Raw genomic sequence first — 72,089 nt, 5'->3', positions numbered from 1 at the left:
TTTTCTTCTCTTCCTATGAGTATATGCTACTTCTACATTGGTACATAGTAGAATATAATCATAGTAGAATACATATTTTATCTTAACATATTCTAATGTATTACAGGTGAAAAAGAAACCATACAATGGAATGGGAAAACCAAACCATTCTGTTGGAATTTTTTCTGAAGGGGCTTTCTGGTTATCCAAGGCTTGAGCTACTCTTTTTTGTGCTAGTCTTAATAATGTATGTGGTCATCCTTCTGGGGAATGGTACCCTTATTCTCATTAGCATCTTAGACTCCCACCTTCACACCCCTATGTACTTCTTCCTGGGGAACCTCTCCTTCCTGGACATCTGCTACACCACTGTCTCCATTCCCCCCGTGCTGGTGAGCTTCCTTTCAGAAAAAAAGACCATCTCCTTCTCTGGCTGTGCTGTGCAGATGTTCCTTGGCTTGGCCATGGGGACAACAGAGTGTGTGCTCCTGGGCATGATGGCCTTTGACCGGTATGTGGCTATTTGCAACCCTCTGAGATATTCTGTCATCATGAGCAAGGGTTCCTATGTGCCCATGGCAGCTGGCTCCTGGATCATAGGAGTTGTCAACTCTGCAGTACAAACTGGGTGTGTAGTACAATTGCCCTTCTGCAGGAATAATGTCATCAATCATTTCACCTGTGAAATTCTGGCTGTCATGAAATTGGCCTGTGCTGATATCTCAGGTAACGAGTTCATCATGCTTGTGGCCACAACCTTATTCATAATGACACCGTTATTGTTAATCATTATCTCTTACACATTAATTATTATCAGCATCCTCAGAATTCACTCTTCTGAGGGGAGAAGCAAAGTCTTCTCTACCTGCTCAGCCCACTTGACTGTGGTGATAATATTCTACGGAACCATTCTCTTCATGTACATGAAGCCCAAGTCTAAAGAGACATTTAATTCAGATGACATGGATGCTACTGACAAACTTGTATCTGTGTTCTATGGCGTGATGACTCCTATGATTAATCCTTTAATCTACAGTCTCAGGAACAAGGATGTGAAGGAAGCAGTAAAACACTTACTGAGAAGAAAAGTTTTTAATAAGTAAATGGAAAAGGGACAGGCAACTTTTATAATCACAATGTAGAAATCAATTATTTAATTTTGTTGGTTAGTCACTGAGTCTTCTCCAACTTTTTTGCAACCCAGTGGACTGTAGCCCACCAGGCTCCTCAGTATATGGGATTTTCTAGGCAAGAATATGAATGAGTTGCCATTTTCTTCTCCAGGGGATCTTCCTGATCCAGGGATCAAACCCTCATCTTCTGCATTGGCAGACGGATTCTTTACCACTGAGCCACCTGGGAAACCCCTCATATCCAACTAGGAGGCATTAAATTATTCTTTTCTACTTTCAACATATCTGCTTTGGCAGTTGTTTTTTTTTTTTTAATATATATACCTTCTGATACATGGGATCTAACTGCTTTGGTCTTACAACCAAATACCTGATATTTAAAGCTGTAAATATAAATAACTTCTGAGTCAAATTACTCACTGATAAAAATAGAGCTATATCTTTTTCTCTGTTCCATTGGCTCTCTATCCATGAAATATTTAATGCATTGCCAATCCAAGAGGAATCTGTTTTAAGAAATGTGAATCTATCTTTTAGATGGTTTTTACATTTGATTTTTATCTGGGGTTTATATTTCTTTCCTCTGTTTGTAACCTTCAATCTTGAAAAACATCCCCCTTGTCATTTTATTTCTTCCTTTTATTAAAAATATTTATTTATTTGGCTGTGTTGGATCTTAGTTGCAGCATGTGGGATATTGCAGCACATGAACTTTCTAGTTATGGCATGTGGACTCCAGAGCTCATGGTCTCAATAGTTGTAGCACTCAGGCTTTCTGGGCTTGTTTGTCCCAGGTATGTGGGATTTTATTCCCCAATCAGAGATCGAACCCATGTCCGTTTCACTGCAAGTCAGATTCCCAACCATTGGACCATAAAGGAAGTCCGTATTTCTTCTTGATCTGAGTTGCACACTTCAGATTTTCATCTTAGACTTTAATGTTTACTTTAATATTACATCTCTTTTCTCTGTAACTGTTATCATATTAGCCTCTGAATTTTAAATTTTATTTAGTTTTGATTATGTTTATTTTAGAATTAAAAAAAAAACTTTGAGGTACTAAGTTACTTGGTTATATTTCTCTTTGATTGTTTTAGCTTTCTAATGCTAACAAAAATCCCATAATACTTAATTGTTCATTTTTATTTAGATTTTAAAATCTTCTTGTTTTTCTATCTTATCCTTTAATTTTTTTTAATCTTGTATTTATTTTCACTATGAGGAAGGCATACATTTCTCCCCTTATATTTCTCAAATGAGGCAGTGAGTAACATTATACAGACTACCATCACACAAAGAGAGAAATTGAGTCTATTTCTCTTGAGTCCTTTCTATTTCTATCTCTATCTTTTTGAAACGTTGTTTTAACTCTATTAGTAATTTTTTGACAATGTTCTTTAAGAAATTTGAGATAACCTTCAGTTAATCATTCCCAGATCCTACATATAACTAAAAAAAAAAAAAAAAAAGACCTAACTGACTTCCTCTTGGAATGGTATGCTTTCTGAAACTGTACAGGGAATAAAATGAGCTCTTGGGAGTTTCTTTTCTGAAAGGTTTATATATATATATATATATATATATATATTATTTTTTGTTATTCTTTTACATTTACTTCTTTCATCATGATGGTCAATGAGAAGCTGCCCCCAAAGACTTTTTTTTGAAAAATGAGATCACAGTTTTTTCACTGGTTTTCAGGTTTTCTCAATAGTTGGATTCAATGTTGGTCATTATGCACCCTCCCAGAAAGTGGAAACACCATATGGAAGATTGGTCTTTCTTTGGGAACAGAGACTAGCAATTTTTGAATTTTATTTGACTTTATTAGGACAAAAAATGTGGCATTCAGAGGGAGATAGAATACAGAAGTGTGAGGGAATAGTTGTTTTTAGAAACTTCTGGTTGTGGCTAATCATTTCTTATTCCTGATCACTATTTAGGCTGCATTGCTATTCATTTGAGCCTGTTCTTCAGTGTCATCAATGTTGATGTGGTTCTTTTTCCAGTTTGTTTTATGCCATGTGTGGATTATTTTGCCTTTGTTCCCTGAGCTATAGCTGGCTCTGGACTTCTTTCTAAGTGAAAATTTGAGGAAGAGTTGACCCATTGGAAAAGACTCTGATGCTGTGACGGATTGGGGGCAGGAGGAAAAGGGGGCAACAGAGGATGAGATGGCTGGATGGCATCACTGACTCGATGGACGTGAGTTTGAGTGAATTTTGGGAGTTGGTGATGGACAGGGAGGCCTGGCATGCTGCGATTCATGGGGTCGCAAAGAGTCGGACATGACTGAGCAACTGAACTGAACTAATAAGGAAATAAAAATGCAGAAAAGGAAACAAGAAAACCTTAATTAGACATCTCTTTCTTCTTAACCCCCACCATAAGGAAGTTTCTTTATCATCTAAGTCTCTTCTTATCCCTGGTCTCCTATTTCATTAATAGGGTTAACTGTGCCTCAGATTAGAATGCTATCTTAAATGTATTATCACCCTGAGTTCCAAGGGTATATATTGTCAGAGATTGATTGTTTTCCTAGCTTGATTCCATGGACTTAGATCTGGTCCTTGGAAGTGATCAATGTAACCCAAAGTAGTTTCCATCAGCCATGGCACAAACTGTACTGTTTTAGGGTGCTGGTAGCAAAACATGATGCCAATATTTTGTGTGTGAAACATCCTATGGTCTTGGAATGTGATGACCCTTATGGAAACAACCTTGGAGTAGTGACCATATCTTTCGATTTGCTCAGAACTTATCTAATTAATACCAGCTGCTACAGTATAATTATTAATTATCATTTCATGTCAAAAGTGTCCTAGTTTTGATCATCTAATTTATGGGCACACTAAACAGTAGGGCCTGTTTGAGACAATGTAAGAATCAGCGTCAGACTTTATTTTTCTGGGCTACAAAATCACTGCAGATGGTGACTGCAGCCATGAAATTAAAAGACGCTTACTCCTTGGAAGGAAAGTTATGACCAACCTAGATAGCATATTGAAAAGCAGAGACATTACTTTGTCAAAAAGGTCCATCTAGTCAAGGCTATGGTTTTTCCAGTGGTCATGTATAGATGTGAGAGTTGGACTGTGAAGAAAGCTGAGCACCGAAGAATTGATGCTTTTGCACTGTGGTGTTGGAGAAGACTCTTGAGAGTCCCTTGGACTGCAAGGAGATCCAACCCGTCCATTCTGAAGGAGATCAACCCTGGAATTTCTTTGGAAGGAATGATACTAAAGCTGAAACTCCAGTACTTTGGGCACCTCATGCGAAGAGTTGACTCATTGGAAAAGACTCTGATGCTGGAAGGGATTGGGGGCAGGAGGAGAAGGGGACGACAGAGGATGAGATGGCTGGATGGCATCACTGACTCAATGGACGTGAGTCTGAGTGAACTCTGGGAGCTGGTGATGGACACGGAGGCCTGGCGTGCTGCAATTCATGGGGTCACAAAGAGTCGGACATGACTGAGCAACTGAACTGAACTGAACTGCACTGAACTGAAGAATCAGATTCCAGGGGAGTGATAGGAATAGCAGATCATAACAGTGTGATAGCAGTATCCTGAGGGGGAGGAGGTGGACATATATTCAGCACATGTGAGGTACTCCCAGGGACTCTTGAAGTTAATTGGGAAGGTCATTCATCAAATTTGGAGTGGTCCACTAGGAGAACATGCTGCAAATTAGATTTGGAGTTGTCACTGAAAATTATGTAATGCCTATACATAATAACAACTTTGTATGGATCTATGATCATTGAGGCAGTAATTCACTAGAATAGTCATTATTTCTGGCAGCTCCTCATTAGGATACTAATACTGTATCATCTGTTTATTTAAAAAGTGTTATTTTCTTCATTATAGAGGGACTGATAACCAACTCATCTAAAATGATATGTAAGCATTAAATAACAAGTAAAAAATATGAGTCCAAAACAAAGAAACTTTGTTTTCCCACTGAAAATGTTAGTTTTTCATCAGAAAATCACTTAAAAAATAATTAAAATATTTAAAAATGCAATTCAAAAGGTTATATAATATTTAGTTATTACTAAATATTGGCTATATTTTCCATGTTGTAAATACATATTTCTAGCCTATGTTATACTCAGTAGTTTCTATCTCCCACTTCCCTGCCCATATATCCTGCCCCACTCAATACCACTGGTAAGCCCTCATTTGTTCTGTTTGTTGTTGTTCAGTTGAGAAGTCACATCCAACTCTTTGTGACCCCATGAACTGCAGCATGTCAGGCTTCCTTTTCCTTCACTATCTCCTGGAGTTTGATCAAACTCATGTCCACTGAGCTGGTGATTCCATCCAACCATCTCATCATCTGTCGCCCCATTTTCCTTCCATGCTCAATCTTTCCCAACATCAGGGTAGAGGGAAGATATAGATCTGTGAGTCTGCTTCTTTTCTGTTACATTCACTATTTTGCTGTATTTTTTAGGTTCCATATATAAGTAATATCATATCACTTTTCATTCTTTGTCTGACTTGTTTCACTTAGCATAATGCTCTCTGAGTCCATCCATATTGCTGCAAAAGGCAAATCTTTTATCTAAGTGTAAGGCCAGATACTACACAAATCCTAGAAGAAAACATAGGCAGAACACTCTTTGACATAAATTGCAGCAATAATTTTTTTGGATACATATATTAAAGTAAAGGAAATAACAGCAGAAATTAAAAAAAAGGGGGGGGCCTACTTAAACATAAAGGCTTTTGCACAGTAAAGGAAACCATCAGCAAAATGAAAAGACCACTTAGTGAATAGGGGAAGATATTTGTAAATCATATGACAGATAAAGGATTCAGTTCAGTTCAGTTCAGTCCCTGAGTCATATCTGACTCTTTGCGACCCCATGAATCGCAGCACGCCAGGCCTCTTTGTCCATCACCAACACCCGGAGTTCACTCAGACTCATGTCCGAGTCAGTGATGCCATCCAGCCATCTCATCCTCTGTTGTCCCCTTCTCCTCCTGCCCCCAGTCCCTCCCAGCATCAGTCTTTTCCAATGAGTCAACTCTTTGCATGAGGTGGCCAAAATACTGGAGTTTCAGCTTTAGCATCATTCCTTCCAAAGAAATCCCAGGGCTGATCTCCTTCAGAATGGACTGGTTGGATCTCCTTGTAGTCCAAGAGACTCTCAAGAGTCTTCTCCAACACCACAGTTCAAAAGCATCAATTCTTTGGTGCTCAGCCTTCTTCACAGTCCAACTCTCACATCCATACATAACCACAGGAAAAACCATAGCCTTGACTAGACGAAACTTTGTTGGCAAAGTAATGTCTCTGCTTTTGAATATGCTATCAAGGTTGGTCATAACTTTCCTTCCAAGGAGTAAGCGTCTTTTAATTTCATGGCTGCAGTCACCATCTGCAGTGATTTTGGAGCCCCAAAAAATAAAGTCTGACACTGCTTCCACTGTTTCCCCATCTATTTCCCATGAAGTGATGGGACTGGATGCTGATCTTCGTTTTCTGAATCTTGAGATTTAAGCCAACTTTTTCACTCTCCTCTTTCACTTTCATCAAGAGGCTTTTGAGTTCCTCTTTACTTTCTGCCATAAGGGTGGTGTCATCTGCATATCTGAGGTTATTGATCTTTCTCCCGGCAATCTTGATTCCAGCTTTTGTTTCTTCTAGTCCAGCGTTTCTCATGATGTACTCTGCATAGAAGTTAAATAAGCAGGGTGACAATATACAGCCTTGACATACTCCTTTTCCTATTTGGAACCAGCCTGTTGTTCCATGTCCAGTTCTAACTGTTGCTTCCTGACCTGCATACAGATTTCCCAAGAGGCAGGTCAGGTGGTCTGTTATTCCCATCTCTTTCAGAATTTTCCACAGTTTATTGTGATCCACACAATCAAAGGCTTTGGCATGGTCAATAAAGCAGAAATAGATGTTTTTCTGGAACTGTCTTGTTTTTTCCATGATCCAGCGGATGTTGCCAATTTGATCTCTGGTTCCTCTACCTTTTCTAAAACCAGTTGAACATCTGGAAGTTCACGGTTCATGTGTTGCTGAAGCCTGGCTTGGAGAATTTTGAGCATTACTTTACTAGCATGTGAGATGAGTGCAACTGTGCTGTACTTTGAGCATTCTTTGGCATTACCTTTCTTTGGGATTGGAATGAAAACTGACCTTTTCCAGTCCTGTGGCCACTGCTGAGTTTTCCAAATTAGCTGGCATATTGAGTGCAGCACTTTCACAGCATCATCTTTCAGGATTTGAAATAGCTTAGCCTGAATTCCATCCCCTCCACTAGCTTTGCTCGTAGTGATGCTTTCTAAGGCCCTCTTGACTTCACATTCCAGGATGTCTGGCTCTAGGTCAGTGATCACACCATCGTGATTATCTGGGTCGTGAAGATCTTTTTTGTACAGTTTGTCTGTGTATTCTTGCCATCTCTTCTTAATATCTTCTACTTCTGTTAGGTCCATACTATTTCTGTCCTTTATCGAGCCCATCTTTGCATAAAATGTTCCCTTGGTATCTCTAATTTTCTTGAAGAGATCTCTAGTCTTTCCCATTCTGTTGTTTTCCTCTATTTCTTTGCATTGATCACTGAGAAAGGCTTTCTTATCTCTTCTTGCTATTCTTTGGAACTCTGCATTCAGATGCTTATATCTTTCCTTTTCTCCTTTGCTTTTCGCTTCTCTTCTTTTCACAGCTATTTGTAAGGCCTCCCCAGGCAGCCATTTTGCTTTTTTGCATTTCTTTTCTATGGGGATGGTCTTGATCCATGTCTTCTGTACAATGTCACGAACCTCAGTCCATGGTTCATCAGGCACTCTATCTATCAGATCTAGGCCCTTGAATCTATTTTTCACTTCCACCTTAGAATCATAAGGCATTTGATTTAGGTCATACCTGAATGGTCTAGTGGTTTTCCCTACTTTCTTCAATTTAAGTCTGAATTTGGTAATAAGAAATTCATGATCTGAGCCACAGTCAGCTCCCAGTCTTGTTTTTATTGACTGTATAGAGCTTCCCCATCTTTGGCTGCAAAGAACATAAACAATCTGATTTTGGTGTTGACCATCTGGTGATGTCCATGTGTAGAGTCTTCTCTTGTGTTGTTGGAAGAGGGTGTTTGCTATGACCAGTGCATTTTCTTGGCAAAAGTCTATTAGTCTTTGCCCTGTTTCATTCCATATTCCAAGGCCAAATTTGCCTGTTACTCCAGGTGTTTCTTGACTTCCTACTTTTGCATTCCAGTCCCCTATAATGAAAAGGACATCTTTTTTGGGTGTTAGTTCGAAAAGGTCTTGTCGGTCTTCATAGAACCATTCAACTTCAGCTTCTTCAGTGTCACTGATAAAGGATTAATATCCAATATATATAAATGAGTCATACAGCTCAACCTCAAAAAAGAAAACAACCTGATTTAAAAATGAGCAGAAGAACTGAATAGATATTCTTCAAGAGAGGAAACGCAGATGGCCAACAGGTACATGAAGAGATGCTCAGCATAGCTAATTATCCGGGAAATTCAAATCAAAATCATAATGAGATATCACCTTCCACATGTCAGAATGGCTACCATCAAAAAGAACATAAATAACAAATGTTGATGAGAATGTAGAGAAAAGGGAACCCTTGTACACTGTTGGAGGGAATATAGATATGTGCAGCCACTGTGGAAGACAATATGGAAATTTCTCAAAAAACTAAAAATAGAACTACATATGATCTAGCAATTCTACTCATGGATATACATTCATAACACACAAAAACACTAATTCAAAAAAATATGTGCACCCCAATGCACATAGTGGCACTATTTTCAATAGCCAAGACTGTATATTGTCATCCTGCTTATTTAACTTATATGCAGAGTACATCATGTTAGATGCTGGGCTGGATGAATCAAAAGCTGGAAGCAAGATTGCTGATAGAAATATCAACAACCTTAGATATGCAGATGTTACCACTTTAATGGCAGAAAGCAAAGAGAAACTAAAAAGCTTCCTGATGAAGGTGAAAGACGAGAGTGAAAAAGCTGGCTTAAAACTCAGTATTCAAAAAATGAAGATCATGGCATCTGGTCCCATCACTTCATGGCAAATAGATGGGAAAAAAGTGGAAACAGTGATAGATTTTATTTTCTTAGGCTCCAAAATCATTGCAGATGGTGACTGCAGCCATGAAATTAAAAGGTGCTTGCTCCTTGGAAGAAAAGTTATGACAAACCTAGACAAGTATAATTTTTTTTAACAAATTAGATTGCTTCTGAATGAGTCAGGATATAGGAGCTAAGGTTCTAGAGAGAGTTAAACCTACCAAGACATTCTCTTCTGAACTGAAGGGAGGCCTAGTTTCTGAATTAAGGAGGTTAAATGATCTCAACAGGTATAATTCATTTACCAATGAAGCACTTGCTAATTTTTAGGCTGCCCAGAGTTAGAGTGCTGGAAATTGAGCAAAAGGAGGTTAAATATGTTAGGTTAGGTTTTACTGAGAAGCCTGGTAGGCTACCGTCCGTGGGGTCGCAGAGTCGGACACAACTCAGCAACTTTGCTTTCTCTTAGGTTTTATCAGTCCCATAGTGGGTATGAGGTAAAAATTGAAGTTCATTGACTCTTGAAAGAGAAATCTCCCTTGTACAAACTCCAGGTTCTGTTTGGAACCTACAGGGATAAATCTAAAATAGGAGATGAAACAGATTTTTGGCCAAGTTCTACAAAACCTGAAATCCATCTCTACCTTGTCTCAGTGACTCTTTGGATTAAAGCAGTCTTTCTCAATCTAGGCTTGTATCAAAGGATAAAGGAAATTCTCTTTGTATAAATAAAACATCATCCAGCGATTATATGTTTTTTATGCATGATAACTGGTAAGATATAAGATCAAAAGATGAAAACAGATGATTGAAAGTCTCTCAGGATGATCCAAACATAGAAGTTACCAGATCTATTTGAAAATAACCAGTGTTAACATGCACCTTTACATACATTACAAGATGATGAGTTCACTAGAGCATTTGATGTTATATTAAAATGTCAATTAGATATTATAGAGCTGAAAAATACAGCCAGAATGAGGAACTAGAGATGGATTTACCATAACTTAAACAAAGTTGAAGAAAGGCTTAGCAAATTGAAAGGTCAATCAGTAGAAATATCCAGACTGATGTATGGAGAAAAAAAGAATGGAAAATACAGAAAGGAGTGTAAGAGCTTATATGGGTCATGTTGGAAAAGACTTGTATGTATAGCTGAACACTCAAGGGGAGAGGAAAAAGGGGAAATGGGGTAGAAAAGAAATTGGCTAATACTGAATGATTTTCTCAAACTTATGAAAGACATCAAGCCTTAAACTCAAGAAGATCTATAATGTTAAGAAGGGTAAATAAAAAGAAAGCCACATTTAAGAATCTCTTTGTAAAATTTTAGAAAACCAATAATAAAAATGAATATAAAATTCAGTCAAAGTAAATAGCAGACATTTTTCCTCAAAGAAGTAGAGCCCAAGAAAACCAGAAAACAATCTAGAGCCCAAATCTCACCTTGTGGCCATTTAAAAGTGGAATAAGAATGTTTTATCTTCTATTACTCTGATAACTGAGATAATGGTAGAGATTGCTGAAAATGAACGGGTCACATTACAAGCTCAGAGGCTACTTGGGATGGCATCTCTACAGTTCTATTAATTGGAATGTTTGCTATATAGTTCAAGGGCTGTCTGCAGAGGGATAGAATAGGCAAATAGTGCCCTCTAGTTCTGTTTGCACAGATATTTCTCAAGAATCAGGCCTTTTACTTAGCCAAGTGCCTGAAATAATTAGAAAATTTTTACTATTGTTTTTTTTTTGCCCTGAATTTCTTAATTGAACTTGGAGAATTACACCCAGGAGAAATGGAAACTTTCTTAACTTCTTTAGGTTTCAGAATAACAAAGTTAAATTGTTAAGGGAGTTGGAAGGTCCCTAAAGCAGTAGGAGACTTTAGTAGTGAAGTTCTAGGGATTGCCCTTTGGAAGATTTTGGAGAAAATCATAGGGGGTGATTTGGGCAGAACAAATCTTCATATCATTATTTCTCTTAAGAAATTATTAAACAGTTTTTAATTAACATGAGCTGTGTATGTGACACAGTGAGTCAGGCAAGATTTGGGTTGATTTTTGCAAACTAGGAACATCAATGTCCTTTTCTAGTATAATCTTCTGAGTAAAAATACCTCTGCACAACCCACTTTAATACAGTTTTCATAGAATACTATCAAAATTGCAAGTTTTAGAATCTTTTACTCTTTTGAGCACTACACTAGACTCTCAAGAAAGACTTTGCTGAAGATCACCTTTAAATATTGAAGCACACTTTAACCAAAAGTGAAGATGTGCATTCCATGTGCTGAGGTAAATGGGAACAGACATTAGCCATCTCCTCCTATAATCTCAGATTTACAAAATTTATTAACAGATCTTAGCTATGCCAGGAAACCAGAATAAAGATATTTACTTTAAAAAGAAATGCTAGTTGGTAGGAAAAATATTGAGATGAAGAAATGAGTTTTGAAGGTGGGATAAAACTTTTGACTATGTGTGTTCCAGAGTTTCTGATTTGCCTAGACAAGTCATTGAACTCCCTCAAGTATATGTCAACTATTTTTTTGCATTTAAAATTTTTTATTGATGTATAGTTGATTTGCAATATGTGTCAGTGTCTAGTGTATGGCAAAGTGATTCAGTCAAATATATCCACATATTCTTTTTCTTTGGGTTTATTATAGGATTTACATATATTATAGTTCCCTGAATTATCTGTCAATTTTAAAATGAGAAGGTTGGATTAGGAGTTTAGAGTCTATTCTGGCTCTGACATTTAGAAAGAAAGAGAGGAATTTGTTGAAAAAAGTTTAATTATCTTAGCATTGTAATCAGAAATCATTTTAGAGAAAGAGAAAATATAAAGTGACTTGGAGTAGGTGAGACCCTGATGAAGATCTCAGATAAGAATGAGGGAATGAGTGGGACTCCATCTGGATGAGAAAAGGAGAAGACTTCATTGTTTTGTTTCGAATAGTACACAGAAGAGCAGGTGAAGGGAGAGGGAACACGAGGGCCCAGAGCCAGAAAAAGAAAACTGAGTGCTGGGTGGGGAAAATCCAATGGAGAAACCTTCAGTGGAGTGGAGGTATATTCCGACCAAAGTGAATGTTAGAGACCAGACATGTCTAACTTTTGCCTTTCTGGAAATAATTGGTAAAGTGTTTCATTTTCATACATGGATTGGAGGTTGAAATTTTAATAAATTTTGAAAAATTTGCTATGTTTTAAAAATCTGAGTCAGTGTGGGCCAGCACTGTAGCAGCACAGAGGCAGTTATGCTTCAGGAAAGCAGGGAGAACATGAAATCATAAACCACTATTGTGATTCTGTGAAACATTAAAGCGATCATGGAATTGGGGTTATGGAGGGAGAATTTAAAGCAAGTCAATCTAGATCTTGCAAATCTGCACAAGATAGAAGCTATTACCCTTCAGTTGTGTCCAATTCTTTGTGACCCCATGGATCGTAGCCCGTGAGGCCCCTCTGTCCATGGCATTTTCTTGACAAGCATTCTGGTGGGGGTTGCCATACACTCCTCCAGGCTTTCTTCTTCTCCCATGAATCAAACTTGTGTCTCTTGCATCGCTTGCATCACTTGCAGATTCTTTACTGCTGAGCCACCAGAGAGCCGGTAAAATCACGTTTCAAAGAGGTCAAGTGATTTGCTAAATTTTGCATGCCAGTAAATAGCATGGTTGGTTTCAGAGCCTAAAATCTCACACTCTGAGGATAGTGCTCTAATTCCTTACAGAAGATGACATTTTGGAAAGTATTTCTTCCTCTTCTAGGAGCACAAGTGATCATTGTCTTTTTCACATCTCACCATATATCAAATACATAACTAAGAGCTAATCATTTTGTTTCTTAATTCAACTGGTTTCTTTAAGATCAGAGAAATGATCAGAGAAATTTACAGATGTATATAACAAGTTCAGAGGTTTTCAGGCTTCAGAGAACCAAAGGGAAAATGCATTTATCTTAACACACATCAAAAACTTGCCATGTTCAAAGCAGCCATGTGTAATTAAAAATCTTAAACATGACATTACTTTGCTAATATTGTGAGGAACAATCTCTTCACAAGCTCAGCGTCCACTGCAGCGGCAATAGGGATGTGCATATCTGGGTATAGTCAGTGTGATATACTTGAACAACGTAACTGTGTACAAAGAATGAAGCTGTACTTATGATTTATGGCATACAGTTTTGAACTAATTGAAATATTCAAGAAAGTTAAGATTAGAGCCGGGAAGGAAAGGGACTTCAGGTAGATAATTGCATATTAAAATATATAAAAAATAAATTTGCATGCTAAGAATGTGGTCCCACAGAGTGGTTGTTTTAGACCAGAAGGTAGAAGTAGAGTTGGAAGATGAGATCAGAGAATTAGGCAATGATGAGAATGTGAGGCTTGTGTAATTTGTGACTGAATTTGTTTGAACTCTATTTTGAAAGACAGTGGTTTTCAAACATACTTCCATATGTGATCAGTTGTGAGATATATTGTAAATAATTTGCTTTACATTATGAATTGTTTACCTTTGTAATAAAGGATGGGTTCAAGATTATTCCATAGTCACAAATGCCTTCTTGAAGACAGATATCACATGGTGTTAGAGTGAGTGGACCCTAGCTTATCTCCTGTTTATATTTCTTAGTGTGTGGCATTTCCATCTGTTTTTTTTTTTTTCCCACGTAATTTGAAACTTTTTAGAGTGCAACCAAACCTTTCCTGTTTCAACTTTTACAACCACAAAAAAAATGTTTCTTTGCCCAGAAATCTCTGATCTTTAACTTGACTGAGGCCAGTTCATATTTTGATTAAAACAAGTCTCAAAATATCTTACTAAGCAATGCCCCTGACATAGGTTAGAATTTGTCTCTGTGTTTGCCTAGTATCTTGGGGCATATGTATATGTTATTGTAACTTTTAATTTACTTGAGTGTGTCCTTTATTTGATTTTGATTTGCCTGAGAGAAGAACATGTATAATCTTACTCTAGATTCTCAGTGCCTTAGAGTGTATTCAGTACATGTTGGATGAATGAGTGAATATTGCTAGTAATATTGGAAGGCAATGCTCCCTTTAAAGTTCCTCCAACAAAAACTCCTTGAAAAGTTGGTAGAGTGTAAATTTTAAATATAGGCCATGTATGCTTTTATTCACTATTCCAGATGAACAAAGAAGAATAAAATGGACAAGACAAATGCAACAGTCATTTCTAATTTTATTTTTCTGGGATTTACTCACTATCCCAAAGTTGAAATCACCATATTTGTGTTGTGCTTGCTGATGTACTTGATCACCTTCCTGGGTAATAGTATTCTGATCTCGGTTAGTGTCCTGGATTCTCACCTACACACACCCATGTACTTCTTCCTCAGCAACCTGTCATGTCTGGACATCTGGTATACTTCTTCTGCCCTGACTCCAATGCTGGCAAATTTTATTTCAGGGAAGAACACCATCTCATTCTCAGGGTGTGCTGCTCAGATGTACTTCTCTCTGGCCATGGGCTGAACTGAGTGTGTGCTCCTGTCTGTGATGGCGTATGACCGATATGTAGCCATCTGCAACCCCCTGAGATACCCCATCATCATGAACAAGAAGATTTGTGTTCAGATTGCAGCTGGCTCGTGGGTGACAGGCTCCTTCACTGCCCTGGTGGAAACTGTGTTTGTGTTGCAGCTGTCACTGTGTGGAAGTGGTGTCATCAGTCATTTCACTTGTGAGATTCTGGCCGTCCTGAAACTGGCTTGTGTAGACACTTCCAAGGTGCAGTTAATCATGCTGGTGATCAGTGTACTTCTTCTTCCTATACCAATGCTCCTCATTTGTATTTCTTATGCATTCATCCTCTCTAGCGTCCTAAGAATCAGCTCATTGGATGGTCGAAGCAAAGCTTTTTCAACATGTGCCGCCCACCTGAGTGTAGTGGTTTTATTCTATGGGACAGCTCTCTCCATGTACCTGAAGCCATCAAATATAGATTCACAGGCAATAGATAAATTTATAGCCTTGGTATATGCTGGCATAACCCCCATGTTGAATCCTATCATTTATAGTTTACGGAACAGAGAAGTGAAAGTGGCTGTGAAAAAATTGCTGGTTAAGAACTCTCTGTGCTCTTTCAGTCTCTAGTAGCATATAATATCTGTAAATATTAAGGGATATTTGTGCTTTCTATATATATCAGGAGATAATTGGGGTAGACACTCATTTTTAAATGTGATGTGTAATTTTCTAAGTCTCTTCTTTGACTAATCACTGAAAGTCTAAGTAGTATCAATGTATCATGCATAAGTTTATCTGAACTTAAACAAATAGTCTCATGATGGCAAATTTTAATTTTTATTTGGGGTTATAGGGTTAAATATAATTATTTTGGTTGGTTATTTCTTTCTAAAATTTTTAAAAATTGAAATATATTGATTAATATTGTTTCAAGTGTATAACAAAATAATTCAGTTATGTGTGTGTGTGTGTGTGTATTCTTTTTCAGATTCTTTTCCAAAGTAGGTTATGATAAAATATTGAATATATTTTCCCATGTTTATAGTAAGTCCTTGTTATTTATCTGTTTTGTATGTAGTATCAGCTAATTGGGTATCTATTAACCTCAGGCTTCTCTGGTGGCTCAGTGGTGAAGAATTTGCCTGACAATGCAGGAGGCACAGGTTCTATCACTGGGTCGAGAAGATCCCCTAGAAACGGAAATGGCAACTCACTCCAGTATTATTGCCAGGGAAATCCTACAGACAGAGGAGCCTGGGGGGCTATATAGTCTATGGGGCTGCAAAAGAGTCAGACACAACTTAGTAACTAAACAACAACAGCAATCAATTAGTCTCAAATTCTCAATTTATCCATCATCATCCTTTCTTTTTTGTTAATGATAAGCTTGTTTTCTGGATCTGTGAGTCTATTTTGTAAATAAATTCATTTTTATCATTTTTTGTATACTCCACAAATTGATGGTATCATCTATTTGTCTTTCTCTAATTTACTTCACTTAGTATAATTATTTCTAGGCCCAGCCTAGCAATAATTGCCTAGAAATAAATAAGCTGCAAATGACATTGTTTTATCCTTTTTATAGTTGAGTAACATTACACTGTATATGTATTCCACATCTTCTTTATTCGTTCATCTGTCAGTGGACACTTAGGTTGCTTCCATGTCTTGCCTATTGTAAATATTGCTGTTATGAACATTGGAGTGCATGTATCTTTTTGAATTAGCATTTTCTCTGTATATATGCCCAGGAGTAGATTTCAGTATTCTATGGCAACTCTATTATTAGTTTTTTAAAGAACTTCCATACTGGTTTCCATTGTGGTTATACCAATCTGCATCTTCACAAACAATGTAGGAGAGTTCACTTTTCTCCACACCTTCTCCAGCATTTATTATTTGTAGACATATTGATGATGGCCATTCTGATCAGTGTGAGTTTCTACTTCAGTGTAAATATAACTTAAACATTAAATTAGCATATTTTAAGTATTCAAAATTTTGTACATGTAATATACAAATGGATGTGAAGAGTCGGATATAAAGAAGGCTGAGCACTGAAGACTTTATACTTTTGAACTGTGGTGTTAGAGAAGACTCTTGAGAGTCCCTTGGACTGCAAGGAGATCAAACCAATCAATCCTAAAGGAAATTAATCCTGAATATTCATTGGAAGGACTGATGCTGAGGCTGAAGCTCCAATACTTTGGCCACCCGATGCAAAGAGCCAACTCATTAGGAAAGACCCTGATGCGGGGAAAGATTGAAGGCAGAAGGAGAAGGGGATGACAATGGATGAGATGGTTGGATGGCAACACTGACTCAATGGATGGCATTACTCAATAGTGTGCTGCAGTCCGTGGGGTCACAAACAGTTGAACACGACTGAGCAACTGAACAACAACAACTGATATAACAACAACAATAGGTGAATGTAATTACTTTACTAGATTTTTAGCTAATTTATTATTAGCCTCTGTGTAATACTGAATTGTGTCCCTTCAAAACTCTCATGTTGAAGGCCTAGCCCCCCATCCGCTACTCCCACACATACCTAGTACCTCAGAATGCATCTATATTTGAAGATATGACCTTTAAAATGTGGTTAAATTGAAACGAGGCTGTTATTGTAGGCCCTTATACAATCTGATTTGTGTCATTATAAGAAAAGAAAATTTGAATGCACATAGTGAGAAGGTGACGCTCTAGAAGCCAAGCAGAGGCCTCAGAGGACTTTAAACCTGCTAACATCCTAATCTTGGACTTCTAGCTTCCAAAACTATGACCTGATAAATTTCTGTTGTTTAAGCCACCCAGTCCCTGATGTTTTGTTATGGCAGCGTTAGCAAACTAGTATGAACTCTTTTTTAACATAACTAAATGGAATAGAAATAATTACATATTCTCTAAATGTGTGGCTGTGTTTTAAATGTGTGGATATGTTTCTGTATGCAGATATGTGTGTGTGTGTAATGTGAACATCTATATACAGATATAAAATATCTGCAGAAATATATCCTGAATAGAAATAGAGTGAATGAGTTCCAGTCAAGAAAAAAAATATCAGGGAGTTTAGTGGCATGTTGTTAGTCTTCAGATGCTGAAATCTTTTTTTTTTTTGTAAATTCACAAGAAGATAAAAGGTGTTTCAGTGAAACTACTAGTTGTTGCTGTTGTTGCTCAGTTGCCCAGTAGTGTCTGACTCTTATGACCCATGGACTGCTGCACACCAGGCTCCCCTGTCCTTCACTATCTCCTGAGCTTGCTCAAACTCATGTCCACTGAGTCAGTGATGCCATCCAACCATCTCATCCTCTGTCGTTCCCTTCTCCTCCCGCCTTCAATCTTTCCCAGGATCAGGGTCTTTTCTAATGAGTCTACTCTTTGCATTAGGTGGCCAAATATTGGAGCTTCAACTTCAGCATCAGCCCTTCCAATGAATATTCAAAAACTATTAGTACTCTGTTTAATCCTGTTATTCCAGACAGCTGGTTCCTTAAATCCAATGGTACAAATGAACTCATTAGCACTTAGAGAAAATAAAAAGACATGAAATCTGTGCTATAGATGTTACAATAATGAAAGCCTATTAAATGGGTGTAAAATATTGAAATATGTGAAATATCTTATTATATAAACCACAATATACAAAGAATTAAAATGTATACTTAGAAATTTTCATAGCATTTGTAATCCCTCTCTGGACCAGATAGCTAAATGTACAAAACTTATCTGTTTTTTGTCATGGAATCATTAATGATATCTGTAGATTTTTTTAATGGCTTGGATTCAAGTTGAGAACTGGCCATGGGTAAAGAAGAAAGAGATAGAAGATGTACTGGGATTAATTTTAGGACATGTTAGCAAATTATAACAAAGATTTATCTAGTTTGTCCAAAGAGCAACAACCTCAGGTAGTTAGATTGGAGTCAATGGACTGATCAATAAGTATCTGATAATAATACTTGAAAGCAATGATTTCTGACTATTGGAGCAATAATAGAAAGGTGAACGAATGGAGGTATCAGAAGTATATATCAATAAAAGCTAACACAGTATTGAGGCTTAAAATAGTTATTAAATCCAACTTGTCATATTCACTCATCTGCCTTCCTTCAAAGATTAGACTTTCACTGTCTTCACAAGGTCAGAGAGAATCTGATCTATGGATGAGGAAGTAGAACTTAACCAAGCCCCTAAAACTCTATTTCTATATGGAGTCTTCCTAAAGTAAAGTTTGCATTCCTTTTAAAATTTTCTGTTATCTGGCCTTGGATTTATTATCCCCAGTAAGTACTTTTCTGAAACTGACTTCACCAGATATCTTTAAGCCTATGATTATAACTTCACACTGTGAAGACCTCTTAAGTCTTCTGATACCATTATAGGTATCCCTATAATGTATAGGTATCACTATAGGTATCACTATAAAATCACCTGATTTTAATAAACTTCCATAGTACACATACTAGATAATGGTGGATTGCTCGTTATTTTATTGCCTATGACTTGTCATTCAGTTGCTAAGTCATATCCGACTCTTTGAGACCCCATGGGCTGCAGTACACCATGCTTCCCTGTCCTTCACTATACCCTGAAATTTGCTCAAACTCATCCGTTGAGTTGGTGATGCCATCCAACCATCTCATCCTCTGACGTCCCCTTCTCCTCCTGTCCCCTATCTTTCCCAGCATTAGGGTTTTTCCAATGAGCTGGCTCTTCACATCTAGTGGTGAAAGTATTAGAGCTTCAGCTTCAGCATCAGTTCTTCCAATGAATATCAGTATTAATTTCCTTTAGATTGACTGGTTTGATCTCCTTGCTGTCCAAGGGACTCTCAAGAATCTTCTCCAGCATCACAATTTGAAAGCATCAACTTTTTGATGCTTACCCTTCTTTATTGTCCAGCTCTTACATCTGTACATGACTACTGGGAAAAACAAAACTCATAACTTTGACCATATAGACCATGGTCGGCAAAATAATTTCTCTGTTTTTAATATACTGTCTAGGTTTGTCATAACTTTTCTTCCAAGAAGCAAGAATCTTTTAATTTCATGGCTGCAGTCACTATCCATTGTGATTTTGGAGCCCAAGAAAATAAAATCTGTCAGTTTCCAGTTTTTCCTCATCTACTTGCCATGAATTGACGGGACCAAATGCCTGATCTTAGTTTTTTGTATATTGAGTTTTAAGCCAAATTTTTCCTATGAGTAGTATTTCATAGTTGGTTATTTTAATACATTATTGTAATACATATTTAATACATTTAATATTAGGATGGTGTTACCATTATTTTTTTCTCTTTAAATACAATAAAAAGAGGAAATTGGAAGTCAAGGCTAATGGTTTCTTCCATACAAGAACGTGACCATTATGTGCTTTGGAAGATGGACACTGAAATGTCTACATTATGAAGCTGTGACAATCAGATGAGAAAATAAAAACCAGCAACCAATTGCTAGTAATTTTTATTATCAAAGGCAAGGGAAGAGAGAGATCCTCTCAGGACTTTAATGAGCATTTGTTTAAGAGATGAAGGTAAAATGATTTGATGAAGCTTGTTTGTCAAAAATCTTATCATACTGGGCTTTTTTCTGTAGAAAGAGCAGGTCAGTGAATATTTTCTCATACTTTTGTGATGTGATCAGGCTAAGATGTTAGGTTTAGAAAGACTGGTCTTTCGACAGTATAGAGGATCAACTGAGAATGTGACAAATGAGTTAGAGGACCATGGAGACAGTGTACATAGACGCAGTGAAAAGATAGGATGAATATGGGAATTTCATGGTTACAGTATTGGATTTGAGGATCTTTCAGGCAATGGCACCCCACTCCAGTGTTCTTGCCTGGAGAATCCCAGGGACGGGGGAGCCTCGTGGGCTGCCGTCTCTGGGGTCGCACAGAGTCGGACATGACTGAAGCGACTTAGCAGCAGCAGCAGCATGTATGGATAGTCATCAACAATGTTTCTACTAGTATAAGTAAAGAACTCTGATGCAACCATTGATTGAATAAGAGGAGAAGCTTAAGGATGATGACTTCATAAAGGTAATGATGTAAGTTGGATGACTGGTTGACTGTGTTCATGATTAGACTTCCAGGTGAAGAGAGATTAGTGAAGTCCAGGAGAGAAATCAGGAGTCAAGCTGTGTATTAAAAAGTCCTTTGCTCAGAGATGGCAATTGAGCCCTAGGAGTGGATGATATGGTCTATGCAGAAGTTTGGGACAGATATCTATAAAATGATTGGCTGCATTTTTCTACACTTGGTCAGAGTTGAAGTAAAGGGAAAAGAACAGAACACTTGTGATTTGGAGTATAGAATTCCAATTTGACTGTTGTCTGCACAAGCTGAGTGAACTTAGGCTATTTTTTAAACATGCTAGTTTGATTTTCTCTTCTATGAAATACAGATAACTTATTTACTATACTTAAAATTCTTTCTTGCTACTTCTGAAAGACCACCTGTCAGTCAACTTATTTTATTTTAGAGTGTACTTGATAAAAAATGTGTTTTAAGTTTACAGCAAAGTGATTCAGTAATATGTTTATGTATCTATTAATCTTCAAATTCTTCTCCCATATAAGTTGTTAGTAATACTGAGCAGAGTTCCCTTGCGATACAGTATATCTTTGCTAGTGATTCATTTCATATACAGCAGTGTGTACATGTCCACCACAAACCCCCTATCTATTCCTCCCCCTCCCTCCTTCTCCCTTGGTAATAGTAAGTTCATTCTCTAAGCCGGTAAGTCTGTTTCTGTTTTATAAGTTCATGTCTGCTTTTCAGTTCAGTTCAGTCGCTCAGTCATGTCCGACTCTTTGCAACCCCATGAACTGCAGATGGTAATACCAGAACACCTGATCTTCCTCTTGAGAAATTTGTACGCAGGTCAGGAAGCAACAGTTAGAACTGGACATGGAGCAACAGACTGGTTCCAAATAGGAAAAGGAGTTCCTCAAGGCTGTATATTGTCACCCTGCTTATTTAACTTATATGCAGAGTACATCATGAGAAACGCTCGACTGGAGGAAACAAAGCTGGAATCAAGATTGCCGGGAGAAATATCAATAACCTCAGATATGCAGATGACACCACCCTTATGGCAGAAAGTGAAGAGGAACTCAAAAGCCTCTTGATGAAAGTGAAAGAGGAGAGTGAAAAAGTTGGCTTAAAGCTCAACATTCGAAAACGAAGATCATGGCATCCGGTCCCACCACTTTATGGGAAATAGATGGGGAAACAGTGGAAACAGTGTCAGACTTTATTTTTTTGGGCTCCAAAATCACTGCAGATGGTGACTGCAGCCATGAAATTAAAAGACGCTTACTCCTTGGAAGGAAAGTTATGACCAACCTTGCTAGCATATTCAAAAGCAGAGACATTACTTTGCCAACAAAGTTTCGTCTAGTCAAGGCTATGGTTTTTCCTGTGGTCATGTATGGATGTGAGAGTTGGACTGTGAAGAAGGCTGAGCGCCGAAGAATTGATGCTTTTGAACTGTGGTGTTGGAGAAGACTCTTGAGAGTCCCTTGGACTGCAAGGAGATCCAACCAGTCCATTCTGAAGGAGATCAGCCCTGGGATTTCTTTGGAAGGAATGATGCTAAAGCTGAAACTCTAGTACTCTGGCCACCTCATGTGAAGAATTGACTCATTGGAAAAGACTCTGATGCTGGGAGGGATTGGGGGCAGGAGGAGAAGGGGATGACAGAGGATGAGATGGCTGGATGGCATCAGTGACTTGATGGACGTGAGTCTGAGTGAACTCCGAGTTTTGGTGATGGACAGGGAGGCCTGGCATGCTGCGATTCATGGGGTCACAAAGAGTCGGACACGACTGAGCGATTGATCTGATCTGATCTGAACTGCAGCACGCCAGACCTTCCTGCCCATCAGCAACTCCCAGAACCCACCCAAACCCATGTCCAATGTGTCTGTGATGCCATCCAACCATCACATCCTCTGTCATCCCCTTCTCCACCCACCTTTAATCTTTCCCAGCATGAGAGTTTATTCAGATGAGTCAGCTTTCTGCATCAGGTGGCCAAAATATTAGAGTTTCAGCTTCAACATCAGTCCCTCCAATGAACACCCAGGACTGATCTCCTTTAGGATGGACTGGTTGGATCTCCTTGCAGTCCAAGGGACTCTCAAGAGTCTTCTCCAACACCACAGTTCAAAAGCATCAATTGTTCTAGATTCTGAATAAAAGTGATATCATACAGTATTTGTCTTTCTCTGTCTGACTTACTTTACTCTGTATGACAATCTATATGTCCATCCATGTTGCTGCACATGTCATTTTTCCATTCTTTTTAATAGCTAAGTAATATTCCTTTCTGTATGTATATTACCTCTTTATCTACTCACCTGTCAATGAACACTTAGGTTGCTTCCATGTCTTGGCTACATAGTCAGTTTTTGATCTCTATTCTGGCTAGATTCTAAATTCAGCTTGTTTGAATTTACTTGTGATTTCAATTAGATTGAGCAGCATCTGTTAATTTATTTCATGTCTAATCCTTTCACTCTGGCAGCTCTTAGGAATATTAGCATAAAATACCCCCAAATCTTTCCTCCTCTCTTTGCTGTCTGTCTCTCTCCACTCTCTCTCTGTCCTCTTTGTCTCTCTTTATTTACCTCTCTTTCTCAGCTTTACTCCATTGCCACCCATTCTAGAATATACTGAAATATTTGTTTAATATTTCATTAATTAAGTCAGCATCACCAACTTGATGGGCATGAGTTTGAGCAAGCTCTGGGAATTGGTACTGGACAGGGAAGCCTGTCCCTGGACAGTGTGCAGTCCATGGGGTTGCAAAGAGTCGGACATGACTGAGTGACTGAACTGAACTGATTTGTTTTCTGATGGGGAAAACAGAAAGGAGGGGAGGATTAGATTTCTGCTTCTGACCAAGAAGAAACAGACTGTGTTTTGCCCTTCTACCTGAAGCAATAAAAATACAACAGAAATAAATGTGAAAAATAAATTTTAAGATATTGAACATGAAAGAACATAGGACAGTGATCCCTGAGAGATGAGGAACAAATGAAGTGAACCCTTTAATTTTCCCAACTTACTTCCCTGAATGATGACTTTCCAGGTAATAAGATAGGGAGAGGGAACCCATCGGGAAAGAATTTGAGGATGGAATTGAGAGGCCAGGGAAAACAAGGCAGCTAGTTTTCAAGTCCAAATCCAGAGAGGATGAAGCTACAGAAAAAAGAGCTAGAGCTCTAAAGGGACACCGCTCTGCTTTCAGCTGAGTACTGATCAGTGAAGGTGTATGAAGAAACTAAGCAGGACCTGGGAAAGGATCATCCAGAAGAACTGGAGGGAATGATTTTCAGAGCTCACACAAGGCTGAGAATAAAATCAACACATTGCACACCTATAAAATTCACCTTGTATAACCTAAATGGGCACACCTTTTAGTTGTTAAAAACATTTTAATAAAATAAAAAAAAAAAAGAAAGAAAGAAAGTAGATTTTTAAAGCAGCAAACAGGACACTGATAGAATTACTAGACATGACATTAAGAAGTTATTCTGACTGTATTTAATATAGTCAAGATGGCTGAGAAAAAAATCGTGTCATTTGAGACACAGAAAATTACATTTAGAGATATATATTTATAAATAAATATATTTATTTATATTTATAAATATAAAATTATATATTTAGAGATATTTTAAAAATACAAATTCTAAAATCTAGTAATGAAGTGTATCTAATATGAATCTATCCAGTATACTTTGGATGGAATTAAAGTAATTGGACCCTGCAGAAGGAAAGGTTAGTGAACAAGGAATCAGAGAAATAGTAACACTTTAAAATAAAACAAAGAGAAAAGACAATGAAAAAAAGTGAACAGACCATTAACTGTGTGAGACAGCTTTAAGTGATATGGTATACATATAACTGGAGTCCAAAAAATAAAAAGCAGTAGTAAATACAAAATGCGTTGAAATAAAATGTATTTTAAGTAAATACAAAATGCAAAACAAAAATAACATTTAAATAATGGATAGAAACTTTCTAAACTTTATGAAAACAATAAATACATAGACAAAGAATCTCAGTATCCAAAATAATGAGAAATGGAAAGAAAACCACACCAAGGTTCATCTTAAACAAACTGCTTAAAAATCAGAAAAGAGATACCTTATACTCATAAGAGAGAGGTTTCTTCTCACTGCAAGCCTGAGATAATGAAGAAACCACAACATTAAAGTACTGAAAGAAAAAGAGTCACTATAGTATTCTATAATCTTGTAGAAAGAAAAGCAATGCCAAAGAATGTTCAAATACCACAAACTGCACACATTACCCAAGCTAGCAAAGTAATACTCAAAATTTGCCAAGCTAGGCTTCAACAGTCCATGAACTGAGAACTTCCAGATGATCAAGTTGGATTTAGAAAAGGTAGAGGAACCAGTGATCAAATTGCCAACAATCCATTGGATCATAGAAAAAGCAAGAGAATTACAGAAACAAACAAACAAACAAACATCTACTTCTGCTTTATTGACTATGCCAAAGCCTTTGACTGTGTGGATCACAACAAACTGGAAAATTCTTAACAAGTTGGGAATACCAGACCACCTTACCTGCCTCCTGAGAAATCTGTATGCAGGTCAAGAAGGAACAGTTAGAACCAAATATGGAACTACAGACTGGTTCCAAATTGGGAAAAGAATACATCAAGGCTGTATATTGTCACCCTGCTTATTAAACTTAAATGAAGAGTACATCATGAGAAATGCTGGCTGGAGGAAGCACAAGCTGGAATCAAGATTGCCAGGAGAAATATCAATAACCTCAGATATGCAGGCGACACCACCCTTATGGCATAAAATGAAGAGGAGCTAAAGAACCTCTTGATGAAAGTGAAAGAAGAGAGTGAAAGGCAGGCATAAAACTCAACATTCAAAAAACTAAGAGCATGGCAGGTAATCCCTTCACTTCATGACAAATAGATGGGGAAACAATGAAAACAGCGACAGACTTTACATTCTTGGGTTTGAAAATCACTGCAGATGGTGACTGTAGCCATGAAATTAAATACACTTGCTCCTTGGAAGAAAAGCAATGACCAATCTAGATAGCATATTAAAAAGTAGAGACATTACTTTCCCAACAATGGTCTGTCTAGTCAAAGCTTATGGATTTTCCTGTAGTCATGTATGGATGTGAAAGTTGGACCATAAGGAAAGCTGAGGGCTGAAGAATTGATGCTTTTGAACTGTGGTGTTGGAGAAGACTCTTGAGAGTTCCTTGGACAGCAGGGAGAACCAACCAGTCAATCCTAAATGAGATCAGTTCTGAATACTCATTGGATGGACAGATGCTGAAGCTGAAACTCCAATACACTGGCCAACTGACTTGGCACTTTTTCTTGGAAAAGAGCATGATGCTGGGAAAGATTGAAGGCAGGAGGAGAAGGGGACAACAGAGGATGAGATGGCTGGATGGCATCCCCGACTCAATGGACATGGGTTTGGGTGGACTCCGGGAGTGGGTAATGGACAGGGAAACCTGGTGTGCTGCAGTCAATGGGCTTGCAAAGAGTCAGACATACACTGACTGAACTGAACTGATAGTATTCTATACCCAACGTACATAGATTTCAAAGTTAACATTTTTTCATTTATCATTCTTAGGCATTCTCAGTGGTCACAAGTGGGGAATAAATGTGCTTTTATATGCACCTATGTACATGTAAATATACACACTTTTACAAATATTTGCATCCATATTTTGTTGTTGTTCAGTCACTCAGTCACGTCTGACTCTTTGCAACCCAATGGACTGTGGCCCACCAGGATTTCCTGTGTTTCACTAACTCCCGGAGTTTGCTCAAACTCATGTCCATTGAGTTGAGGATGCCATCCAATCATCTCATCCTCTGCCACCCTCTTCTCTTCCTGCTCTGAATATTCCCCAGCATCAGGGTCTTTTCCAGTGAGTCGGTTCTTTGAATTAGGTGACCATAGTATTGGAGCTTCAGCTTCAGCATCAGTCCTTCCAATGAGTAGTCAGGGTTGCTTTCCTTTAGGATTGACTGATTTGATCTCCTTGCTGTCCAAGGAACTCTCAAGAGTCTTGTTCAGCACCACAATTTGAAAGCATCAGTTCTTTGATGCTCAGCCTTTTTTATGGTCCAACTTTCACATCTGTATGTGACTACTGGAAAAACCATAGCTTTGACTATATGGCCTTCCTTGTCAAAGTGATGTCTCTGCTCTTTAATATGTGGTCTAGGAATTGACTGTGGCTTGGATCATGAACTCCTTATTGCCAAATTCAGACTGAAATAGAAGAAAATGGAGAAAACTACTAGACCATTCAGGTATGAACTAAATCAAATCCCTTACGACCCTACAGTGGAAGTGAGAAATAAATTTAAGGGCCTAGATCTGATAGACAGAGTGTCTGATGAACTATGGACGGAGGTTTGTGACATTGTACAGGAGACAGGAATCAAGACCATCCCCAAGAAAAAGAAATGCAACAAAGCAAAATGGCTGTCTAGGGAGGCCTTACAAATAGCTATGAAAGAAGGGAAGCAAAAAGCAAAGGAGAAAAGGAAAGATATACCCATTTGAATGCAGAGTTCCAAAGACTAGCAAGGAGAGATAAGAAAGCCTTCCCCGGTGATCAATGCAAAGACATAGAGGAAAACAACAGAATGGGAAAGACTAGAGATCACTTCAAGAAAATTAGAGATACCAAGGGAACATTTCATGCAAAGATGAGGTCAAAAGGACAGAAATGGTAGGGACCTAACAGAAGCAGAAGATATTAAGAAGAGATGGCAAGAATACACAGAAGAACTGTACAAAAAAGATCTTCACGACCCAGATAATCATGATGGTGTGATCATTCACCTAGAGCCGGACATCCTGGAATGTCAAGTGAAGTGGGCCTTAGGAAGCATCACTATGAACAAAGCTAGTGGAGGTGATGGAATTCAGGTTGAGCTATTTCAAATCCTGAAAGATGATGCTGTGAAAGTGCTGCACTCAATATGCCAGCAAATTTGGAAAACTCAGCAGTGGCCACAGGACTGGAAAAGGTCGGTTTTCATTCCAATCCCAAAGAAAGGCAATGCCAAAGAATGCTCAAACTACTGCACAATTGCACTCATCTCACACGCTAGTGAAGTAATGCTTAAAATTCTCCAAGCCAGGCTTCAGCAATACGTGATTCGTCAACTTCCTGATGTTCAAGCTGGTTTTAGAATGCTGATGAACAGGGAGGCCTGGTGTGCTGTGATTCATGAGGTCGCAAAGAGTCGGATGACTGAGCAACTGAACTGAACTGAACTGAAGTACGTTTGTCATAGCTTTTCTTCCAAGGAACAATCGTCATTTAATTTCATGGCTCCAGTCATCATCGACAGTGATTTTGGAGCCCAAGAAATAAAGTTCTCATTGTTTCCATTCCCCCCCCCCGTCTATTTGCCATGAAGTGATGGGGCTGAATGCCATGATCTTAGTTTTTCGAATGTTGTGTTTTAAGCTAGTTTTGCACTCTCCTGTTTCATCCTCATCAAGAGGATCTCTAGTTCCTCTTTGCTTTCTGTCATTAGGCTGGTGTCATTTGCTTATCTGAGGTTATTCATATTTTTCCTGGCAATCTTGATTTCAGCTTGTGCTTCATCAAACTCAGCATTTCTCATGATGTACTCTGCATAGTAATTCAATAAGCAAGGTGAAAGTATCCAACCTGATGTACCTGTTTCCCAGTTTGGAACCAGTTCGTTGTTCCATGTCCAGTTCTAACTGTTCCTTCTTGACCTGCATACAGGTTCTCAAGAGGCAGGTAAGGCAGTCTGGTATTCCCACCTCTTTTAAGAATTTTCTACAATTTGGTGTTATCCACAAGGTCAAAGTCTTTAACGTAGTCAATAAAGCAGAAGTAGATGTTTTTTCTGGAATTCCCTTGCTTTTTCTAAGATCCAATAGATGTTGGCAAATTGCTCTCTGGTTCCTCTGATGTTTCTAAATCAAGCTTTTACATCTAGAAGGTCTTGGTTCATGTACTGTTGAAGCCTAGCTTGAAGGATTTTGAGCATTATCTTGCTATTTAATATTATCTTGTTAACATGTGAAATGAGTGCAATTGTGTGGTAGTTTGAACATTTTGTGGTAGTTTGAACATTTGTGTAATCCATATTAATTTCTATATATATGCTTAGCCATATCTATATCTCTATTTTTTCTATATGTATATTGCTCTATGTATATACTGAAAGTGGTGAGTTCACACTATCTTCTTACCCAGTATCTCATGGTTTATTCTTGTTTTTCCTCTTTCTGTATGTGTAACTCTTCTGTCAGTGGTAAGCAGGCTCTCACTATACCTCATATGTTTACTTATCTCTTGTGTCATGTCCTGTATATAATTGAGCTCCCATTTCTTTTGATTCACTTTACCTCGATCTCTCCACAGTTCCCACACTAACATCATTTTCTTCTTATAATATGATAATGATCACAAGTGGAATTTTAATTTTAATACTTGTCCTCATAGCCGATAAATTTTAATATACAGAACTGCAAACAAAATGTGTGTGGTAAGTTTTCAGAAAATACATTTAAAAAAAAGTTATAGGTTATAAAAAAGAGATTAATTGTAGAAACATTGTCGTTAATTACTCCCACCTTTCAGAATACATGTACCTGAAAATTCTAATGTTATATGGATGAAGGATGCATCCTTATTTCCTTATTTTTAATTTTTACTTCTTTTCTATTGAAATAGAGTTGATTTACAATATTGTATTTGTTTCAGTTATACAGTATGGTGATTTACTATTTTTACAGATTGTACTCCATTTAAAGTATTAATAGACAATAATGGATATATTTCCTCTTCTGGGAAGGAAATCTTGTTGCTTCTTTATACATAATAGTTTGTGTCACTTCATTCCATACCTTGGCTCATCCTTCCCATTTCCCTCTCTTCACTGATGACCACTAGCTTGTTCTCTATATCTGTGACTATGTTACTGTTTGTTAACATAAATTCATTTGTTCTATTTTTTAGATTTCACATAAAAGTAATAGCATAGAGTATTTTTCATTCTCTGACTCATTTCACTAAGTGTAATATATTCTAGGTATATCTATGTTGCTTTAGGTAGCAGAATTTCATTCTTTCTTTGTGCCTGAGTAATATTCTATTGGGGCTTCCCTGATGGTTCAATGGTAAAGATGCCCCTGCCAATTTAGGACACACAGATTCGATCTCTGGGTCAGGAAGATCCCTAGGAGAAGGAAATGGCAACCCACTCCAGTATTCTTGCCTGAGAAATCTCTTAGACAGAGAAGCCGGCAGGGGACAGTCTATGGGTTCCCAAAAGTTTCGGACATAGCAAGTAAACAACAACGATATTCACACACATATATATACACACACACATTACATCTTCTTTATCCATTCATCACCTGATGGACACTTAGGTTGCTTCCATATCTTGGCAATTGTAAACAGTGCTATCACTGTGGGTAAATTTGGAAGGATTTTTCAGAAGATAAAACATTTAAACTTTCTTTAATTAGATGACTGAGTTGTCACCATAGAAGAAATATGATAATGGGGATGAAGTGACATATACTATTGTCCTTAAGTGTGAAAGAACAGGATATATTTGGATAACTACATGGTGCATGCAGCATAGTGTAGCAGACTGGGTAGAAGAAACACAGCAAGGGAAAGAAGAAGGAATATACATATATATATATATATATATATATATACTAGAAAAAGGAGGTTGGGGCCGATCAAGTCCCTGAGTAAAGCAACAATGAGTAATAAAGAGAAAAAACATGAACTGAAGTAGTTCTCTCAAAAAGGGGAATGAAAAATACATATTTTTAATTGTGAAAAACTAAACCTGGATATTTCTGGAAAAGTTTAATTTCAATTTTTTTCTTGTTTCTGAAAGTTTGTTCTCACTTCATGGACTACATGTCCCTACATTTTTATGCTATTTTCATAAATAATGAACTTAGATTATTACCCTGAAATTTCTTCCCAACTCTTAAATTCTGTGATTTTATGTATAGCCTTTATTTCCTTTGTTCTGCTTATACTGAAAACCTGCATCCAATATATGAGCTTATTTTGTGCATAAATTCAAAGATGCAAATTTCTCATTCTTTCCTCCAGAACCAGTCTAGCTGTCAATTTTCTTATAGCGCCATGCACTTCTGTATTCCTCAGGCTATAGATGATAGGATTGAGCAACGGTGTGACGACTCCATAGAACAGGGCAATCAATTTATCAAAAGCAGCGTCTTTGGACTTTGGCTTCATATACATGAAGAGGATTGTCCCATAAAACACAGTCACCACCATTATGTGGGCTGAGCAGGTGGGAAAAGCCTTTTTTCTTCCTTCGGCTGAATTGATTCTTAGGACAGTGGAAAGGATGAAAATATAGGAGATACAAATCAACAGTAATGGAACAAATAAAAATATTACATTGCCCACCATGATAGTAATCTCATTCAAGGATATATCTGTGCAAGCTAGCTTGACAAAAGCCAATATTTCACAAACAAAATGATTGATGAGATTCTTTCCACAGAAGGGCAACTGTACTGCAAGAATTGTTTCTGTCAATGAGTTGAGAAAGCCCAGTCCCCAGGAGAGAGCTGCCATGTGAATACAAAGTGCCTTGCTCATGATGATAGGGCATCTCAGAGGGTTGCAGATGGCTATGAAATGGTCGTATGCCATCACTGCTAGAAGTACACACTCTGTCGACCCCTTAGTGTAAGAGACAGACATCTGAAAAACACACCTAGTGAAGGAGATAGTTTTTTTTTCTCTCATAGAAAGTGTATCAGCATTGAGGGGATAAAGGAGGATGTGTACCAAATGTCAAGGAAGGAAAGATGACAGAGGAAGAAGTACACAGGGGTGTGAAGGTGGGAATCCAGAAGAGTGAGGATGATCAAAGTGCTGTTCCCCAGGAGAATCACCAGGTACATGCTCCTTGGAAGAAAAGCTATTGCCAACCTAGACAGCATATTAAAGAGCAGAGATAGTACTTTGCCAACAAAGTTCTGTCTAGACAAAGCTATGGTTTTTCCAGAAGTCATGTATGGATATGAGAGTTGGACTATAAAGAAACCTGAATGCTGAAGAATTGATGCTTTTGAACTGTGGTGTTGGAAAGATTCTTGAGAGGCCCTTGGACAGCAAGGAGACCAAACCAGTCCATCCTAAAGGAAATCAGTTCTGAATATTCATTGGAAGGACTGATGCTGAAGCTGAAACTCCAATAGTTTGGCCACCTGATGCAAAGAACTGACTCATTTGAAAAGATCCTGATTCTGGGAAAGATTGAATGCAGGAGCAGAATTGATGAGATAGTTGGATGACATCATGAACTCAATAGGCATGAGTCTGAGCAAGCTCTGGGAGATGGTGAAGGACAGGGAAGCCTGGAGTGTTACCGTCCGTGGTGCTCCAAAGTGTCGGACATGATGAGAGACTGAACTGAACTGAACAAGATCAGAGTTGTGTGCTGTAGAATGTAGAGAAAATGACTTTAATTTGAAAAAATCTAAAGAGCAGATATTAGTATATGATATTCTTCCCTATAACAACTAAGTAGAACGGAGTATAATTTTTTTTAAATTTTTATTCCTTTATTTCTCATGTGTTCCCCATCCTGAACCCTCCTCCCTCCTCCCTCCCCATACCATCCCTCTGGGTCGTCCCAGTGCACCAGCCCCAAGCATCCAGCATTGTGCATTGAACCTGGACTGGCATCTCGTTTCATACATGACATTTCACATGTTTCAATGCCATTCTCCCAAATCTTCCCACCCTCTCCTTCTCCCACAGAGTCCATAAGCCTGTTCTATACATCAGTGTCTCTTTTGCTGTCTCGTATACAGGGTTATCGTTACCATCTTTCTAAATTCCATATATATGCGTTAGTATACTGTATTGGTGTTTTTCCTTCTGGCTTACTTCACTCTGTATAATAGGCTCCAGTTTCATCCACCTCATTAGAACTGATTCAAATGTATTCTTTTTAATGGCTGAGTAATACTCCATTGTGTATATGTACCACAGCTTTCTTATCCATTCATCTGCTGATGGACATCTAGGTTGCTTCCATGTCCTGGCTATTATAAACAGTGCTGCGATGAACATTGGGGTACACGTGTCTCTTTCCCTTCTGGTTTCCTCAGTGTGTATGCCCAGCAGTGGGATTGCTGGATCATAATTTTGAAAGCACTTCTTCATTCTCAAGATATTCTACCTAGATTAAAAAATATTCCTAGAGAAAAAAAGTTGATTGAATAGATGGGTTTTTACTTAGGGTTTTCAAAAAGTAGTTATGTTTCCAATATAGGACTAGCTATTTCTGTGATAGTCATTTGCCAATGAGTTACACTGCTTTCTATGAAAACTCTATTTTACAATGGTGAGACAATGTATTCAAAATAATAGAATATTTATATATCTATTGATTATAGAAAGGAGATTTTTCTTGTTTAGTCTCCACGTCTTATCTGATCTTTTGTGGCCTCAAAGACTATGGCCCAGCCAGCTCCTCTGTCCATAGAAAGGAGGATACTCACTTAATTCAGGCTGCACCCTACTTTGTAGGCATACATTTCAAAAAGGGTAGCAAGTGTTGGGTAGGCCAGGATATACCTTTACTTGGTATTAAGACTGGGGCTTAATTGACTGTAGGTACACATACCAAATGTCTTTGAGAATAAAATTCTGATAGCAGAGCTTCAGTCATCTGAGATCTGAATGTACTGCAGTTTCGGGAGGACAGATGTGAATCAGGTCAAAAACCTTCTCTTTTTAGGAACATCTTATAAACCTGATTCCTATTTGGAAATTACTTATAGTAAATAAATGTAGTGTACATGAGGTATCCTAACAGCCCTTTGATAATTTCTGCAAAAAAAATTTTACTTGCAGATTTTTTAAAGAGAGAGCACCAACCTGCTTTAAGGTTTTCAAATGGAGGTGGAGAGGAAGGATAACAGATAATATAGAGGAGATGATTTTCATTACTCTTGCAATGCTAGAGTACCTTTTAAGAAATAGTTAACAAATACTCTATTGAATTGCATTGTGCATGAAATGCTTTCCCCATTTAACTTTACTTCTCTAAAATGAATTTATAGAATCTGGGAACAAGGAAAGAAGATTTTAAAAGATTCTTGGTAATTTATAATACAATCACTTTCCATGGTATCTGTATATTGAAAGCGATCTTTTAAAACAGGTTTTCATTCTTGTCTAATGCGAGGAGAATTGTTAAATAATCATAGTACACTTATATTGGGTCATTATTCACCTTTTAATATGACATTGTGATAAATTTCCACTAATCCCAAAATTACATTTAAATTATTTTAGAATGACTAAGTGATAATAAAAGAATTATAACATTATTTGAAAGATCAAAATCTAAACCAAGATGACCTAGACAGAATTGAAAGACTGAAAAGAAATATCAAAACATTAATGGATATCTTAGATACTTTTTTCCTACTTTTCTGAATTACCCAAATTCTAATAAAAATGCAAAAGGAAAAGTATAATGAAAAAGAGAAAGACACTGAAGTAGGTGTCAAATTATATTAGGAAGATTAACTCAGAGTAAAATATGCTAAAACAATTTATACATTACAGTGGTTGTCCCATGTGTCTAGATACTAAACATTAAGGCTGAGGTGTACTGGTGCATCCTGTCTAGTTATCCATAGGAAGCTACTATTTCTGGTAGACATGGAGCATTTATGATCCCTCTTCTCTAAATCTTGCAGGTTAACAGTGTTATTTTTGGAGTGAACCAAGATAAAGAATTTGAGTTCTTAGTCATATTAATATAATCTCAAAAGAGATTTCTGATCCATGGTCCCTAGAATAGAATTGTCACTAGACTATGATATTCTTATTTGTTGAGGCTTTGAACTGACTTAAATCCTGGCTGTCCTCTAATCCTTCTCAACCAACTCCTGGTCTTTTAATCACTCTGTGGTTCCATGCTGTGAGGTTTCATTCAGGCACTGTTTTACTGCTGTAGCAGACCTAAAGAAAAGTCTGTGACTTTTTAATTCAAGACAGAAGTTAAGCTCTCTAATTTTCTAGAAAGATCCCTAACTTTCTAGAATATTTTTTCACTTTTATTGACTTTCTTACTTGAAGGTCTAATATTTAAAGTTCTAAGATTTTTCATTGAAAAGCAGATGCCATCTATACTCTAAATTCTCACTAGAGGATATAATTCTGTTATCCTCTCCAGTTCTTCTAAATATTAAGACAATTGATATTGTGAAAAAATAAGTAGAGTTACCAACTTTTATGCTGTAGATTTTATAAACTCTTATATTCAATTAACATACCACATGGAAAAGTGTATTATTTTAGCTCACAAAGAGAAGAGTAACTGACAACATGTGAGTCCTAGTCTGTATTTGGCACTTCCAATAATTTTTAACATTTATCTTTCAGAATAATTCAAGATTATTATCAATATTTTAACAGTGAAGAAATTAATTTGATATTTCAAAATTCAAGTACAATTTCAATGTCTTGTAGTTGGTAAATACCAGAATTATTATTTGAACTCTTATCTTTATTTTTTAAATAGGTATTTAATTTACTTTATATGAAAAAAACTTTCAGACTACAATTTTTGTGCTGTTTTTCAAGGTAGAATGTGTCCCAGTTATGCAGTTTTTTCCATACAAAATGAACCAGGAACCCCACATCAAAATGCAGTTTTAATTAATTTTAAATCCGTATCTTTATGGTCCCCAAACCCCTATTTTTATTGCTATGTCACAATGCTTACATAAGTATGAATTTTTAAATAAAGCACAATTTAAAATGATGCACTCAAGTTTTTTCAAGGACCCATATGATAAAGACACACATAAATGTATACTTGCCTCTGAAAACATTGAGGACATTCATCATCTTCCACTTATGAAGACATTATTCTAATAATGAAATCATATGAAAAGTATTGAAAATTTCTCTCAGGTTTAGCATAGAGAATAAAGGTCTCAGGAGTGGAATTTGATTAATTATATAAATGAAAACTCAAAAACTTTTAATACTTTTTTTTTTTTTTTTTCTGCTTTGGCTTTCTGAGGATCAGACTAACCCTCATGATTATTTCTTCCCTTTGTTACTTTTTTTTTTTTTTTTTTGGTTTCTAATCCTGTTTTTATTACAAACATCTTTAATTACCTGTATCCTCAAGCTCTTATTGAACATAGTTTATGTGTGAATAATATATAAATCATGAAGCGTTCTTTCTCCAGATACTTGTTAATTAAAATTTTAGTGAACTCAATACTTCTCAATACTCAAATGCATAGCCACTGAAAGCAAAAGTGTTAGTTGCTCAGTCCTATCTGACTTTGCAGCCCCATGAATTGTAGCCCACCAAGCTCCTCTGTCCATGGGATTCTCCAAGCAAGAATACTGCAGGGATCATTTCCTTCTCTAAGAGATCTTCCCAACCTAGGGATCGAACCTGGGTCTCCTGCATTGCAGGCAGATTCTTTACCACCTGAGCCATTAGGGAAACCTAAGTCTATTATTTATGAGGCTCTTTTGCATTGCAAACTACTTTCTTTTCCTCACAGTCTCTCCCATGGACAAATTTGAGATAAAAAAATTTAGTTGTATCCCGGTCTTGGAGATGATGCCTGTTGGGTTTTTATATATTTTTTTCCTTTCACATAAATAAATATATACATATTTTCAAAACCTCTGAGCAATGGTCACCTCAGCGCAATATTTGTATATTTATTGATGGGATGTTTTTCTTTTGAAAAATTTAAATAAAACTTCTCTCTTTATCTTACCTTCTGACTGGGTTTTAGTCATTCATACCATTCCATTGTATCAACTGAAAGAATTATCATTTTTGAATTTCATTTGCATTTTATTAATAAGGCCAGAAGATGCTAAACTTCAGTTGCTCCTTCCTAAAAAGAAATGGGAGAAAGAGCAGCCATGATTAGGCAATCTGTCTGTGCATGAATATTCTTAAGAGGCATGAAGGAAATGAAACATGTTAAAAAGATGTGATGCAACTCTAGCTTCACATGGTTTGTCTTAAAGTTGACACTTACTCAAGAGACTCAGGTTCTTTTGGAAGCTAATTTAGTGCTCATTTTTATAAACTTCTTTAGTCCTTAAGGTTGTGAGTCAGAAACTTAGAATTCTCTAGAGAAGTCCCCACTTCTGTTCATTCCCAAAACCCAATTAACCTGACTTAACAAAAACCTTCCCTAGCCATGTATTTCTTGGAATTTTCTTTGAACACATCTATTTGATGACTTCAGCAAAGTTCCCAAAACCCTTAAACTTTCCCTAAGAATTTGTTTTTCTTTTGCTTCCACAGATAATGCTAGATCAATGTTAATAAAATCCTAGTAAAAGAGGAAGTCATTCTACTTCTTTAAATTATTTTTATCATCCATATCCTTGTTAACTCAAAACTACATAGAAACAATTTTTCTTTATACCAGTATGGATAAAATTTCATTAGCATATTTAATTTTAAATCAATAATTTTCTGTGACTTTGCAGTCTTTATAACCTTTCTCTCTAATATTTGAAGAATAATCTAGCCTTAATTTTAATACTGTTAGATATTTTAATTTTAATATTTTGAGATTTTGATATAATGATCATTGATATCTTTGTCATCTGCTTTCCTTCTACTAGAAATAACATAAGGTTAACCTCTAGTGATGTGGTTATAGAATGGAAAGATATCAATTGAGAGAATTCTTGATACGTTTGCAAAATTATTTTTCCAAGCTTAACATTTTACTGTGCTACTGCAGTATTTGCACAGACTATTCTTTGCATATTTTCTAGAACCAGAAATGGTATCTATTCTTTTCTATTTATATAAACCATTACTTTGTTTTACTTTTTATTCCTATGATTGTTCATGAAATTGAATATTACGTCTATGTTTATGTATTACTTATATTTACCTTTTTATTATTCTTGTCTCTTGGTATTTTGATAGTTTTCCTCTTAAATTGTATGAACTCTTAATTAACACATTTGTCTCTGTAAATACCTTTCCAATTTGTAGTTTTCCTTCTTATTTTTGACATGCAGTTTAAATTTTCATTAAGATTTTCATTATATCCCTGAAAAATATGAATGAAATTTCACCTATGGTTTTATTTAGTTTTGTTTCATCCATATGAAAACTATGTTGTTTTCTCTAAAGTTGGGTTGATGTTCATTTTACTTCTGTTCCCAATCCAGTGATGGTTAGAGCACTGTAAGAGGCCACTCAGGTTGCTTTGGGAGAATACTTATTATTAGAAAGCTCTTTACATTTAACTTTACATATATGCAACCCTCATTTTTCCTTGTGTAACAACAAGTATATATGCTCGTTTTTTCATGACAGCTTTTCAGGTACTTCCAGATTGCTGTTTCTGATTCTTTCTTGTACCAGGCTACACTTTTTTTTTTTTAAACTTTACAATATTGTATTAGTTTTGCCAAATATCGAAATGAATCCGCCACAGGTAAACCCGCGTTCCCCATCCTGAACCCTCCTCCCTCCTCCCTCCCCTAACCTCCCTCTGGGTCGTCCCAGTGCACCAGCCCCAAGCATCCAGTACTGTGCATCGAACCTGGACTGGTGACTCGTTTCATACATGATATTATACGTGTTTCAATGCCATTCTCCCAAATCTCCCCACCCTCTCCCTCTCCCACAGAGTCCATAAGACTGATCTATACATCGGTGTCTCTTTTGCTGTCTCGTACACAGGGTTATTGTTACTATCTTTCTAAATTCCATATATATGCATTAGTATACTGTATTGGTGTTTTTCTTTATGGCTTACTTCACTCTGTATAATAGGTTCCAGTTTCATCCATCTCATTAGAACTGATTCAAATGTATTCTTTTTAATGGCTGAGTAATACTCCATTTTGTATATATACCACAGCTTTCTTATCCATTCATCTGCTGATGGGCATCTAGGTTGCTTCCATGTCCTGGCTATTATAAATAGTGCTGCAATGAACATTGGGGTACACGTGTCTCTTTCCCTTCTGGTTTCCTCAGTGTGTATGCCCAGCAGTGGGATTGCTGGATCATAAGGCAGTTCTATTTCCAGTTTTTTAAGGAATCTCCACACTGTTCTCCATAGTGGCTGTACTAGTTTGCATTCCCACCAACAGTGTAAGAGGGTTCCCTTTTCTCCACACCCTCTCCAGCATTTATTGCTTGTAGACTTTTGGATTGCAGCCATTCTGACTGGCGTGAAATGGTACCTCATAGTGGTTTTGATTTGCATTTCTCTGATAATGAGTGATGTTGAGCATCTTTTCATGTGTTTGTTAGCCATCTGTATGTCTTCTTTGGAGAAATGTCTATTTAGTTCTTTGGCCCATTTTTTGATTGGGTCATTTATTTTTCTGGAATTGAGCTGTAGGAGCTGCTTGTATATTTTTGAGATTAGTTGTTTGTCGGTTGCTTCATTTGCTATTATTTTCTCCCATTCTGAAGGCTGTCTTTTCACCTTGCTAATAGTTTCCTTTGTTGTGCAGAAGCTTTTAAGTTTAATTAGGTCCCATTTGTTTATTTTTGCTTTTATTTCCAATATTCTGGGAGGTGGGTCATAGAGGATCCTGCTGTGATGTATGTCGGAGAGTCTTTTGCCTATGTTCTCCTCTAGGAGTTTTATAGTTTCTGGTCTTACGTTGAGATCTTTAATCCATTTTGAGTTTATTTTTGTGTAAGGTGTTAGAAAGTGTTCTAGTTTCATTCTTTTACAAGTGGTTGACCAGATTTCCCAGCACCACTTGTTAAAGAGATTGTCTTTAACCCATTGTATATTCTTGCCTCCTTTGTCAAAGATAAGGTGTCCATATGTGTGTGGATTTATCTTTGGGCTTTCTATTTTGTTCCATTGATCAATATTTCTGTCTTTGTGCCAGTACCATACTGTCTTGATAACTGTGGCTTTGTAGTAGAGCCTGAAGTCAGGTAGGTTGATTCCTCCAGTTCCATTCTTCTTTCTCAAGATAGCTTTGGCTATTCGAGGTTTTTTTTGTATTTCCATACAAATTGTGAGATTATTTGTTCTAGCTCTGTGAAGAATACCGTTGGTAGCTTGATAGGGATTGTATTGAATCTATAAATTGCTTTGGGTAGTATACAAACAAAAGCCCAGGTCCAGACAGCTTCACAGCTGAATTCTACCAAAAATTTAGGGAAGAGCTAACACCTATCCTGCTCAAACTCTTCCAGAAAATTGCAGAGGAAGGTAAACTTCCAAACTCATTCTATGAGGCCACCATCACCCTAATACCAAAACCTGACAAAGATCCCACAAAAAAAGAAAACTACAGGCCAATATCACTGATGAACATAGATGCAAAAATCCTTAACAAAATTCTAGCAATCAGAATCCAACAACACATTAAAAAGATCATACACCATGACCAAGTGGGCTTTATCCCAGGGATGCAAGGATTCTTCAATATCCGCAAATCAATCAATGTTATACACCACATTAACAAATTGAAAAACAAAAACAATATGATTATCTAAATAGATGCAGAGAAAGCCTGTGACAAAATTCAACATCCATTTATGATAAGAACTCTTCAGAAAGCAGGAATAGAAGGAACATACCTCAACATAATAAAAGCTATATATTACAAACCCGCAGCAAACATTATCCTCAATGGTGAAAAATTGAAAGCATTTCCTCTAAAGTCAGGAACAAGACAAGGGTGCCCACTTCCACCATTACTATTCAACATAGTTTTGGAAGTTTTGGCCACAGCAATCAGAGCAGAAAAAGAAATAAAAGGAATCCAAATTGGAAAAGAAGAAGTAAAACTCTCACTGTTTGCAGATGACATGATCCTTTACATAGAAAACCCTAAAGACTCCACCAGAAAATTACTAGAACTAATCAATGATTATAGTAAAGTTGCAGAATATAAAATCAACACACAGAAATCCCTTGCATTCCTATACACTAATAATGAGAAAACAGAAAGAGAAATTAAGGAAACAATTCCATTCACCATTGCAACAGAAAGAATAAAATACTTAGGAATATAACTACCTAAAGAAACTAAAGACCTATATATAGAAAACTATAAAACACTGGTGAAAGAAATCAAAGAGGACACTAATAGATGGAGAAATATACCAGGCTACACTTTTGTTGTTCCTTCAGCCATTCCACATGTGTTTTGTTAAAATATTTAAGAACATACATTGCCAAAGAGAATATTTTAGGATTGTCAGATTCTCTGTGATACAAAAGGACTTTGGCTCCGCAAGATATTTCTGGTATTGATTTTGCTAATTCTACAGGAACAAAGTGTTTTCTGTCATTTTGGAGGCAGAAGAGTGAGATGGTTGAGAACATTAGATTCTGAAGTTAGCCCAGTTTTGTCAAGCACTACCTCTATGACCTCAGTGAGGTCCTGGAACTCTCTAAGCCTTGGTTTCCGTGTCTGTAAATGAGGAACTTAAGAATACCCAATATTGTTTTGAGAATTAATGAGGCAATACATATGAAGAATTTAATGTAGTTTTGAATGCATAGTAATTATCAATAATGGTGCTTACTAATCTAATTACACTGTTGATTTAAGATACACACCTTACCTTGCAGTTATAAAAAGAGATGGCTTTAGAATTGGATACTCTGAATTCCAATTTCCTGACTTGTTGGTTGGTGATCTTGGGGAAGATCAATTGAGTATTATATCTACCTTGTAGTGTTGGTATATGATACAGTATTTATGTTTCTTGGTATTTAATAGGCACTCCATAAAAGACAGTTAACATTATTATATTTGATTACAGGTCAGTTAGTTTGAGCGGAGAAGGCAATGGCACCCCACTCCAGTATTCTTGCCTGGAAAATCCCATGGACAGAGAAGCCTGGTAGGCTGCAGTCCATGGGGTTGCGAAGAGTCAGACAGGACTGAGAGACTTCACTTTCACTTTTCACTTTCATGAATTGGAGAAGGAAATGGCAACCCACTCCAGTGTTCTTGCCTGGAGAATCCCAGGGACGGGGGAGTCTGGTGGGCTGCTGTCTGTGGGGTCCCACAGAGTCAGACACGACTGAAGTGACTTAGCAGCAGCAGCAGCAGCAGCAGCAACAGCATACCTCAGTAGCACACCAAGTTATCATTTTTTGTTGCAGCATTAGGTAGGTGTAAGCTGCCTAATGGGAGGGACTGGCAATGGGAAAAACTGGGTCTTGCCCTGATGAGCAGGGCCTTACTCAATAAAACTTTAATCCAATTATTTGCTGATGAGTGGCATTGCATTCCCTCCCTGGTAGTTATTTGGCCTAAGGCCAACTTCAAGGCCAGATTCCCTGGAGATTCCTGAGATGGGAATGTGAGTTCTAATTTCTGGAGCTGAACTTCACGAATAGAACATGCAAACACTCACAGTTGCATGCAAGTGAATAGGATTTATTTTAAAAGAGAAAAAAGTACAAAGCTCTCAGCACAGACACTCAGTCAGTTCAGTTCAGTTGCTCAGTCATGTCCAACTCTTTGCAACCCCATAGAATGCAGCATGTTGGGCTTCCCTGTCCATCACCAAGTCTTGGAGCTTGTTCAGACTCACGTCCTTTGAGTCAGTGATGCCATCCAACCATCTCATCCTCTGCCGTCCCCTTCTCCTCCTGCCCTCAATCTTTCCCAGCATCAGGGTCTTTTCCAAGGAATCAGTTCTTTACATCAGGTGGTCAAAGTGTTGGAGTTTCAGCTTCAGCCTCAGTCCTTCCAATGAATATTCATGACTGATTTGCTTTAGGATTGACTGTGGCTTGATCTCCTTGCATAGACAGCATGAACACTGAGAGGGGGTAAATAGTCCCCCAGAAAGACAGGACTTACTGGCACTGATCTGTGCATTTTTGGTTGGCTGTTGTCCTTAAAATATGTCATTTCTAACCAATCAGTTTAAAGATCACATTTTAACTTAACATCTTTATGGCCCTTGGATAGCAAGAAGATCAAACCAATCTATCTAAAAGGAAATCAGTCCTGAATACTCATTGGACGGATGGATGCTGAAGCTTAAGCTCCAATACTTTGGCCACCTGATGCGATGAACTGACTCATTAGAAAATACCCTGATGCTAGGAAAGATTGAAAGCAGTAGGAGAAGGGGATGACAGAGAATGAGATGGTTGGATGGCATCACCAACTCAGTGGAGTTTGAGCAAGCTCCAGGAGTTGGTGATGGACAAGGAAGCCTGGCATACTGCAGTCCATGATGTGGCAAAGAGTCACTACTGAGCAACTGAACTGAATGGTTTATATTGATCCTTAGATTAAGTTGCCACCCTTTATCGTGCCCCCTGGCCATTTAAAAGTAGACCAGATGTAAGGGCTAAAGATGAATGGATCACCAGTTGTTTTTCCCTCAAGCTTATGGAACAGATGTTGATTACTGACCTTTCCTGGATCTGAGTACTGATAATTTACCAGACAAAGGACACATTTCAGAAATTCGGGACAAAAGGTATAGTTTTAGGTTAATGGGGCGAGATGTTTATTGAAAACAGGACGGAGGTCTGAGTCCTACCCTGACTACCTAGCAATTTCTACCTCATTCCCAGTCCCTTTGTTGGATCCTCGGAAGCCTGACGTGGGTTTCAGAACTTTCACAACAGTAGGAGAACTTATTGGGTATTATTGCTCTCCAGTTTGTGGGCCAGCCACCTGGCAGGAATGGGATTTGATTTTATCATGCTGCTACCATCTCGCTGCAGCTTTGTCTTTGTGCAGCTTCTTCTTCTCTTTGGATGTGGTGTACCTTTTTTGGCGGGTTCCAGAATCCTCCTCTGATGGTTGTTGAACAACTAGTTTAATGTTGGTGTTCTCTCAGGAGGAGATAAGTGCATGTCCTTCTATTCTGCCATCTTGAGCCAGAAGTCTCAATTTATTTTCATCCTTGTTCTTTACATCTCTATGTGTGTATTGCCTAAGGATATACTTTCTTTCCTTGCCTTACTTTCTCTTCCTTCCTTTTTTTCTTTCTTTACTTTAAAAAAATTTTTCTTTTACAGGATGTCTCAGTTTTAGAAATTTATAATATGTTTATTCAAAAAGTAAGCATTTATATAAGCTAAATATATAAAGTGAATGTCTATAAAATCTATAGTTTCTAAAAAATGTATAAAGAAATTGTGTACTGTAATAACCATTTATACTTCGAAAATGGTGTAGGTGTGTTTGTGTGTTAATATGAGTATGTGTGTAAGAGAGAGCTGGGGGAGAGATAGACAGAGATAGAGAGAGAGACAGAGAGAGAATTCAACTGGGGAAACTTTGATAACATTGCACAAGACTCCTCCTGATTCTGTGTGAAGCAGAGTAATAGGCTTCCTGTAATTAGGTCTTCAGGGCTTTATTTCTGGAGTCTCATAAGTTTTATACATATTTCATCTATGAAGCAATTGAAAATTTTGCACAGAGTTTAGAAACATCCTTTAGAACATTTAAATTGTGTCCCAAAGCCTGAAGCATGTTCTTTAGGTATTTGTGGGTCTCCACATTGGGGTCGTATTTCAGCCTGGGCTTCAGGGGCAAGTTGTCCTATTCCTAAAATTTATTACTAAATATTAATTTACTTTCTATTTTGAACTAGAGGAATGTAACAATTCTTTATTTGACCTAGAGGAATTTATCCTAATTATCATACCTGCAACCTGCATACTTCTATAGATGTCAACAAATGAGTGAATTTCCATGGCAAAATGATTACTCATCAGCAGCTGCCTCTTTAGAGGTTCATGAAATGAGGAGTCATGAAAACTGGCTACATGTAAAAAAGAAAGATAAAAATATTTATTATTGCTCCAACCTAGAAAGAGGGTCAGAACCTGGTTTGAAGGTAAGTTATTGTAAAGACAAGAACTAAATCTTATCAACTACAAGCAAGAGTTAGACTGATGGGTTAAACGTGTCAAGTTTGAAATTAAGATGTTTTTCTCACTGAAGAGAGACTAAATATTGGAAATGGAATTTAAGGGTCTAGTCACTGAGAGGTAGTAGGGAAAAATAAAGACTTTTGAGATCACAAGAGCAGTTTAACATGTAAAGGCTTTGAGCAAGGAACAGAATGGAATTTCAGTAGTTATGAATTCCTTTGTGTCAGTGTGTAGCTTTTTAGAGTAGCACACAGTATTTGAACACTCTGTTATCATTTTTAGCTCATTAAGGCTCACTACACAGTAGAGAGGGAACTCTGTGTTCTGTAGCATGAGATTCATAACAAACAAGTCTTTCCTGGTCCCCTAGCAGCAACTCTGCTTCATTTGGCTCAATCAACTGAGAGCAAGATGAACTACATGCCACATACTGTGCTAGGAACTCTTTGTGCAGAGAAAACATGTGAAGAGGAGAACTATGACCAATTTGCCTTAAAGAAACCTCATATGTGAAACAGATGATTTACCAAAGCAGTGAATAGCCAGAAAGAGACCTGAGTGAGCATTATCCTAGTGCGTTTGCATACAGTATTGGTGACTGTTTTGAATATTTGTTTTTCTATTATTAGGTTATAATTGTAAAAATGAATGACTTTTCTATTTTTTTTTTATACTCTAGGCTTGCTAAAAATGTTAACATAGTCTCAGTAAAAAAAAAAACCAAACAAAAAAACAAAAAAACAGCCATCTTTTTAAGACAAGGAACATACTAATGCCTTCCTAAAATCCTATTTTTTAATGGAGTGAATTGAACCTTATGAGTGATTTTTCCTATTTGCCACTCAATTTGCTGACATCCAAAGGATCAGAGTGTGATAAAGGACTGGAGTGTTATATACTGTGATGAAGTGTATTAGGATTTTATGGTAAAATGAACAGAATACCATTTGCCAGAACACTGTGTGCGACGTGATTAAACTCTTCAGCTGTATATACCTGGCCATGGAAAAGACAATGACTGTTTCAAAGATGTAAAAAGTTTCTAACAAAAGGAAGAACCGTGATAGAGTGGCTTAAAGGAAACTGCTAATAGAGGAAACCATTACTGTGGTAATTGTATAATATATACTATCTCATTTAATCTTATCAACAAATATATGGTACAGGTGCTGTCTTTATCTTCATGCTATAGCTGGGGAAGGTGATGATCAGAAATATGCCCAGGCCACCCTGCTTAGTAAGGGGCAGAGATACCATTTAAACTAAGCCTACCTCCAAGGCCTGTGTTCCTAACAATATTATGGAATAAGTTTGGTAGAATATCATGTAGCATGGAGGCAGCTCATGGAACAAGGGTTTTTGTAGAAATGACTTTTACAGGTGTAGGTATAAACTCCATTATTCAATGAACTTCACATGTTATCTAATGCCCTTTGGTGTCTCAAGTAGTTTACACAGTAACCCAGAAAATCTGAAAAATTCTAACAAATTCAAATTTTATAAAAAGCTACAAAATGTTAAAAGCTGGGGATAGGAGATGAGTTTAGAATGGAGAAATGAAGTTGAGTTTGGAGTGATTCTGAGGTAACTAATTATGTCCGGAAATTGGGAAGATAGACCTAAGATTCAGAGCAAGTATCTTTTAATGATAGGTGGACAAATAATTCCCAAAGAGGGATGGCTCTTTGGACTTGTGAATGAAACAGGAATAATAGCTAATATTTATTGAGCTGTAATTTTGTTCCAGGAATCTTACTAGCTCCTAAAGGTAGTAGCACATTTAATGGAAAGGAAATGACTGGGGTAGAAGTATAGATTCTAAACCAGATCAGAGGATAGCTTGCAGTTTGATGGAGGGTCAGGAGATCCATATGGGCCTGAAAATCCTAATGATACTTCTGAAAGTATCTTGGATATTAAATTATGACTATATTTAAAGGACTTGTTAGTGTGTGTTAGTCGCTCAGTCGTCCCCGACTAGCGATCCATGGACTGCAGCCCACCAGGCTCCTCTGTCCGTGAGATTTTCCAGGCAAGGATACTGGAGTGGGTTGCCATTTCCCTCTCCAGGGGACCTTCCCAACCCAGGGATCGAACCCGGATCTCCTGTACTACAGGCAGTCTTTACCGACTGAGCTACAAGGGAAGTAAAGGACTTATCAGTCTTTAGCAATTCCCATTTAAGGTTTGATACTGAATAACAACAATTTTTAACTGTATGTAGTTGTGTCCCATGGCAGTGGATGGTTTGATGTAGTGTGTTATCAGAAAAGTGAAAGGAGAAAGGTTATACATCTTAAAGACAAGAACTCTTTAGCTTAAACGTAATTTATTTTATGGTAGGTATTATAGTCACAAGGTTCAAAATGTTTAAAAGGTACTGAATAACATACAGTAAACAGCCTCCCTTCCATTTCTGTTAGTGAACTATTCATTTCCTTTCCTAAAGATAACAAGTTATTCCTGTTTATTTTTCTATAGGTATTCTACATAGGAGCAAAAAATTGTTGGGGTGTGTGTGTGCATGCACGCACGTGCATGTATGTGTGTACAGACACATATAGTGACTCAGACGGTAAAGATTCTGCCTGCAGTGCGGGAGACCCGGGCTCAATCCTTGGGTCAAGAAGATCCCCTGGAGAAGGGAATGGTAACCCACTCCAGTATTCTTGTCTGGAAAATCCCATGGACAGAGGAGTCTGGCAGGCTCCAATCCATGGGGTCACAAAGAGTCAGATACAACTGAGCTACTAACACACACACACACACGTGTGTGCGCGCATGTGTGTGTGTGTGTACACAGGCATATATGTAAAATATTTATACACAAAGGTTACTGTGCCTTATATACTGTTCTGAACATTCGTATTGCTGTCTAGTCATTAAACCATGTCCTACTCTTCGGCAACTCCGTGGACCATAGCCCACCAGGCTCCTCTGTCCTTGGGATTTCCCAGGCAAGAATACTGGGTTGGGTTGCCATTTCCTTCTCCAGGGGTTCTTGTTGACTACCACTGAGCCACCAGGGAAGTCAATTCTGAATATTACCTTTACACTTAATAGTTCTTGACGATCTTTCCATGTCAATGCACAAAGAGTCTCTTAATCTTTTTGACAGCAGATCGGTATTTCATTATTTCTATGTCCCCTTCTCATAGAAATTTAAATTGCTTCCACATCTGCTATTACAAATGGTACTTTAATGAATCAGTTTTTAAATAAATTACTTTACACATGCACAGGCATAATTGTGTGGGAATTACCTAGTGGTAAACCTAGTCAAAGGTTATACGCATGCCTTTATGATTCTGTTTAACACTGCCAATTTGTCCTCCACAGAGGATGCACCAGTTTATGTGTTCACTGAGAATGTATAAGAGTGCCTGTCTCCGTACCTTTAGAAGGCAAGGTCATTAGAAATGAAACCATGGCTCATCCCGTAAGACATCAGTGCAGTGCTACCTAGAGGATAAGTCACAGTGAGTGATATTAGGAAATTTCTCTGAGCAGAAGTTCCTTAGTAATTTGGTCACTAAGCTTCCTAAACATTCCTTTCAATATATATATGTATGTGTGTGTATATTTTATATATATATATATATAAACATATAAAGTACCAAATAGAGTAGCAACATGTCATTTAGCAATAATAGCCTCAATTCATGTATCCATTTGTGTGTTTCTAGCTAATATATATTTTGATCTTCAAATTAATCTAAATTTGATTCTCCTAATTTATCTTGGTCAGAGAAGGCAATGGCACCCCACTCCAGTACTCTTGCCTAGAAAATCCCATGGATGGAGGAGCCTGGTAGGCTGCAGTCCATGGGGTCACTAGGTCGAACACGACTGAGAGACTTCCCTTTCACTTTTCGCTTTCATGTTTTGGAGAAGGAAACGGCAACCCACTCCAGTGTTCTTGCCTGGAGAATCCCAGGGATGGGGGAGTCTGGTGGGCTGCTGTCTATGGGGTCACACAGAGTTGGACACGACTGAAGTGACTTAGCAATTTATCTTGGTAGCATCTTGGAATTGTGGAGTAGGGATAGAAATGGAGGGATAAAACTATTGTAGTTCTATTTTCATTTTGTGTTTGAGGGATAATTTAGGAGCTTGGGAGCATTCTAGTTGAAAAAGTTCATTTGGATTTATCTGTAAGGTGGTGCAGAAATACCTGCATGAACCTTTTGGCTAATGCAATAGTTAGTTTTTACAAACAAATGTTTGCTCTGTATGTCAGATTGTGAAAGTAGAGAAAGAACGTAACTCACCACTCGTGGAACGGAAAAAATGAACAAAGTGTTCAAGTTAAGGCAAACAATTAGTGAATGACAATTTAATCAGCCAGCAGAAATAGAAAGTGGGAAATATAAGTAATGCAAAATAAGTATGTAATAAAAATAAAGTATATGGAAGGAAAGAAATGAAGTACATTTAAATTGTGTTCTAAAGGGAATGGAGTGAATATGGTCATAAAAAAGCAATGACTGTAAAAAGAATTAACAACTTACATCCAGATATATGTTGCACATATTTAGTGATCAGATATTTTTATACAATTATTATTATATTTAATTTATTTTATTATAATAAAAAATGTGACCTGTAAGTCTAAAGTTATATATTTTTGACAGCAAGTTACTTGATCCATGTTGAAAATGTCAACAAAAATATGAATTCTCTTTGGGAGAGATATGATTTATATATATACACATAATACATGTATACACATAATCAGGACGTTTATTGAATGCCCTATTCAAATCTTTGAGATAATCTTCTGTTATCTATATATAATCAGTTCTACATAAATAGTTATAATCAAGTTTTACTTGTGTATCTAGGATTATTTTTATATGCTTAGTTTCTGTGTTGTTTAGTGTACACCTGTTTATGGCTGATAACCTTCTTCATAAATTGTGAATGTTGTAATTAATTAATCTATTTTATCACATTTTATCCCTGGGTCAGGAAGATCCCCTGGAGTAGGAAATGGCAACCCACTCCAGTATTCTTGCCTAGAAAATCCCATGGACAGAGGAGCCTGGCAGTGCATAGGGTCACAAAGGACTGGACACAACTGAGTACACACAACAAAGAGAGCTAAAGTTGGGCTTCCCAGGTGGTACCAGTGGTAAAGATCCTGCCTGCCAAGCACAGGAGATGTAAGAGATGCAGGTTCAATCCCTGGGCCAGAAAGAACCCCTGGAGAAGGAAATAGCAACCCACTCCAGTATTCTTGCTTGGATATCAATATCATAAACGTAGAATTTAAATTTAAAATACAAAATGTGATAAAAATTAATTGTAACATTCACAATGTATGAAGTTTATCAGCCATAAATAGGTATACACTAAACAACACAGTAACTAAGCATATAAAAATAATTCTAGATATACAAGTAAAACTTGATTCAGTTCAGTTCAGTTCAGTAACTCAGTTATGTCTGACTCTTGGCTACCCAATGGACTGTAGCACGCCAGGATTCCCTGTCCATCACCAACTCCCGGAGCTTGCTCAAACTCATGTCCATCAAGTCAGTGAAATCATCCAACCATCATTATATAGAGTTAATTAAATATAGATAACAGAAAATAATCTCAAGGATTTGAATAGGGCATTTAATAAACCTGATTATGTGTATACATGTATTGTTGTGTGTATATATACATATATATAAATAATATATCTTCCCCAAAGAGAATTCATATATTTTGTTGACATTTACAACATGGATCAAGTAAGTGGAACCCAAAAATATATACCTTTAGAATTAAAGGTCACATTTTTTATCATAATAAAATGAATTAGATAAAATAAAATGGAATAAAAGTATCTGATCACTAGGTATGCATATCTAGATTAAAGATTAAAGACAGAAGGAGAAAAAAATTATCTGGAAACCAGTAACAAGGAAATTTCATATAGAAATCTAAGTCTATAGGAAAACAAAGTATTTTAAATGACTCAGAGCTAGAAAGAGGATAAAGATAAAATATTAAGAAATAGTTTTTATTTCATGAAATTATAAAATGCCAAATAAGCGTAAATAAATTTACAAACACAAAAACCTACATTAATGAAACAAAGTGGAAAGGACAAATCTTTCCAAAAGCATTAAAAATTATTTTTGGAGAAAACTTGTAATAGGGGAAAACTATTGTGAAACTCATGAAAAGAGAAATCAGTTAAGAATAGCAATGAAAAAGTAGACAGAACGACTCATAAGGGGAGACTATAGAATTATACACTAATAGATATATTTTGTTCACAGAAATGAATAATTTCCCTCAAAATATAAAGAATTAAAGTGCTCTAAAATCACCATAATGAACTCTTCTTTCTGACTAATCCCCTATTTTGGTCTGACGTTTCTTTTGAAATATTAGTATTGTCTATTAGATTACAAGATATTCTAGACTGTGAGTCAAGTTCTCTGCAAAATGAGCAGTTAAGTTCGAACTCCACAGCCATATGGCTCGGATTCAAGTTCTGCCTCAACCACTTATTTAGCTATGACCTTGACCTTTTTTCTTCCTTTTTTATAATGAAAATGACAATGCTAATAATAGCAATAATTGCCTAATAGGGTTGCTTCTGAGACTAAATTAGGTAAAGTACAAATAAAATAATTAGTAGTCATCTGGTCCTTGACTGTATTCATTTATTCAACAAATATTTCTGAACCTCTTATCTCTGTGTCTGTTATATTGTAGATACAGGTATTGTAGAAGTAAACAAGAAAAAGTCCCTGCCTTAATAAATTTTTCATGCTAATAGACAAGTCAGATAATAAGCATAGCAGTGTAACATGGAAAAGTGACAAGATCATTAATCTATTGTGTGGGGCTTTGTTGTCGTTTAGTCACTAAGTTATGTCCAACTCTTTGTGACCCCATGGACTGTAGCCCACCAGGCTCTTCTGTCCATGCGATTTTCCAGGCGAGAACATTGGAGTGAGTGGCCCTTTCCTTCTCTAGTTTGTAGCCAATAAAAACAGTTTACTTTTCAGTTACACATAATGCAATACTCGTATTTGTTTTAAACCTTAGTTAACTTGTGGTGACAAATACGACCAAAAGCTCAGGCTTCAGCAAGGAAGACTTGGGTTTGAATCTTACCTCTGCTCTAAATTTACCTTTAATTAGGTTTACTTAATATTTTTGCTTTGATTTATTTATTGTAAAATGTGGATGATGACACCTCACTCCCAGAACCTTGATGAGATTCAATAAATTGCATGGCATATTGCTTGTAGCTTGAAAATATGTTCATTTCTCTTCCCTTCCCCCCTCTATTCTATTTGGTCCACTTTATTTCTTTTCTTCCTTCTTTGGTCTATTCCTTTTTATATTTTCTTTTCTTTCTATGAGTATATGGTACATTGGTACATAGATGAATATAATCATAGTAGAATACATATTTTAACATATTCTAATATATTACAGGTGAAAAAGAAACCATACAATGGAATGGGAAAACCAAACCATTCTGTTGGAATTTTTTCTGAAGGGGCTTTCTGGTTATCCAAGGCTTGAGCTACTCTTTTATGTGCTTGTCTTAATAATGTATGTGGTCATCCTTCTGGGGAATGGTACCCTTATTCTCATTAGCATCTTAGACTCCCACCTTCACACCCCTATGTACTTCTTCCTGGGGAACCTCTCCTTCCTGGACATCTGCTACACCACTGTCTCCATTCCCCCCATGCTGGTGAGCTTCCTCTCAGAAAAAAAGACCATCTCCTTTTCTGGCTGTGCTGTGCAAATGTTCCTTGGCTTGGCCATGGGGACAACAGAGTGTGTGCTCCTGGGCATGATGGCCTTTGACCGGTATGTGGCTATTTGCAACCCTCTGAGATATTCTGTCATCATGAGCAAGGGTTCCTATGTGCCTATGGCAGCTGGCTCCTGGATCATAGGAATTGTCAACTCTACAGTACAAACTGGGTGTGTAGTACAATTGCCCTTCTGCAGGAATAATGTCATCAATCATTTCACCTGTGAAATTCTGGCTGTCATGAAATTGGCCTGTGCTGATATCTCAGGTAACGAGTTCATCATGCTTGTGGCCACAACCTTATTCATAATGACACCATTATTGTTAATCATTATCTCTTACACATTAATTATTATCAGCATCCTCAGAATTCGCTCTTCTGAGGGGAGGAGCAAAGTCTTCTCTACCTGCTCAGCCCACTTGACTGTGGTGATAATATTCTACGGAACCATTCTCTTCATGTACATGAAGCCCAAGTCTAAAGAGACACTTAATTCAGATGACATGGATGCTACTGACAAACTTGTATCTGTGTTCTATGGAGTGATGACTCCTATGATTAATCCTTTAATCTACAGTCTCAGGAACAAGGATGTGAAGGAAGCAGTAAAACACTTACTGAGAAGAAAAGTTTTTAATAAGTAAATGGAAAAGGGACAGGTAACTTTTATCATCACAGTGTAGAAATCAATTAATCAATTTTGTTGGTTAGTCACTGAGTCTTCTCCAACTTTTTTGCAACCCAGTGGACTGTAGCCCACCATGCTCCTCTGTCTATGGGATTTCCTAGGCAAGAATATGAATGGGTTGCCATTTTCTTCTCCAGGGGATCTTCCTGATCTGGGGATCAAACCCTCATCTCCTGCATTGGCAGATGGATTCTTTACCACTGAGCCACCTGGAAGCCCCTCATATCCAACTGCTCTGCTGCTGCTAAGTCGCTTCAGTCGTGTCCGACTCTGTGGGACCCCATAGACGGCAGCCCACCAGGCTCCACGGCCCCTGGGATTCTCCAGGGAAGAACACTGGAGTGGGTTTCCATTTCCTTCTCCAATGTATGAAAGTGAAAAGGGAAAGTGAAGTTGCTCAGTGATGTCCGACTCTTCGTGACCCCATGGACTGCAGCCTACCAGGCTCCTCTGTCCATAGGATTTTCCAGGCAAGAGTACTGGAATGGGTTGCCATTGCCTCCTCCAACTAGGAGGCATTAAATTATTCTTTCAACATATATAGTATACTTTCATATATTTTCAACATATAAATTATACTTTCAACATATCTACTTTGGCAGTTTTTTTTTTTTAATATATATACCTTCTGATACATGGGATCTAACTGCTTTAGTCTTACAACCAAATAACTGATATTTAAAGCTGTAAATATAAATAACTTCTGAGTCAAATTACCCACTGTTAAAAATAGAGCTATATATTTTTCTCTGTTCTATAGGCTCTCTATCCATGAAATATTTAATGTACTGCCAATCCAAGAGGAATCTGTTATTAAGAAATGTGAATCTATCTTTTAGATGGTTTTTACATTTGATTTTTATCTGGGGTTTATATTTCTTTCCTCTGTTTGTAATCTTCAATCTTGAAAAAAATCCCCTTTGTCATTTTATTTCTTCCTTTTATTTAAAATATTTATTTATTTGGCTCTGTTGGATCTTAGTTGCAGCATGTGGGATATTGCAGCACATGAACTTTCTAGTTATGGCATGTGGACTCCAGAGCTCACGGTCTCAATAGTTGTAGCACTCAGGCTTACTGGGCTTGGTTGTCCCAGGTATGTGGGATTTTAGTTCTCCAACCAGAGATCGAACCCATGTCCCTTTCACTGCAAGTCAGATTCCCCCCCATTGGACCATAAAGGAAGTCCCTATTTCTTCTTGATCTGAGTTGCACACTTCAGATTTTCATCTTAGACTTTAATGTTTATTTTAAAATTATATCTCTTTTCTCTGTAACTGCTATCATATTAGCCTCTGAATTTTAAATTTTATTTAGTTTGATTATGTTTATTTTAGAATTAAAAAAAAAATTGAGGACTAAGTAACTTGGTTTTATTTCTCTTTGATTGCTTTAGCTTTCTAATGCTAACAAAAATCCCATAATACTTAATTTTTATTTAGATTTTAAAGTCTTCTTGTTTTTCTATCTTATCCTTTAATTTTTTTTAATCTTGTATTTATTTTCACTATAAGGAAGGCATAAATTTCTCCCCTTATATTTCACAAATGAGGCAGTGAGGAACATTATACAGACTACCATAACACAAAGAGAGAAATTGAGTCCATTTCTCTTGAGTCCTTTCTATTTCTATCTCTATCTCCTTGAAACGTTGTTTTAACTCTATTAGTAATTTTTTGAGTATGTTCTTTAAGAAATTTGAGATAACCATCAGTTAATCATTCCCAGATTCTACATATAACTAAAAAAAAAGGAAAAAAAAAAAGACCTAACTGACTTCCTCTTGGAATGGTGTGCTTTCTGAATCTGTACAGGGAATAAAATGAGTTCTTGTGAGTTTCTTTTCTGAAAAGTTTATATATATATTATTTTTTGTTATTCTTTTACATTTACTTCTTTCATCATGATGGTCAATAAGAAGCTGCCCCCAAAGATTTTTTTTTTTTTTTTTTAAATGAGATCACGGTTTTTTCCCTGGTTTTCAGGTTTTCTCCATAGTTGGATTCAATGTTGGTCATTATGCACCCTTCCAGAAAGTGGAAACACCATATGGAAGATTGGTCTTTCTTTGGGAACAGAGGCTAGCAATTTTTGAATTTTATTCGACTTTATTAGGACAAAAAATGTGCCATTCAGAGGGAGATAGAATACAGAAGTGTGAGGGAATAGTTGTTTTTAGAAACTTCTGGTTGTGGCTAATCATTTCTTATTCCTGATCACTATTTAGGCTTCATTGCTAGTCATTTGAGCCTGTTCTTCAGTGTCATCAATGTTGATGTGGTTCTTTTTCCAGTTTGTTTTATGCCATGTGTGGATTATTTTGCCTTTGTTCCCTGAGCTATAGCTGGCTCTGGACTTCTTTCTAAGTGAAAATTTGAGGAAGAGTTGACTCATTGGAAAAGACTCTGATGCTGGGAGGGATTGGGGGCAGGAGGAAAAGGGGACGACAGAGGATGAGATGGCTGGATGGCATCACTGACTCGATGGACGTGAGTCTGAGTGAACTCCGGGAGTTGGTGATGGACAGGGAGGCCTGGCGTGCTGTGATTCATGGGGTCACAAAGAGTCGGACACACTGAGCAACTGAACTGAAATGAATTGAACTGAAGAATCAGATTCCAGGGGAGTGATAGGATTAGCAGATCATAACAGTGTGATAGCAGTATTCTGAGGGGGAAGAGGTGGACATATATTCACCACATGTGAGATACTCCCAGGGACTCTTCAAGTTAATTGGGAAGGTCGTTCATCAAATTTGGAGATAGTCCACTAGGAAAACATGCTACAAGTTAGATTTTGAGTTGTCACTGAAAATTATGTAATGCCTATCCATAATAGTAACTTTGTATGGATCTATGAACATTCAGGCAGTAATTCACTAGAATAGACATTATTTCTGGCAGCTCCTCATTAGGATAGTAATACTGTATCATCAGTTTATTTAAAAAGTGTTATTTTCTTCATTATAGAGGGACTGATAACCAACTCATCTAAAATGATATGTAAGCATTAAATAACAAGTAAAAAATATGAGTCCAAAACAAAGAAACTTTGTTTTCCCACTGAAAATGTTAGTTTTTCATCAGAAAATCACTTTAAAAAATAATTAAAATATTTAAAAATACAATTCAAAAGGTTATATAATATTTAGTTATTACTAAATATTGGCTATATTTTCCATGTTGTAAATACATATTTCTAGCCTATGTTATACTCAGTAGTTTCTATCTCCCACTTCCCTGCCCATATATCCTACCCCACTTAATACCACTGGTAAGCCCTCATTTGTTCTATTTGTTGTTCAGTTGAGAAGTCACATCCAACTGTTTGTGACCGCATGAACTGCAGCATGTCAGGCTTCCTTGTCCTTCACTATCTCCTGGAGTTTGATCAAACTCATGTCCACTGAGCTGGTGATTCCATCCAACCATCTCATCATCTGTCACCCCATTTTCCTTCCATCCTCAGTCTTTCCCAACATCAAGGTAGAGGGAAGATCTAGATCTGTGAGTCTTCTTCTTTTCTGTTACATTCACTAGTTTGTTGTATTTTTTAGGTTCTATGTATAAGTAATATCATATCACTTTTCTTTCTTGGTCTGACTTGTTTCACTTAGCATAATGCCCTCTGAGACCATCCATATTGCTGCAAAAGGCAAATCTTTTATCTAAGTTTAAGGCCAGATACCACAAAAATCCTAGAGGAAAACATAGGCAGAACACTCTTTGACATAAATTGCAGCAATAATTTTTTTGGATGTGTATCTTAAAGTAAAGGAAATAAAAGCAGAAATTTAAAAAAGGAGCCTACTTAAATGTAAAGGCTAGTGCATGGTAAAGGAAACCATCAGCAAAATGAAAAGACCACTTAGTGAATAGGGGAAGATATTTGTAAATCATATGACTGATAAAGGATTAACATCCAATATATATAAATGAATCATACAGCTCAACCTCTAAAAATAAAACAACCTAATTTAAAAATGAGCAGAAGAACTGAATAGATATTCTTTAAGAGAGGAAATGCAGATGGCCAACAGGTACATGAAGAGATACTCAACATAGGTAATTATGAGGGAAATTCAAATCAAAATCATAATGAGATATCACCTCCCACATGTCAGAATGGCTACCATCAAAAAGAAGATAAATAACAAATGTTGATGAGAATGTAGAGAAAAGGGAACCCTTGTACATTGTTAGTGGGAATATAAATTTGTGTAGCAACTGTGGAAGACAATATGGAAATTTCTCAAAAAACTAAAAATAGAACTACTATATGACCTAGCAATTCTACTCCTGGATATACATCCAGAAAACACTAATTAAAAAAGATATGTGCACCCCAATGTACATAGTGGGACTATTTGCAATAGCAAAGACTGTATATTGTCATCCTGCTTATTTAACTCATATGCAGAGTTTAAATAAGTTCAGTTCAGTTGCTCAGTCGTGTCCGACTCTTTCCGACCCCATAAATCGCAGCACACCACGCCTCCCTGTCCATCGCAAACTCTCAGAGTTCACTCAGACTCAAGTCCATCGAGTCAGTGATGCCATCCAAAAATTTCATCCTCTGGCGTCCTCTTCTCCTCCTGCCCTGAATCCCTCCCAGCATCAGAGTCTTTTCCAATGAGTCAACTCTTCACATGAGGTGGCCAAAGTACTGGAGTTTCAGTGTCAGCATCATTCCCTCCAAAGAAATCCTTCAGATTTCAGGGCTGATCTCCTTCAGAATGGACTGGTTGGATCTCCTTGCAGTCCAAGGGACTCTCAAGAGTCTTCTCCAACACCACAGTTCAAAAGCATCAATTCTTCCGCGCTCAGCCTTCTTCACAGTCCAACTCTCACATCCATACATGACCACAGGAAAAATCATAGCCTTGACTAGTTGGACCTTTGTTGGCAAAGTAATGTCTCTGCTTTTGTATATGCTATCTAGGGTGGTCATAACTTTCCTTCCAAGGAGTAAGCGTCTTTTAATTTCATGGCTGCAGTCGCCATCTGCAGTGATTTTGGAGCCCCCAAAAATAATGTCTGACACTGTTTCCACTGTTTCCCCATGTATTTCCTATGAAGTGATGGGACCGGATGCCATGAAAATAGTTTCTGAATGTTGAGCTTTAAGCCAACTTTTTCACTCTCCACTTTCACTTTCATCAAGAGGCTTTTTAGTTCCTCTTCACTTTCTGCCATAAGGGTGGTGTCATCTGCATATCTGAGGTTATTGATCTTTCTCCTGGCAATCTTGATTCCAGCTTGTGTTTCTTCCAGTCCAGTGTTTCTCATGATGTACTCTGCATAGAAGTTAAATAAGCAGGGTGACAATATACAGCCTTGACGTACTCCTTTTCCTATTTGGAACCAGTCTGTTGTTCCATGTCCAGTTCTAACTGTTACTTCCTGACCTGCATATAGGTCAGGTGGTCTGGTATTCCCATCTCTTTCAGAATTTTCCACAGTTTATCGTGATCCACACAGTCAAAGGCTTTGGCATAGTCAATAAAGCAGAAATAGATGTTTTTCTGGAACTCTCTTGCTTTTTCCATGATCCAGCGAATGTTGGCAATTTGATCTCTGGTTCCTCTGCCTTTTCTAAAACCAGCTTGAACATCAGGAAGTTCATGGTTCATGTATTGCTGAAGCCTGGCTTGGAGAATTTTGAGCATTACTTTACTAGCATGTGAGATGAGTGCAATTGTGCGATAGTTTGAGCATTCTTTGGCATTGCCTTCCTTTGGGATTGGAATGAAAATTGACCTTTTCCAGTCCTGTGGCCACTGCTGAATTTTCCAATTTGCTGGCATATTGAGTGCAGCACTTTCACAGCATCATCTTTCAGGATTTGGAGTAGCTCAACTGGAATTCCATCACCTCCACTAGCTTTGTTCATAGTGATGTTTTCTAAGGCCCACTTAACTTCACATTCCAGGATGTCTGGTTCTAGGTCAGTGATCACACCATTGTGATTATCTGGGTCATGAAGATCTTTTTTGTACAGTTCTTCTGTGTATTCTTGCCACCTCTTCTTAATATCTTCTGCTTCTGTTAGGTGCATACCATTTCTGTCCTTTATCGAGCCCATCTTTGCATGAAATATTCCCTTGGTAGCTCTAATTTTCTTGAAGAGATCTCTAGTCTTTCCATTCTGTTGTTTCCCTCTATTTCTTTGCATTGATCACTGAGGAAGGCTTTCTTATCTCTTCTTGCTATTCTTTGAAACTCTGCATTCAGATGCTTATATTTTCCCTTTTCTCCTTTGCTTTTCACTTCTCTTCTTTTCACAGCTATTTGTAAGGCCTCCCCAGACAGCCATTTTGCTTTTCTGCATTTCTTTTCCATGGGGATGGATATGCAGAGTACATCATGTTAAATGCTGGGCTGGATGAATCAAAAGCTGGAAGCAAGATTGCTGGTAGAAATATCAACAACCTTAGATATGCAGATGTTACCACTGTAATGGCAGAAAGCAAAGAGAAACTAAAGAGCTTCCTGATGAAGTTGAAAGAGGAGAGTGAAAAAGCTGGCTTAAAACTCAGTATTCAAAAATGAAGATCATGGCATCTGGTCCCATCACTTCATGGCAAAGAGATGGGAAAAAAGTAGAAACAGTGATAGATTTCATTTTCTTAGGCTCCAAAATCATTGCAGATGGTGACTGCAGCCATGAAATTAAAAGGTGCCTGCTCCTTGGAAGAAAAGTTATGACAAACATAGAGAAGCATAATTTTTTTTAACAAATTAGATTGCTTCTGAATGAGTCAGGATATGAGGAGCTAAGGTTATAGAGAGAGAGTTAAACCTACCAAGACATTCTATTCTGAACTGAAGGGATGCCAAGTTTCTGAATTAAGGAAGTTAAATGATCTCAACAGGTACAATTCATTTACCACATGAAACACTTGCTAATTTTTAAGCTGCCCAGAGTAAGAGTGCTAGAAATTGAGCAAAAGGAGGTTAAATATGTTAAGTTAGGTTTTATCAGTCCCACAGTGGGTATGAGATAAAAATTGAAGTCCATTGACTCTTGAAAGGGAAATCTCCCTTGTACAAACTCCAGGTTCTCAGTTTGGAAGCTAGAGGGATAAATCTAAAATAGGAGATGAAACAGATTTTTGGCCAAGTTCTACAAAATCTGAAATCCATCTCTACCTTGTCTCAGTGACTCTTTGGATTAAAGCAGTCTTTCTCAATCTAGGCTTATATCAAAGGATAAAGGAAATTCTCTTTGTATAAATAAAACATCATCCAGAGATTATATGTATTTTATGTATGATAACTGGTAAGATATAAAATCAAAAGATGAAAACAGATGATTGAAAATCTCTCAGGATGATCCAAATATAGAAGTTACCAGACGTATTTGAAAATAACCAGTGTTAACATGTACCTTTACATACATTACAAGATGATGAGTTCACTAGAGCATTCAATGTTATATTAAAAGGTCAAGTAGATATTATGGACCTGAAAAATACAGCCAGAATGAGAAACTAGAGATGGATTTACCACAACTTAGACACAATTGAAGAAAGGCTTAGCAAATTGAAAGATTAATCAGTAGAAATATCCAGACTGATGTATAGAGAAAAAAAGAATGGAAAATACAGAAAGGACTGTAAGAGCTTATATGGGTCATGTTGGAAAAGACTAGTACATATAGCTGAACACTCAGGGGGAGAGGAAAAAGGGGAAATGGGGTAGAAAAGAAATTGGCTAATACTGAATGATTTTTTCAAACTTATGAAAGACATCAAGCCTTAAACTCAAGAAGATCTATAATGTTAAGAAGGGTAAATAAAAAGAAAGCCACACTTAAGAATCTCTTTGTAAAATTTTAGAAAACCAATAATAAAACTAAATATAGTCAAAGTAAATAACAGACATTTTCCCACAAAGAAGTAGAAGCAAGTAGAGCAAATAGAGAAGTAGAGCAAAACAAGAAAATAATCTAGAGCCCAAATCTCACCTTGTGGCCATTTAAAAGTGGAATAAGAATGTTTTATCTTCTATTACTCTGATAACTGAGATAATTGTAGAGATTGCTGAAAATGAATGGGTCACATTACAAGCTCAGAGGCTACTTGGGATGGCATCTCTACAGTTCTATTAATTGGAATGTTTGCTATATAGTTCAAGGGCCATCTGCAGAGGGATGGAATAGGCAAATAGTGCCCTCTAGTTCTGTTTGCACAGATATTTCTCAAGAATCAGGCCTTTTACTTAGCCAAGTGCCTGAAATAATTACAAAAATTTTACTATTGTTTTTTTTTTTTGCCCTAAATTTCTTAATTGAACTTGGAGAATTTCACCCCCAAGGAGAAATGGAAACTTTCTTAACTTCTTTAGTTTTCAGAATAACAAATTTAAATTATTAATGGAGTTGGAAGGTCCATAAAAGCAGTAGGAGACTTTAGAACTGAAGTTCTAGGGATTGCCCTTTGGAAGATTTTTGGAGAAAATCATAGGGGGTGATTTGGGCAGAACAAATCTTCATATCATTATTTCTCTTAAGAAATTATTAAACAGTTTTTAATTAACATGAGCTGTGTATGTGACACAGTGAGTCAGGCAAGATTTGGGTTGATTTTTTGCAAACTAGGAACATCAATGTCCTTTTCTAGTATAATCTTCTGAGTAAAAATACCTCTGCACAACCCACTTTAATATAGTTTTCATAGAATACTATCAAAATTGCAATTTTAGACTCCTTTACTCTTTGGAGCACTACACTAGAGTCTCAAGAATGACTTTGTTGAAGATCACTTTTAAATATTGAAGCACACTCTAACCAAAAGTGAAGATGTGCATTTCATGTGCTGAGGTAAATGGGAACAGACATTAGCCATCTCCTTCTGTAATCTCAGATTTACAAAATTTATTAGCTTTTTTATTAGCTATGCCTTAGCTATGTCTTAGCTCTGCCAGGAAACCAGAATAAAGATATTTACTTTAAGAAGAAACACTAGTTAGTAGGAAAAATATTGAGATGAAGAAATGAGTTTTGAAGGTGGGATAAAACTTTTGACTATGTGTGTTCCAGAGTTTCTCATTTGCCTAGACAAGTCATTGAACTCCCTCAAGTATATGTCATCTATTTTTTTGCATTTAAAATTTTTTATTGATATATAGTTGATTTGCAATATATGTCAGTGTCTAGTGTATGGCAAAGTGATTCAGTCAAATATATCCATATATTCTTTTTCATTATGGTTTATTATAGGATTTACATATATTATAGTTCCCTGAATTATGTGTCAATTTTAAAATGAGAAGGTTGGGTTAGGAGTTTGGAGTCTATTCTGGCTCTGACATTTAGAAAGAAAGAGAGGAATTTGTTGAAACAAGTTTAATTATCTTAACATTGTAATCAGAAATCATTTTAGAGAAAGAGAAAATATAAAATGACTTGGAGTAGGTGAGACCCTGACAAAGATCTCAGATAAGAATGAGGGAATGAGTGGGACTCCATCTGGATGAGAAAAGGTGAAGACTTCATTGTTTTGTTTCTAAAAGTAGACAGAAGAGCAGGTGAAGGGAGAAGGAACATGAGGGCCCAGAGCCAGAAAAAGAAAACTGAGTGCTGGGTGGGGAAAACCCAATGTAGAAACCCTCAGTGGAGTGGAGGTATTTGCTGATCAAAGGGGATGTTAGAGACCAGGCATGCCTAACTTTTGCCTTTCTGGAAATAATTGGTAAAGTGTTTCATTTTCATACATGGCTTGGAGGTTGAAATTTTAATAAATTTTGAAAAATTTGCTATGTTTTAAAAATCTGAGTCAATGTGGGCTAGCACTGTAGCAGCACAGAGGCAATTATGCTTCAGGAAAGCAGGGAGAACATGAAATCATAAACCACTATTGTGATCCTGTGAAACATTAAAGCGATCATGGTTTTGGGGTTATGGAGGGAGAATTTAAAGCAAGTTAATCTAAATCATTTAATCTGCACAAGATAGAAGCTATTACCCTTCAGTTGTGTCCAACTCTTTGTGACCCCATGGATTGTAGCCCATGAGGCTCCTCTGTCCATGGCATTTTCTTGACAAGCATACTGGTGGGAGTTGCCATACACTCCTCCAGGCTTTCTTCTTCTCCCATGAATCAAACTTGTGTCTTTTGCATCTGTTGCAGATTCTTTACTGCTGAGCCACCAGAGAGCCGGTAAAATCAGGTTTCAAAGAGGTCAAGTGATTTGCTAAATTTTGCATGCCAGTAAATAGCATGGTTGATTTCAGAGCTTAAAATCTCACACTCTGAGGACAGTGCTCTAATCCTTACAGAAGATGACCTTTTGGAAAGTATTTCTTCCTTGTCTAAGAGCACAAGTGATCATTGTCTTTTTCACATCTCATTGTATATCAAATACTCAAAACTAAGAGCTAATCATTTTGTTTCTTGATTCAACTGGTTTCTTTGAGATCAGAGAAATGATCAGAGAAATTTGCAGATGTATATAACAAGTTCAGAGGTCTTCAGGCTTTTATGTTGACACAGAGAACCAAAGTGAAAATGCATTTATCTTAACACATATCAAAAACTTGCCATGTTCAAGCAGCCATGTGTAATTAAAAATCTTAAACATGACATTACTTTGCTAGTATTGTGAGGAACAATCTCTTCACAAGCTCAGCGTCCACTGCAGCGGCAATAGGGATGTGCATATCTGGGTATAGTCAGTGTGATATACTTGAACAACGTAACCGTGTACAAAGAATGAAGCTGTACTTATGGTTTATGGCATACAGTTTTGATAACTAATTGAAATATTCAAGAAAGTTAAGATTAGAGCCGGGAAGGAAAGGTACTTCAGGTAGATAATTGCATATTAAAATATATAAAAAATAAATTTGCATGCTAAGAATGTGGTCCCACAGAGTGGTTGTTTTAGACCAGAAGGTAGAAGTAGAGTTGGAAGATGAGATCAGAGAATTAGACAATGATGAGAATGTGAGGCTTGTGTAATTTGTGACTGAATTTGTTTGAACTCTATTTTGAAAGACAGTGGTTTTCAAACATACTTCCATATGTGATCAGTTGTGAGATATATTGTAAATAATTAGCTTTACATTATGAATTGCTTGCCTTTGTAATAAAGGATGGGTTCAAGATTATTCCATAGTCAAAAATGCCTTCTTGAAGACAGATATCACATAGTGTTAGAGTGAGTGGACTCTTGTTGATCTCCTGTTTATATTCCTTAGTGTGTGGCATTTCCATCTGGTTTTTTTTTCCACATAATTTGAAACTTTTTGGGGTGCAACTAAAACCTTTCCTGTTTCAACTTTTACAACCACAAAAAAAACTGTTTCTTTGCCCAGAAACTACTTCTGATCTTTAACTTGACTGAAGCCAGTTCATATTTTGATTAAAACAAATCTCAAAATATCTTACAAAGTAATACCCCTGACATAGGTTAGCATTTATCTCTGTGTTTGCCTAGTATCTTGGGGCATATGTATATCATGTTATTATAACTTTTAATTTACTTGAATGTGTCTTTTATTTGATTTTGATTTGCCTGAGAGAAGACTTATATAACCTCACTCTAGATTCTCATTGCCTTAGAGTGTATTCAGTAAATGTCGGATGAATGAGTGAATATTGCTAGTAATATTGGAAGGCAATGCTCCCTTTAAAGTTCCTCTAACAAAAACTCCTTGAAAGTTGGTAGAGTGTAAATTTTAAATATACACCATGTATACTTTTATTCACTATTACAGATGAACAAAGAAGAATAAAATGGACAAGACAAATGCAACAGTCATTTCTAATTTTATTTTTCTGGGATTTACTCACTATCCCAAAGTTGAAATCACCATATTTGTGTTGTGCTTACTGATGTACTTGATCACCTTACTGGGTAATATTATTCTGATCTCGGTTACTGTCCTGGATTCTCACCTACACACACCCATGTACTTCTTTCTCAGCAACCTGTCATGTCTGGACATCTGGTATACTTCTGCCCTGACTCCAATTCTGGGCAAATTTTATTTCAGGGAGAAACACCATCTCATTCTCAGCGTGTGCTGCTCAGATGTACTTCTCTCTGGCCATGGGCTCCACTGAGTGTGTGCTCATGTCTGTGATGGCGTATGACCGATATGTAGCCATCTGCAACCCCCTGAGATACTCCATCATCATGAACAAGAAGATTTGTGTTCGGATTGCAGTTGGCTCGTGGGTGACAGGCTCCTTCACTGCCCTGGTGGAAACTGTGTCTTTGTTGCAGCTGTCACTGTGTGGAAGTGGTGTCATCAATCATTTCACTTGTGAGATTCTGGCCGTCCTGAAACTGGCTTGTGTAGACACTTCCAAGGTGCAGTTAATCATGCTGGTGATCAGTGTACTTCTTCCTATGCCAATGCTCCTCATTTGTATTTCTTATTCATCCATCCTCTCTAGCGTCCTAAGAATCAGCTCATTGGATGGTCGAAGCAAAGCTTTTTCAACATGTGCAGCCCACCTGGTGTAGTGGTTTTATTCTATGGGACAGCTCTCTCCATGTACCTGAGCCTTCAACTATGGATTCACAGGAAATAGATAAATTTATAGCCTTGGTATATGCTGGCTTAACCCCCATGTTGAATCCTATCATTTATAGTTTACGGAACAGAGAACTGAAAGTGGCTGTGAAAAAATTGCTGGTTAGGAACTCTCTTTGGGCTCTTTCAGTCTCTAGTAGCACATAATATCTGTAAATATTAAGGGATATTTAGTGCTCTATCTATATATCAGGAGATAGTTGGGGTAGACACTCATTTTTAAATGTGATGTGCAATTTTCTAAGTCTCTTCTTTGACTAATCACTGAAAGTCTAAGTAATATCAATTATCATACATAAATTTATCTGATCTTAAAAAATAGTCTCATGATGACAAATTTTAATTTTTATCTGAGGTTATAGGGTTAAATATAATTATTTTTGTTTTTTAGTGTTATTTTTATTTATTTCTAAAATTTTTAAAAATTGAAATATATTGATTAATATTGTTTCAAGTCTATAACAAAATAATTCAGTTATGTGTGTGCATGTATTCTTCGTCAGATTCTTTTCCAAAGTAGGTTATGATAAGATATTGAATATATTTCCCCATTTTTATAGTAGGTTCTTGTTATTTATCTATTTTGTATGTAGTATTAGGTAATTGGGTATCTATTAACCTCAGGCTTCTCTGGTGGCTCAGTGGTGAAGAATTTGCCTGACAATGCAGGAGGCACAGGTTCTATCACTGGGTTGAGAAGATCCCCTAGAAAAGGAAATGGCAACTCACTCCAGTATTATTGCCATGGAAATCCTACAGACAGAGGAGCCTGGGGGGCTATATAGTCTATGGGGCTGCAAAACAGTCAGACACAACTTAGTAACTAAACAACAACAGCAATCAATTAGTCTCAAATTCTCAATTTATCCATCATCCTCCTTTCTTTTTTGGTAATGATAAGCTTGTTTTCCATATCTGTGAGTCTATTTTGTAAATAAACTCATTTTTATCATTTTTTGTAGACTCCACAAATTGATGGTATCGTCTATTTGTCTGTCTCTAATTTACTTCACTTAATAGAATTATTTCTAGGTCCAACCATGTTGCTGCAAATGACATTGTTTTATCCTTTTTATAGTTGAGTAACATTACACTGTATATGTATTCCATGTCTTCTTTATTCATTCATATGTCAGTGGACACTTAGGTTGCTTCCATGTCTTGCCTATTGCAAATACTGCTGTTATGAACATTGGGGTGCCTGTATCTTTTTGAATTAGCAATTTCTCTGTATATATGCCCAGGAGTAGATTTCAGTATTCTATGGCAACTCTATCATTAGTTTTTTAAAGAACTTCCATACTGGTCTCCATTGTGGTTGTACCAATCTGCCTCCTCACAAACAATATAGGAGAGTTCACTTTTCTCCACACCTTCTCCAGCATTTATTATTTGTAGACATACTGATGATGACCATTCTGATCAGTGTGAAGTGCTACTTCAGTGTAAATATAACTTAAAAATTAAATTTGTATATTGGTGAGTATTCAAAATTAGGTACATGTAATATACAAATGGACGTGAAGAGTTGGATATAAAGAAGGCTGAGCACTGAATACTTGATGCTTTTGAACTGTGGTGTAGAGAAGACTCTTGAGAGTCTCTTGGACTGCAAGGAGATCAAACCAATAATCCTGAATATTCATTGGAAGGGCTGATGCTGAAGCTGAAGCTCCAATACTTTGGCCACCCGATGAGAAGAGCCAACTCATTAGGAAAGACCCTGATGCAGGGAAAGATTGAAGGCAGAAGGAGAAGGGGATGACAACGGATGAGATGGTTGGATGGCAACACTGACTCAATGGATGGCATTACTCAATAGTGTGCTGCAGTTCATGCGGTTGCAAAGAGTTGAACACGACTGAGCAACTGAACAACAACAACTGATATAACAACAATATGCGAATGTAATTACTAGATTTTTAGCTAATTTATTATTAGCCTCTGTGTAATGCTGAATTGTGTCCTTTCAAAACTCTAATGCCAAAGGCCTAGCCCCCCATCCCCTACTCCCACACATACCTAGTACCTCAGAATGCATCTATATTTGAAGATATGACCTTTAAAATGTGGTTAAATTGAAACGAGGCTGTTATTGTAGGCCCGTATACAATCTGATTTGTGTCATTATAAGAAAAGAAAATTTGAATGCACATAGTGAGAAGGTGATGCTCTAGAAGCCAAGCAGAGGCCTCAGAAGACTTTAAACCTGCTAACATCCTAATGATGGACTTCTAGCTTCCAAAACTATGACCTGATAAATTTCTGTTGTTTAAGCCACCTAGTCCCTGATGTTTTGTTATGGCAGCATTAGCGAATTAGTATGAACTCTTTTTTAACATAACTAAATGGAATAGAAGTAATTACATATTCTCTAAATGTGTGGCTGTGTTTTAAATGTGTGAATGTGTTTCTGTATGCAGATATGTTGTGTGTGTGTAATGTGAACATCTATATACAGATATAAAATATCTGCAGAAATATATCCTGAATAGAAGTAGAGTGGATGAGTTCCAGTCAAGAAAAAAAAATATCAGAGAGTTTAGTGGCATGTTGTTAGTCTTCAGATGCTGACTTTTTTTTTTTTTGGTAAATTCACAAGAAGATAAAAGGTGTTTCAGTGAAACTACTAGTTGTTGCTATTGTTGTTCAGTTGTCCACTAGTGTCTGAGTCTTGTGACCCTATGGACTGCTGCACACCAGGCTCCCCTGTCCTTCACTATCTCCTGAGCTTGCTCAAACTCATGTCCATTGAGTCAGTGATGCCATCCAACCATCTCATCCTCTGTCGTTCCCTTCTCCTCCTGCCTTCAATCTTTCCCAGCATCAGGGTCTTTTCTAATGAGTCTACTCTTCGCATCAGGTGGCCAAAGTATTGGAGCTTCAGCTTCAACATCAGTTCTTCCAATGAATATTCAAAAAGTATTAGTACTCTGCTTAATCCTGTTATTCCAGACACCTGGTTCCTTAAATCCAATGGTATAAATGGACTCATTAGCACTTAGAAAAAAAAAAAAAAAAGGACATGAAATCTGTGCTATAGATGTTACAATAATGAAAGCCTATTAAATGGGTGTAAAATATTGAAGTATGTGAAATATCTTATTATATAAACCACAATATACAAAGAACTAAAATGTATACTTAGAAATTTTCATAGCATTTGTAATTCCTCTTTGGAGCAGGTAGCTAAATGTACAGAACGTATTTTTTTTTTTTGTCATGGAATCATTAATAATATCTGTAGGTTTTTTTTTTTTTTTTTTGTCTTGGTTCAATTTGAGGACTGCCAATTAGTATAGAAGAAAGAGATAGAAGATGTACTGGGATTAATTTTAGGACATGTTAGCAAATTATAACAAAGATTTTTCTAGTTTGTCCAAAGAGCAACAACCTCAGGTAGTTAGATTGGAGTCAATGGGCAGATCAATAATTATCTGATAATAATACTTGAAAGCAATGATTTATGACTATTGGAGCAATAATATAAAGGTGAAAGAATGGAGGAATCATGAGTATAGGTGTTAGTATTGTTGGTTGGTCTGCCTGATTTTAATAAACTTCCATAGTACACATACTAGATAATGGTGGATTGCTGTTATTTTATTGCCTATGACTTGTCTTTCAGTTGCTAAGTCATATCCGACACTTTGAGACCCCATGGGCTGCAGTACACCATGCTTCCCTGTCCTTCACTATATCCTGAAATTTGCTCAAACTCATCCATTGAGTTGGTGATGCCATCCAACCATCTCATCCTCTGACGTCCCCTTCTCCTCCTGCCCTCAGTCTTTCCCAGCATTAGGGTTTTTCCAGTGAGCTGGCTCATCACATTAAGTGGTGAGAGTATTAGAGCTTCAGCTTCAGCGTCAGGTCTTCCAATGAATATTCAGTATTAATTTCCTTTAGGATTGACTGGTTTGGTCTCCTTGCTGTCCAAGGGACTCTCAAGAATCTTCTCCAGCATCACAATTTGAAAGCATCAATTTTTTGATGCTTACCCTTCTTTATGGTCCAACTCTTATATTTGTACATGACTACTGGGGGAAAAAAAAAAAAAAACACATCTTTGACCATACAGACCATTGTCGGCAAAGTAATTTCTCTGATTTTTAATATACTGTCTAGGTTTGTCATAACTTTTCTTCCAAGAAGTAAGAATCTTTAAATTTCATGGCTACAGGCACTATCCATTGTGATTTTGGAGCAGAAGAAAATAAAATCTGTCAGTTTCCAGTTTTTCCCCATCTACTTGCCATGAATTGATGGGACCAAATGCCGTGATCCTAGTTTTTTGGATATTGAGTTTTAAGCCAAATTTTTCCTGTGACTAGTATTTCATAGTTGGTTATTTTAATATATTTAATACATTATTTTAATACATTTAATACATATTTAATATGTTTAATATTAGGATGGTGTTACCATTATTTATTTCTTTTTAAATATCATAAAAAAAGGAAATTGGAAGTCAAGGCTAATGGTTTCTTCCATATAAGAACGTGACCTCTCTGTGCTTTGGAAGATGGACACTGCAATGTCTACATTATGAACCTATGACAATCAGATGGGAAAATAAAAACCAGCAACCAATTGCTAGTAATTTTTATTATCAAATGCAAGGGAAGAGAGAGATCCTCTCAGGACTTATATGAGCATGCATTTAAGAGATGAAGGTGAAATGGTTTGATGAAGCCTGTTTGTCAAAAATCTTATCATACTGGGCTTTTTACTGTAGAAAGAGCAGGTCAGTGAATATTTTCTCATACTCTTGTGATGTGATCAGGCTAAGATGTTAGGTTTAGAAAGACTGGTCTTTCGAAAGTATAGAGAATCAATTGAGAATGGGATAAATGAGTTAGAGAACCATGGAGACAGTGTACATAGAGTCAGTGAAGACTTAGAAAGCAATGAGATGAAAAGATAGGGCGAATATGGGAATTTCATGGTTACAGTATTGGTTTGAGGATCTTTCATGTATGGATAGTCATCAACAATGATCCTACTAGTATAAGGGAAGAACTCTGATGCAGCCATTGATTGAATAAGAGGAGAAGCTTAAGAATGATGACTTCATAAAGGTAATGATGACTTCATAAAGTTAATGATGTAAGTTGGATGACTGGCTGACTGTGTTGATGATTAGGCTTCCAGGTGAAGAGAGATTAGTGAAGTCCAGGAGAGAAATCAGGAGTCAAGCTGTATATTAAAAAGTCCTTTGCTCAGAGATGCCAGTTGAGCCCTAGGTGTGGATGATATGGTCTATGCAGAAGTTTGCAACAGATATCTATAAAATGATTGCCTTCATTTTTCTACAATTGGTCAGAGTTGAAGTAAAGGGAAAAGAACAGAACACTTGTGATTTGGAGTATAGAATTCCAATTTGATTTTTGTCTGCACAAGCTGAGTGAACTTAGGCTATTTTTTAAACATGCTAGTTTGATTTTCTCTTCTATGAAATACAGATAACTTATTTACTATACTTATAATAAAATTCTTTCTTGCTACTTCTGAAAGACCACCTGTCAGTCAACTTATTTTATTTTAGAGTGTAATTGATAAAAAATGTTGTGTTAGTTTTAAGTTTACAGCAAAGTGATTCAGTAATATGTTTATGTATCTATTAATCTTCAAATTCTTCTCCCATATAAGTTGTTAGTAACACTGAGCAGAGTTCCCTTGCTATACAGTATATCTTTGCTAGTTATTCATTTCATATACAGCAGTGTGTACATGTCCATCACAAACTCCCTATCTATTCCGCCCCCTCCTTCCTTCTCCCTTGGTAATAGTAAGTTCATTCTCTAAGCCGGTAAGACTGTTTCTGTTTTATAAATTCATGTCTACTTTTGAGTTCAGTTCAGTCACTCAGTCATGTCCGACTTTTTGCAACCCCATGAACCACAGCACGCCAGGCCTTCCTATCCATCACCAACTCCCAGAGTCCACCCAAACCCATGTCCATTGTGTCGGTAATGCCATCCAACCATCTCATCCTCTGTCGTCCCCTTCTCCACCCACCTTCAATCTTTGCCAGCATCAGGGTCTTTTCAAATGAGTCAGCTCTCTGCATCAGGTGGCCAAAATATTGGAGTTTCAGCTTCAACATCAATCCCTCCAATGAACACCCAGGACTGATCTCCTTTAGAATGGACTGGTTGGATCTCCTTGCAGTCCAAGGGACTCTCAAGAGTCTTCTCCAACACCACAGTTCAAAAGCATCAATTCTTCTAGATTCTGAATAAAACTGATATCATACAGTATTTGTCCTTCTCTATCTGACTTACTTTACTCAGTATGACAATCTATACATCCATCCATGTTGCTGCAAATGTCATTATTCCATTCTTTTCAATAGCTGAATAATATTCCTTTCTGTATGTAC

General features: G+C 37.0%; 2 protein-coding genes and 3 pseudogenes across 2 annotated transcripts; 4 read left to right on the top strand and 1 right to left on the bottom strand.

Annotated features, from left to right (window-relative positions):
* Nucleotides 1-125: 125 nt before the first annotated feature.
* On the top strand, nucleotides 126-1,082 carry LOC147367702 (olfactory receptor 13C2). Its single transcript, XM_086414168.1, has one exon. It carries the CDS (start codon nucleotides 126-128, stop codon nucleotides 1,080-1,082), a length of 957 nt encoding a protein of 318 aa, XP_086270294.1.
* Nucleotides 1,083-14,375: 13,293 nt separating this feature from the next.
* LOC147367701 (olfactory receptor 13F1-like) lies at nucleotides 14,376-15,323 on the top strand (annotated as a pseudogene).
* A 15,525-nt stretch (nucleotides 15,324-30,848) lies between these two features.
* LOC147367700 (olfactory receptor 13D1-like) lies at nucleotides 30,849-31,708 on the bottom strand (annotated as a pseudogene).
* Nucleotides 31,709-52,157: 20,449 nt separating this feature from the next.
* On the top strand, nucleotides 52,158-53,114 carry LOC147367699 (olfactory receptor 13C2-like). The gene has a single exon (XM_086414167.1). The coding sequence runs from the start codon at nucleotides 52,158-52,160 to the stop codon at nucleotides 53,112-53,114; it is 957 nt and encodes a 318-aa protein (XP_086270293.1).
* Nucleotides 53,115-64,898: 11,784 nt separating this feature from the next.
* LOC147367698 (olfactory receptor 13F1-like) lies at nucleotides 64,899-65,851 on the top strand (annotated as a pseudogene).
* Nucleotides 65,852-72,089: the final 6,238 nt, after the last annotated feature.

The sequence above is a fragment of the Bos grunniens genome, chromosome 8 (genome assembly GCF_055505025.1).
Source record: "Bos grunniens cultivar Pamir isolate PY7600 chromosome 8, Bosgru_T2T1.0, whole genome shotgun sequence".
Taxonomy (NCBI): domain Eukaryota; kingdom Metazoa; phylum Chordata; class Mammalia; order Artiodactyla; family Bovidae; genus Bos; species Bos grunniens.
Note: the sequence above shows the minus strand (reverse complement) of the source record. Positions and strands in the feature narration are given on the sequence as shown.

Excerpts from the sequence above, each read along its gene's own strand:
- LOC147367702 (XM_086414168.1), top strand. The coding sequence starts at position 126 with ATGGAATGGGAAAACCAAACCATTCTGTTGGAATTTTTTCTGAAGGGG.
- LOC147367699 (XM_086414167.1), top strand. The coding sequence starts at position 52,158 with ATGGAATGGGAAAACCAAACCATTCTGTTGGAATTTTTTCTGAAGGGG.